The following is a 64,780-nucleotide window of genomic DNA, read 5'->3' on the forward strand; positions in this document are numbered from 1 at the left end:
TAGCACCCCCCCCCACCCACACACACACACACACACACACACACACTTTCTCGTTTTTTTAGCGAGCGCCTAAACAAAGACAGGCCCGCCGCTGTGTGTTTGCGGCCGTGCAAACACTTCTTCCCCACCTCCGTTATCCAGGAGCCTTTTTCCTGCACCATTCTGACACCGAGCCGCCCCCCCCCCCCCTCCGCCCCGCCCCTCCTCGCCGTGTGGCGGCCGGTTTGAGAAGTTGCGTGACAGTAAATTACGGCACTCTGGAGACAGACGAGCAGCGGGTGGGGCGGTGCAGAGAGGACGCGCGGCAGGCAGGAGGTTCTATTAAGACTCAGCTGCCACAGATGGGCACAACAACCCAGCGTGAGGCTGCGTCACGGCGAACAAGAGAAGCCTCCGGAACCCGCGGGCGGTCTCCGGCGAAGGAAGACACACATTAGCTCTAATAGGTCGCTCACGCTCCAAAGTGGCAGGTTGGAGTTGGTTGGGAGGCTCAAATATAGTGCGACACCATATGGAGAGCGGATACAAAGAGGCAGCCTCTGCTGAGGCGTTCCGCCGCCATAATGGCCGACAACAGCAGCGGAGGTCACGGGAGGCGTCCAGAGAAGACCGGCCTCTGATCACCTGACCCCTCACCACCCCCAGCAGCCCCGCCCATAAAGGCTCCTTTCATCAGGGATCAAAGCATTTCCTTCATCACCTAAACAGGAAAACAGAAGCATCATTTTCGATGGGTCGATGTGCGACACCAGAGCTGGAGAGGAACGTTTTCCCGTTTCCAGGTGAACGATTCGGCCTCCCGACGACACCTTTGATCGGCGAACGCCTCCACTGCCGCTTCTCTTCTCCTTTTGTGTGAAAATCAGTCGAATTTACATCCACTTTCATACTTCAGCTGCTGCTTTGTTGGAGGGTTCTGACAGGTGGAACCAGAGTCGGCCCCCAGCTGTCGAGGAACCTCCCCCTAACATACACACACACACACAGTCACATACCACACACACACACACACACACACACAGAGTAAATTCCCCAAATTCTCCAGTTTGGACCGCTCACATTTCCTGGTCACTGGAAAACTGAATCTTTGATTCTGGGAGCAACTGCTGCTTTTCTGGGTCAGAGAAGAGTGTGTGTGTGTGTGCGTGGGTGTGTGTGTGTGTGTGTGTGTGTGTGTGTGTGTGTGTGTGCGTGTGTGTGCGTTATCCTGATCTCCCCGACATCGGAAAGGCCTGCAGAACCGGCCTGAGGAGCAGCTGCTGCATCCGGTCCAGTTTCCAACATCAATCCCATTTCCCAACACACTGATACTAAAATGGAAGGTTTTCCCTTTCATACCTGTGGCCAAACTCACACACACACACACTCACACACACTCACACTCACACACACACTCACACTCACACTCACACACACACTCACCACATCTGGCTGAGCTGGAGAAGGAAAAGTGTCGATTCATTAATTAGACCTGACATAAAAAGAAAAAGAATGAAATTTCCTCCACTAAGTCGGAGTTGTGGAGCTAAATTACCTCATGTGGGGATGAAAACGGACCTTTGTGTAACGACAGAGTAGAGGAGAAGTTCAAAGGCTGTAAAAATATTAAAAAAGGAGGAAGAGAGAGTGTAAAAAAGACATTTACAAATCATTTCCAGAGAGAGGGGTACAAGCTGTGTGTGTGTGTGTGTGTGTGTGCGTGTGGAGAGAGAGGGGTACAAGCTGTGTGTGTGTGTGTGTGTGTGTGTGAGAGAGAGAGGGGGGTACAAGCTGTGTGTGTGTGTGTGTGTGTGTGTGAGAGAGAGGGGTACAAGCTGTGTGTGTGTGTGTGAGAGAGAGAGAGAGAGGGGTAAAAGCTGTGTGTGTGTGTGTGTGTTGAGAGAGAGAGGGGTACAAGCTGTGTGTGTGTGTGTGTGAGAGAGAGAGAGGGGTACAAGCTGTGTGTGTGTGTGTGTGTGAGAGAGAGAGAGAGGGGTACAAACTGTGTGTGTGTGTGTGTGTGGTGTGAGAGAGAGAGAGAGGGGTACAAAACTGTGTGTGTGTGTGGGTGTGTGTGTGTGTGTTGTGTGTGTGTGTGTGATTGAAGGGGGTGGACAGGGAACTTCCTCCCCACCTTCCCCATTGTTCCCTCATCTTTGAACCTTCTTTCCCTGCTTCCCGCTCCGGCTCCTCCTTCCGCTCCCGGCTCCTCCTTCCCGCTCCGGCTCCTCCTTCCCGCTCCGGCTCCTCTCCCGCTCCGGCTCGGTGTGTCCCGGCCTGCCGGAGCGGGATCGCTGGAAGTGGCGTCTGGGGGAGCGTTGCGAACGCTCCGGATCCCAGAGCGCGGCGGCCCCATCCCGCCCGCCGTGCCCACGGTGATATCGTGGCATCAAAGCCCCAAATCTTTCCCGTTTTCCTCAGCCTCCCTCTTCCTCCATGGTGGCGCTCCGAATGTTTAAACTTCATCTATCAGCCTCATTAAGGAGCCTCAAAGATCCCGTTGATTCTAACGGTGCTCATTTGAATTTTTAATCACACAAATCTACGAGTGCGCTGCGCTCAGCAACTCTCCACGCACGCACTTCCTCTCCTCCCTTTCAAAGCGCTCCCAACTTTGGAATTCAAAGTTCCACTTAGAAGAAGTCCCGGCTAATATCCCTCCGATTAGTTCGGGACGAGCGCCGCTGGGAGCCCCCCGCTGGGAGCGCCGCGCCATTGCTGGTGGGCGGCGCGTGCGCTTCCTGCCAGGTAACGGTAGCATTCGACAGGCTAGCTGAAGTTGACTTTAGCGCTTTGATGTCAAATGTGTAGCGTGAGCGTAGAAAATATTATATGTAAAATATAGCGTTAGCACGTGAGCGTGTTGGCGTGCTGTAGCTACGCGGGCCGATTCATGCTAGTTAGCGCGTGCATACAAAGTCCTGGCTAAGCTACAGAGAGACTTTGTTAGTCTAGCAATAACAGGGAGAGGGAGAAGAATCCCTCAGATCTTCCTGCAAGAAGCACACCTTTGAATCTGAATTTCCTTGCAGGAAAAAAAGCGCTTTGAAAATCTAATGCATAAACATTATATCCCCCCCCCCCCCCAACACCCCCCCCCCCCACTTCGTGCTCCCTCATTCCCTCCTCCCTTCACCTAAAGCGCAGCAGCTTCTGAGCGACTTGGGAAGAACTTCCCTTTTTTAGCGTCCTCAGTAACTTAAAATAAGAGGCGGTCGGGGATTTGGAATATTGTTATGTCTCATCAAAGCGCCCCCCCACCCCCCATTCCCTCCCCACCCCCCCACCATCCCCCCCCCGTTCTCCTGCTGTCCTGTCAACACCGGCTTCAAGAACGGAGCTTCTCCTCCACGACGAGGGCTGGAACCTGATCTCCGCTTCCATCTCTGCTCCTCTGGGTTGGTTTTTTCCTTCCTTCCTCTCTGTTAGGGCACGAGTTAAGAGCCACCACAGCTAGTTCAGTTAGGGTTAGGGCTAGTTATGACCCACCCAACACAGGGTTCCTCCCTTATTAACAGCAACATCTCCAGGGTCCGGTCCGGTTCTGCTTGATGCTGCCATGGCGACGGCCGCCCTGTTTTACCTTGTTGCTGTTCATCAACAACACACGGCAACAACGGTTAAACGTGGCGCGTCCCCGCTGGTTGAGCAACATGACGTTAAACCCCCCCCCACACCCATCACATGCTCTCTTTCACCATAACAGTGACATCCATCCATCCATCCATTCATCCATCCCTCCCTCCTCCCTTCATCCATCCCTCCCTCCCTCCCTTCATCCATCCCTCCCCATCCATTCATCCCTCCCCATCATCCATCCCTCCCCTCATCCATCCATCCATCCATCCCTCCCTTCATCCCCACCATCCATCCCTCCCCATCCATCCCTCCTCCCCATCATCCAGCCATCCATCCATCCCTCCCTCCCCCCATCCATCCCTCCCCCCCATCCATCCATCCATCCCTCCCTCCCCTCCCTCCTCCCCATCCATCCCCTCCCTCCCTCCCCATCCATCCATCCATCCATCCTCCCTCCCTCCCCCCATCCATCACTCCCCATCCATCCCTCCCTTCATCCCTGTCCTCCCCCATCACCCCTCCCCAGCCAGCCCTCCCTTCCTCCATTCCATCCCTCCCCATCCATCCATCCATCCATCCCTCCCTCCCTCCCATCCATCCCCTCCCCATCCATCCTTCCCTCCCTCCCCATCCATCCCATCCATCATCCCTCCATCCCTCCCCATCCATCCATCCCTCCATCCATCCATCCATCCATCCATCCATCTCCTCCCCATCCATCCTTCCCTCCCTCCCCATCCATTCCATCATCCATCCCTCCATCCCCTCCCCATCCATCCTTCCCTCCCTCACCCATCCATCCTCCATCCACCTCATCCATCCATCCCTCCCTCCCTCCCTCCCTCCATCCATCCCTTCTCGTGCTCCTCCAGCGCTCACCCATCTATGCTAATATGCTAAATTTGGTCTTGTTTAACATTTATTGAGTTATTTCACTTTTAAAATGCTTTAATAATGTGCTAAACTGTCTATAAATGTCTAATGGCAGGTCTGACACCATTCTATTCTCCGTTTAGAAAACGTCCCAAAATTCCCCTTTTCTATTCCAATCAAAACAATCATTAACGGGGAATCTTGATCTGTTCCGGTCTAATTGCCGCAGGTCCTGATTAATCAAGGTGAACACAGAAGAAAACAGGAACACTATTGATTAGAAGCTGCTGCTACAGTAACGACCAATTAGAATATTTAGCCACTCTAATTTCTTCTGTAGCCATAAAGAGGCGACTGTCTTACTTTGTTCCGTGGATGACAGCACCAACATTCCGCTGACGAGGACGAGGATCAAACCCAACCGAACTTCCCAATTCCCATCACCAGCATCTCTCCCCCCGTTTCCTCTGTTGGGGGACGAGCTGCTGCTTTGGGTTCCAGATCATGGTTGTCATCATCCCCGCTGGAGTTCAGTCAGAAATCCTCCTGACGTGCAGGAAAACCACATTTTAAATGTTGCTATTAGAGTTTTGGTGGATGAATCTCTCGGAATGTTTCCTCTTCATCTTCTAAAGTACTTACAAATGTAACATTCCTGGACGGAAAAGGCAAACGGGAACTTCTTGACTTGGAATAACACGGCAGGGACAATAAATGAGCTCATAATTTAGTGTCATAATTTACTGACCCACAATTAAACCATTGCAAATCTGTCTGACAGCTGTAGTCACCTTTACTTCCTCTTACAGGGATTAACTGTATCCTTCAGTAAATATGGACACATTTCCAATGTGCCTGTGGACAACTTTGACATGTACGTGCACGTTCACTTAATTAGCATGTAGCTTACCATATTTTCCGGACTATAAGTCGCATTTCTTTAACAGTAATTTGATTTACAAAATACTAGATCAAAAACAGACATTTTGTCTTGGAAGGCAGGTTATGACATTAATAAAATAATAGAGAACAGGCTGAATAGGTGTAAGATATGCTAAACAAAATGAAGGTTATTCAGCTACAGGAAAATAAACATGAACAGAAAAGTTGTCCAGTCTTAATGTAGCATAATAAACAGTTTTTACGTAAATGTGGCATAAAAAAAAAGGTCACCTTACTTTAATTAATCACTCGCAATCTCACTCCAAATCACTAAATCCGTTCAAAAGTTCGTCCTCGGTGTCACTTTTGAATGATTCCGCCACTCCGGAAGTAGACAGAGCGGAACTTCCTGTTTGCTGACTCACATTAGTTCCAGTTTATCCGGAGTATAAGTCGCACCAGCCTATGAAAAAGGTGCCACTTATATTACGGAAAATACGGTAAATGAAATTCTCCGTGTGGTAAAAACACAGATGCGAATCCAGAGAACTCTTCAAATCCAACTTCCTCACAAAAGCATCTGAAACTTTGTTGACACTTCATTTACATCTGAATGGGGGAAAAAACAGCGAAAAACATCAAAGATGAACGCTTCGACAATCAGCCATCACTCAATTAGCGCGGCACTATTTCCCTCTCTCACGCAGCCCAGCTGGAGCGCGTGGAGGCTGTTGGACACCAAAGGCTTTGAAAAAAACGCTACATTTCCTTTTATCAATTCATCTCATAGCAAAACAATTTCTTCCTATTATCCTCACGCAGGGGGTCCACTGTCCTGTAAAGGTGCATCATAACGCTTTATAGGCAGGAGAAGAAGCTCCTTTCATTCCCTGCACCTTATAGCCTGGATACATTAATCAGAATCAAAGCTGTCATTTACATCACATTTGTGTTTCATGTTGGAGGAGCCGAAACGGGAAGTTTTTCGTCACGTTGTCGCCATTTTTTTCCCCTCCTTTTCTCCCGTTACTGGGATTTCAACATGACCATCAGCACACACCCGGTTAGCCAGCGCGTACGTTTTTACACTCCTGAATATAGATTTAAAATAATAAATGTGCTGTGGTTCATCGCTGTTGTAAGATCTTAACGTCTTCAGGAGACGCTCGGAGCTCCCGTCGGGGGCCCGGGTGTCCGCAAGGCTCAGCTCTGGATCCACTTGAAATTCATCGCTCATTCATCATGTTGCTTCATTCACAGGTGACTAGATTTTGTATTATATTTGATTTAGTTTGGGTCTGTTTATTGTATTTAATTGTCCCGACTGCTGGTGTGACGGGTATAAGAACCCTAATGTGTCATGTTTGTGCACGGTGCACAGTGCACGTGCAGCCACGTGGTCACGACGGGGAACATGTGATACAGCTGCACTGGACTCATGGAATCCAGACATATTGGCCAATTACTTAGTCAATTACTTTAATGTGAAATCTGTTTTTCTGACCCTTGACACCCTGAAATTAGCTTCAAACCGCACCTCTGGAAAATATTCGGCTATTTCACTGATGTTTTGATGAAAAACCTTGGAGAAGCTGTGAAAAGAAGACATTACACACATATAGAAGAGTGGGGAGATATTTCAGTGATCACGGAACATCTCACCGATGAAGCAGGATGAAAGAGGGAATCCCGAAAACCTCAGAATTCCCACCTCATGGATTCCTGCTGGAACAATATCTGTCAATCACCAATCAGATCGGTGATAGCAGGAAAAACAGGAAACAGGAAGTAACAGGTACCAGGGTTAGAGACCTGCACACAAAGCTAATTTAGCTTCTTCATGCTTCCTGCTCACATTAAACTAACCTGCTGGTCATGTGAGCTTCCACTAGCTGTAACACACACACACACACACACACACACACACACACCACACACACACACACACTCTTGGTGGTATTTAGCCCCCTCCTCCTCCAGCCCCCCCAGCTATAATGAAGCCTGGGGTAATCTCCCTGCCATCGGGCCCTCTCACCTCCCCTCTCTGACTCAGGTGTGTGCTGGGACAGAGACTCATTGTTCTCCAGATCTTCCGCTGAAGCCTGCCTGGCACAAGCGCACACCTGCAGCTAACAATGATACCTTTATTCTGCTCACACACACCTACACACCTACACACCTACACACCTACACACACACACACACACACTCCAACACGCAGTTGAACATGCACTGGGGCTGAAGACCCACAGGTTTGAATCTGCTCTGGTTAATCAAGTTTTCTGGGTGTGAGTTCACGTGTGTGAGACCCTTTTTCACCAAAAATGTTGCTTTTACATATTAAATAAATGCACCGCGTTAGCTCATCTGGGGCAGCGCCAGGACCCTTCAGAGCAATGCCGACGTACCCTTGAGCAAGGTACCTAACCCTGAAATGCCCCGTAGGCCCCTGGATGACCTGGCGAGGGAGGATCCTGCCAAAGAAGTTTGCTTATCTCTTTGGCTGATATGGAACTGCAGCTGAAGTCCGAGTGTTGGATTTATGAACTCACTCCCATCGTTAGCAAACACAGGCTGAACAGCTCCATTGGCCCGCGCAGTTTTGCACGAGCTAGCACATGTTACTGGGCGTGCAATCGACAGACCCGAAGCTAAAGAAGCTAAATATTGATACTCCACAGACTGCAAACAAGATTTGGTGCATATGAGACTGTCCGACAGTGTCGCTGACTCAGCGTGGACTTAGTAGAGTTTGGCGACATGGATCAATAATCAAAGGTGATCTGTGCTGCACGGAGCTGAAATAAAGGGATTTCCAGTACACCTGCAGGCTGTGTGGGAGGAAAGGCTCAATATGTCCTCGTTTTCCTGCTCTTTGCACTGAAACCTGGAGTTGCTGGAACCTGAAGGGCCCGTAGGGGGTGCAGGGAAGTCGAGGGGACAGGAGGGAGAAGTCAAGAAAGAAGGGCCAAGGGGCCAAGGCAGAGGCAGGAAGACCAAGATAAGGGAAAATTCCCAGGTAATAGAAGGAGAGGAGGTTGAGTAGAGGCTCCTGTAGCAGAGACGTGACATGGGCCATCACCTGGGAACAGGTGCAGGCCTGCAGGCGGGCCTGTTATTGTCTCAGATATCTGTGTGTGTGTGTGTGTGCGTGTGTGTGTGTGTGTGTGTGTTAGGATGTCTCCTGACTGTGGCGTGTAAACACAACATCTTCATGACCTCGTCTCTCCAGTCTCACTCCTTCACTTGAATTCAATTGTGGTGAGAAGAGTTGCGAAGGATTCTGAGCATATTTAACTGGGTTGTGCGCTCTTCTGACGTTGGAACGTCGGGGAAACAGGGCGGGATACGAGTGAAGAAGAGGGGTGCGGGGGGAGGGTGCGGGGGGGGGGGGGGGGGGGGGGGGCAGGAGGCCTTTTGTAATCCTACATCTGACAGCAGCAGAGCGAGGGATGGAAATAGAACAATGGGAGAGATGCTCGGCTTCTGAGAAGCCCCTCAAAGACTTCCAACTCAGAAGCTGATAAAAGCCCTTCTAGTTCACCCCCCCCCCCCCCCCACACACACACACACACACACACCCCCCCCCACACACACACACACACACACACACACACACCCCCCCACACACACACACACACCCACCCCCACACACACACCGGCGAGGCGTTCTGAACAGAACATCTTCAAGCGTGTGCACGTGCAGCTGAGCGACAGATCGCCAGGGTGTGACAGCCGTGATGGTTTCAAGCTGAGGAGGCATCAGGAGACGGAGCCGCAGTGGTGTCACATCCCGATGAAAGCCGCGCAAACATCGGAAAACATGCCGGGAAAGTCTGGACCAAACCGCAGAAGTGACGAGCACAGTCGGAGGGGAAGCGCAGCATCACGCACCTTCGGAAGGTGACGCCGCCACGGCGAGCAGGAAACGTCCAGCAACCCCAACGGGAGGAGGAAGCAGGATCAACATCTTCCCATTGCATTCCCATTCCCATTCCCGTGACATGCCTCTGTCGCGTTGGGACGCAGCACAACAAGGATTTGGTCCCGCCCCCGAGCCAGGAATCTCACGGGATCACGCACGAAGAATCATGGCAACAACATGGACAACAAGCACAGCACGCAACATGGAAGAGGACCTCCAAGAGCCGGGAATTCTGGTTCCTCTTGGGACCGTTTGGAAAAGAAAATATAACAAGGTGGAAGAATTCCCGAGGCAGCTGCTTCCAGGTTCCTCAGTCAGCTCCTTGACTCATCCCTCGTCACAGTTACTCGGTCAGGACTCGGCCTTCCCAACAGGAAGAGCTTATAAAAGAGCTCGGAAGACATTAAGCTGTTTTCCGACCTCGGTCAGGAAGGGAAAACTGCCCAAGTCTCATTCTGTGTGTCCTGCAGGAAGGTTTGGCCGATATCTGAGCAGCAAAGGTCGGGTGGAGCGCGGCGAGCTTGCAGTCCACTTCCTGTCGACCCACGCCAGAACGCACCCGGTGCCGATCCATCCCACCTGACGGAACCATCCCACCTGACGGGACCATCCCACCTGATCCGGACCATCCCACCTGCTGGACCATCCCACCTGACGGGACCAGCCCCACTGACGGGACCAGCCCACCTGACGGAACCAGCCCACGTGACGGGGACCATCCCACCTGACGGAACCATCCCACCTGACTGGACCATCCCACCTGACGGGACCATCCACCTGACCGGACCATCCCACCTGCTGGACCATCCCACCTGACGGGACCAGCCCACCTGACGGGACCAGCCCACCTGACGGAACCAGCCCACGTGACGGGACCATCCCACCTGACTGGACCATCCCACTGGCTGGACCATCCCACCTGATGGGGACCATCCCACCTGACGGTGACCATCCCACCTGGACTGGACCCATCCCACTGACTGGACCATCCCTGATGGGACCATCCCACCTGACGGGACCATCCCACTGACTGGACCATCCCACCTGATGGACCCCCTGACGTACCAGCCCCACCTGACTGGACATCCCTACTGGACCATCCCCGGACCTGGACCATCCCACCTACTGACTATCCCACCTGACGGGACCCTCCCACCCTGACGGGGACCACAGCATCTAGAGGAGCATCTAACCTTCCGGTGATTCCCCAGGGGGCAGGTTTCGCTCCTGAGGCCCAGATGTAGCTTCAAATGAAACTGTTTGGTGCTGCTTCTCTTTTCATTCCTCCACATTTCCTTCCTCCACGTGAAGCTAATTCGAAGCAGCAGCACAGCCTTTGAAAAGATGGGGGGGGGGGGGGGGGGGCGTGGTGGTGGTGGTGGTGGTGGTGGGGGGGGGGGGGGGGCAGGACTCATGGCGACTGCTCGAACATGTTGATTTGGACTGTCACGGCGCTCAGTTGGGCGTCATTGCATGCGACAAATAAAGGATCAACTCATCTCACAGTTATGGCCCCCCCCTACCACCCCCCCCCCCCCCCACCACCATTGTTCAGCCCACATCAAAGCACCAAAGGAACATTAGCATTTTTAATCGGAGGCGAAGCTGCGCCGCCGCCCGGTGCCGGGTTGCTTCGCTAATCTGCGGGCACCCCCCCGATTCCCTTCTAAAGAACGATGTTACCAAGACGTACGCGGACGCACACGTGCACGCCCCTCTGATGTGAAACGCCAGGCCGCCCGTCAGAGTCGCCCAGTGGGGGCAAATAAACGAGACTCATCTGCAGTCGGACTTCAATGAGCTCAATTTGCTGGACAAAAGTTATTATTTTTTTCCACAAGCAAGGACAATAATACGTTTGCCTTCCTTCCCCGTGCCCCCCCCCCCTCAGAAAGTGCAGATGGATAATTAGGCCTGTACGCCCAGTGAGCGGACAAAGATGATGCTAATTCCTTTCATAAAGGGGTCGTCCGCTAATTGCATGTGGAGTTGCTCTCTGCTGAGGGAACAATTGCACAGCTGAGTGGTTCAGGTTAAAGGAGCAGCGCTCATGTTCACAATCAAATGAGATTAGCGCTCGTTGCCGTGTCTCTTCAGGCCTCTCAGGGCTAATTTACCTAATCAAGGACCTAACGAGGCCTTTTTGTCTGGAGTCAGCTTAAAGGGGAGTAAATAAGAATAGTCTGATGACAATTGCCATGGCTGTGAACAATACGTTCTGTTTTTAGACCAAGATTGAAGCGAAACACCGAGTAAACGAAGGTTTTAAATTCATTTTGATTAATAAGTTTGTCGGTGCGTTGGCCTAAATTAGGAGGAACAGAGACGGAGAACCGGAACCATCCCATGTGGGACATGTTCAGATTCCTTTAAAATAGTGTTTCACCTCAAATTAATGTAAATTAATCCTGATTAGTTCTTCATATGTTGGGTGACTTGACAGAAAATATTTGGGGTGTGACGTTCAAGATTCTCCTTGAGATGCATTCAAGGGCAGAAGGAAACCTGAGTTTCCTGAGTGACGTTGTCACTGAATCAAAGTGAACATGGAAGTTGTCAGATGCTGCAGCTAACGTCTGACAGTTGACAGCACCATGAGTGTGTTTGACTTCAGCCTGGACCTGCTCTGATGGAGCCTGGACCTGCTCCGATGGAGCCTGGACCTCCTCCGATGGAGCCTGGACCTCCTCCGATGGAGCCTGGACCTCCTCCGATGGAGCCTGGACCTGCTCCGATGGAGCCTGGACCTCCTCCGATGGAGCCTGGACCTCCTCCGATGGAGCCTGGACCTGCTCCGATGGAGCCTGGACCTGCTCCGATGGAGCCTGGACCTCCTCCGATGGAGCCTGGACCTCCTCCGATGGAGCCTGGTGACCTGCTCCGATGGAGCCTGGACCTCCTCCGATGGAGCCTGGACCTCCTCCGATGGAGCAGCTCGGGCAGGAAGTGCCATCTGTGCTGAATGTTGTGAGGAATCAGCCTGGTTCCGTTACAACTGCAGATTCTGTCCTTTCAAACGGTTCAGATAAAGAACTGCAGATGTGTCATGATTTCAGACCAGCGTCGGATCAGCTCAGTCTGGGGGGGCACGCATCCACCAGGACCTCCTGAACTGAATGAAGAGCTTCTTAAAAATCTGTTAGAGGCGTGAAGATAAAATAATCAGCAACAGTTTTGATCGTACCGTGTGCGTGTGTGTGTGTGTGTGTGTGGTGTGTGTGTGTGTGTGCGTGTGTGGTGTGTGTGTGTGTGTGCGTGCGTGTGACCTTCACAGGTCAGCCATGCGTGCTTTTATTTATGGGCCGATTTTAGATTTTAGGTCATAAATACGAGTAAGTGTAACATTCAGGATTCTCCTTCCGGCCGTTTTTTGGAGCGATTATCAGGACAAATTTCACCGTGGACACCACCTCACGCCACATGGATAATATTATGGGATGGTATAAGACATGAAATGATCTTCATAGGTGTCCCTGCTCAACATCTGGGGGAGCCTAAATTCTCCTGCTTAGATGCAGAACTCAAAAATGGTGCCCCCCCCCCATAGAGGAGACATCAGCATGAAGACAGGAGGTGAACCACTCACCACTCACCATCCACGCCTGATGCCTTCTTCTCGCCCCCCTCCTGCACTTTTCCCAACCGGTTTCATATCCTGATGTGTCCCTAACGACCCGCAGCGTCGGCGTTTCCTTTGGGGAAGACGTCGCTCTTCTTAAAAGAAAGAAGAAAGAAGAAACCACTTTGATTGGTACTCCACACCTGCAGGAGAGGCAAAAAATAAAGATTCCCAAACCGATAAGTGGCGAAGACGTGCGTGATCATCACTGTGGCACGCGCCCAGTGATCAAATACGGGGGGGCTTAAATAATAAATCAAGGTGGGGCTGTCGTTGGCTTTTGTTGTGAAGTGAAGCTGTGTGATGAGGCAGAGAAACGTTCCTCGCAGTTTTAACTTACAGACAATGCTCATCGACAGCAGCGCGGCACGTTTGCCCCGTCACCCGCCGCACGCCACTCGCGTTTTTTCGAGGGCAGAAGAAGAAGAAGAAGAGAGTGTCATGCTAAAAATTAGACCCAGAACTCAGTTTGTGCAAGCAGAGAGGCTCCTGCAACTGAGCAAAGGTTGCGTAACCCCGGCGAAACCCGTCAGCACACCGAGGAAGCGGCGAGTGCGATGTGAGCGGGAACGAAAGAGGACCAAAGATATGGGAGGGGCTAACGAAGGAGCTAGTCATCGTCGCTAATCACGTTATCGCACTTTGATCTGTGTCAGCGCCCCACACAGTATATTTCTATCATTTATGACTTTTGTGTGAACGCATGATGGCGGAGGATTATGGTGTCAGTGGGGGAGGGGCTTTGAAAGGGATATGCTAATTTAGCAATGGCGCAAAAGAACAACATCAAATATGTACAAATGAACAGCCGAGAGACGTTCATGTCTTAATATCCTTCAGAAGTGCTTTATCTCCGCACCACAACCTGCATTTACAGCACAAACAGGAAAGGAGCCAGTTGCAGCTTCAAAGCGCCGCCGGTTTTAATCCTGATCAGGCTCAATAAAGGTTATCAACCAGGCTGCTAATGAAACAAAGGCGGGTGCACACATGCAAACAGTGCTAGCATGTTTTGCACCACCCCCTCCTTTCTCCCCTCTCTTCTCCCTTTCCTCTCCTCCTTTCATGGTAGACTTTTGATTCCTTCTTTTTTTCGCCAGCGTTTTAAGTTCTTCATCAAAGCGACTGGAAACAATGCGCGACCCGCCTGACTCGGGCTCTTCTTGCTCTCCCGCAGTCAGCATTTGGAAACATGGCAGGGTGGTGCTTGTTTGATAGCTTGATAGTCATTTGTTTTGATCTGTGACTCCTTTGTCTCTGTTTTGGTCTGAAACAATAAGAGATTAGAACCCCAGACTCAGGGTGCAGGCGAAGAGAAAGAACAAATGCCTTCTTTGTTGTTTTCCTTTCAAGTCTGCTTCTTTTTCGCAGCAGATCGTGCAATCTTTGTGCACTTAAAGCCCCCCAAAAAGCCTTTCCCAAAGGGTTGTAAGGAGACTAAGCAGCAATGATTCTGAGCTCGCCTCACTAACGTTCCAGCTCGCAGTGGCACCAGTCAAAACGGGTTTCCTGTGGTTCGGCGACGGTACCCCCAATTATGGAATCATGAACACAAGGAGGAGGGATGCATCACAGGGTGATCGAACGGGGACGATATGAAAGATTTTTCTCTCTGTCTTCGCCATCAAACATCAAGGCAATAGACAAAGAAGAAGAGGAAAGTGCAGCCTACCAGTAGAGGCCCCCGACTGAAGATGAAAGCTGGCAGGGAATCAAAGAAGCCCCGTCACTCATTATAGCTCCAGCCCTCCTCCGCCACCGTCACAGGGCAGAACGCCACTAGATGTGGACAGAGGCTTCAAGGTGGAAGCCGACATCACTGGGGAGGGAAGACATCAAGCACCCATGTCGATGGTGAGACCAGCGGCGCCGTGACATTTTATCACGGAACGATGCGTCAAACTTGGGTTTGTTCAGCAGCAAATCAAAAAACGGGGTCGAGAAAACGCAGCGGTCCGTTTGTTGACTTCAGAATCGGCCCTCAGACGCGGATTTAGCGACCAACCCCGGCGTTTATTGGGATTAATGTTTGCTAACAAACGAGCAAAGTAAAAAAGGGATTTGACCCAAAGCTGGAAGAGTGCCCAGAACGGTTCTAGGAAACACAGATTTGGGTCGGGCTCGATGCAGTTTGTGTTTAAGACCTGTAAAAGTTCTGACTGACGGGTCTGAAAAGGTCTAAACCCATTCCAAATTCCCCCCCCCCCTTTGTTGTTTCCTTTTATCTCTGGGAAAAATAACGAACGGGAGCATTTTTAACGGCCTCCGATGCTTGAACACACAACGGGCAGATTCAAAAACATCTTCTGGGATCAAAGGAAAAGGGGGGGGGGTGGCGTCTTCCCTTTCTTCCAATGGAAATATGAGTGCGGGAGTCTGCAGCTCATTTGCTAAGACTGTGAGGCAAATAGTCATTAAAGAATAGCCTGTAAGTAGGCATTAAATGGGAATGCCTGCGATTCCTGTGGATTAGCATAAGAACCTTTTCTTGCCAGGCCAGCTAATAATATTCATTTAAAATAAATACATGAGAAACGAATCAGTTTGAAAAGCGCGGCGATTGCACATATTTACCGAAGGGGCCGTTGGAAATGGAAGAATGGAGATTCGCACAGCGCTCGGAGGGATGTGGACTTGGAATCATCAGTGCTTTGAAGTTCTGGAGACTGGAAAATTAAAGTCTTTACAAAAAATTAGAGGAGGAGAAAGGCTTTGTGACTGGGAAGGCTTGTGAGAGCGCCCCGGCCCAAGACGTGCACGGTCCCGAGCTATGCTAACGGGGATCGTAGCGTTGTAGCGTGAAGCCGAGAGAACGCTTCCGTGGTTCACCTGTGGGAGCGTCGACTTCCAGGCCAGCCTTTGTTTTTACCCTGATTCAGCACGTCAAAGATGTGGAAGTTTGATTTTGCTAGCAAAGGCTTGAATCCTTAGAAGTCCAAACACATCAGGCCACTGTTGCTCGTAGGTTTTCAGCTGCTCGCGAGTTCATAGGCCGAGCCAATTAAAACCAACCCCCTACCCCCGCAAACACAAACACGCAGCGCACACCCTTCCACGGGGCCTTGTTTAGATACCCTGTGTCAGCAAATGTGTCTGTGTGTCCGGCCTTAATGATGCCGGCCCGTCCGACGGCCCGGCCGGACGCTGACAGCCAGATGCTAACACAGAGGAACTCCGGCTGTTTCTATAGCGACCGCGGAGTTCAAAGGCGGCCATCTTTTCTCTGAGCATAACAAGAGAAGAAAGAGGCCGTCACAGACCGAGAGACCAAAGGCGACCTCCGGGGTTACACGTGGACCCCAGCCGGGATCCACGGACCCCTCGCAGCACCCGTGGCCCCGTGGTAGCGAGGCCCCGTCCCTGCATCTGCAGCCGGACCCCCAGGAGCCTCAGACAAGGTCATCCCAGACAGGTGACGACTCTCCCGTCGCCGTTTTAGCAGCTCCGTTTCTTAAAGTCAGAGCTTTGAAGTGACACCAAAGTCTGTTGCAGGTATCTCTCATCCCAGCTCCTTTTTTCTGAAACATCGCAGTGTCGACATTTCAAGCGTCTTTCGCCGTTTAATGTTGAGCCTTTGATTTTTTTTCAAGACTCTAATTTTACCATCTTCAAGGGGGAAGTGAAGGCTCTGCATTTGGGCGCTTTTGTCTGCTGTCGTCTGCCCTTTCTGTCTCCAGGATGTGAAACGGGCCTGAAAGGAGAACCTGTTGGAGAGGCACCACTGGATCAGGAGGACGAGCTCCTGGCGGCCAGAACCCTCCGACAGTCATTCGCAGAGCTGATGCCCGATGTTGCACAACAGGAAAAATGGTTTCTGGAACTGGCCAAAGCTCAGACACTCGGGACTGTCGCCTCAGCACGAAGGTTGCAGGTTCCAACCCCGGTTCTGGTCCCCCCCGTGTCCCACCTTTAGTGGGACCTGGTAACCATGAGGCGGTTTCAAAACTGCTTAAAGTGACGCTGTGATCGACAAATGTGTCTTTGCCACCCTTGTTGCTAGCAAAAATGCAACTTTTCATGTGTTTAAAACGTTGGTTTCAAACTTGTTCCACTCACTTTCTTTGATCAAACCTCTTTAACCTGTTCTGCTGCTCGAACTAGAGGGAAGAAAGTTTCGTTTGCGTTAATAATGATTTTTGTAAAGCCAAACTAAAGACTGAGACCCAACGACCCTTCCTCTCTCTCTGGGCCGTGCCATCACTCTTCCTCCACCGTTCCTCTCGCCCCCCCCCCCCCCCCCCGCCAACGGCACCAGTTTCTATCTGCGTGGAATCATCAAACAAAATTGCGCTTTCACATCACATCAGGTGAGGAAGGGCAGCCTCCCAAAGATGCCTGTTTTTAAGTTCGCAGAAGAAAGCTGCCTCTCATTGAAGTTCAATGGATCGCTCTTGGGCACAAGCTTTCCAGGGGGGGGGCTCACCCTCCACACCCAACTCCCTCATCCTACTGGGGCGCTACGTGACAAGGAGAGAAATTAAAAAGTGCAGCTCATGGGCAAAAAGATTCCTCCTTTTTCCCTTTCAAGTAGCCCCTCCCCCCAGGCCACAATTCCAATGTCAACAAACTTGGGGCCTGTGGAAACGGGCTCCTTCATGTTAAAAGAGTAACAGCAGAGCACCAGAGCACAGATTGTCTTATCCGTCATTACACGTCCCATCTTTAGAGAAGACGAGCTAATTGTCTCATTATGTGGTGCCATCTTCCCCGAGACGGCCAGCCCAGCGAACCCTTCCGCCACGAGGACCCGCCATTGGATAAAGGACAATTAACTACAAAGAGCTCGATTACGACGGCTCCACTTTGATGAGGGAACAATAATTCAACCAATAGCAGCCTTATGAGTTCCTCAGGGTTGAACATTTTGGGAAAAACATTGTTAAGCTGTATCAAATTAAGTCGGGGGGGTTCGTTTAATAGCTCAGAACTCCTGATCTCAGACTAAATATCTTTTCCCATGAGCCTTTGCCTGCTCCTGCCCCTCCTCCTCCCTGTAGTGAAGCCTAATTTTCCTATTTTCAGCTCGACGATTTCACGGTTCAGGAGATCAAACGCTTGCATGAGCCGTGCACGTGTTTACATCAGCCTACAGCGCCGTCACATGACCTCCCACCTCCGCTCCTGCTCCGCCCCGGCCTCTCTTCTGCCACCAGCCCCCCCAGGTGGGAGATCCCAACAGTTTAGATCTGAAGCTCGGGCCGAACCCGGATCCTCTGGATCCTCTGGATCGGCCCAAACGAGCTCCTCTGACATTTGAAATGGAAGCGTGACAAGAGGGACAAAAACAAGCAACAGATCAACACATGAATAAATGATCTGTTTGCCTTCGCGGCGCCCCATTTTGGGGAACCACAGGCGACCCGTTCTGAAGGACGTCTGACTCATTCCACGCTGAGCTGTTTTCAATGAACATCTGATGTTTTCCTCAAGGCTGCCGCGTCCTCCACGCTTGTGTTGTTTTATCATTTTCCATTGATGGGAGGCATTAAACAATAAAAAAGGAGGCAAAAATCCCTCCCCATCTGAGAGGAGGTTGTAATAGTTGCTGCATTTCATGTCATCGGGACGTTTGAGACCTGCAGGACGGTCCAGGCGGAGCACCTGGAACGCCAGCAGGACTCCCATAACCCCGGCCACAGCACTGGCCTTGACATCATCCCTGGAAAAAAAGGGATGTAAACCTGGAAGCAATGAGTCCGTCCACGATGAGGAGGACCCAGATGGTTTTGTGGTGGAGCACCGTAACCTTGGCAACCTTCTCCCGTGGAATCAACCTGTGACGAAGCGCACAAATGTGTCGCGTTTTGATGAGACAAAAGTGTCAAAACGAGACGTCAGCGCCTGGTTTCAGTTAGAGATCCGCTCAGTCCCACCCAGGAAGTCCAACATGTGGAAGCCATTAAACATTTAAACGTCGGAAGAATCATTGATCTCTTGGAAGGCTAAATTATGCTACACCTAAGCACAGCAATTAGCACCGACCCTGTTCTCCATTAAACCGGAGGACACGGAGAGGGGAACTGAGAAGACGTTTACGTAAATGCAGCTGGACAATCGACAAGTCCAAACGGTCAAGGACCATAGCAGCCCGACGTGCACGACCCTGTTCGGCCAGCAGGAATCTAGTGCACATTCATCACCAGATTGTAAAGTGGTCCAACTGGTTCAGTTCCAGTTGGAGATCTGAGTAAACAAAACAGGAAATCAGGCCATCGTGAGAAGGAATTTGATGAGTGCACCATAATTGGTGATCGATCCAGAATTCTGGTTTTTCAGAGGATCAGGAGGAGGAGATCCAGACCCGCTCCCACTCCGACACATCAGCTACACAACCAGTAACTCCTGAGCAAAGTGGAGCATCCACAGTCCTGCCTTGCGCTCTACTACGTTAGGTCCTCCTAATGGAGAGGCCAGAGATGAACAGGAGCCTAGCCCTGGAGGAGCCTAGCCTGGAGGAGCCTAGCCTGGGAGGAGCCTAGCCTGGAAGGAGCCCTAGCCTGGGAGGAGCCTAGCTGGAAGGAGCCTCACCTGGGAGGAGCCTAGCCTGGGAGGAGCCTAACTGGGAGGAGCCTAGCCTGGAAGGAGCCTAACCTGGGAGGAGCCTAGCCTGGAGGAGCCTAGCCTGGGAGGAGGCCTAGCCTGGGAGGAGCCTAGCCTGGGAGGAGCCTAACATGGGATGGGGCTTTACATGGGAGGAGCTTAACATGGGAGGAGCCTTGAAACAATTTTGATTGTAAAAAGACGCTATATAAATAAAGATTGATTTGATTTGATTTAATAAAGATTAAGTAAACAGCGACTGCTTTGAGGATTCTTCTCCTCGACTGCTAGAACCTTCTGGGGTCACGGGGAGGCTGCTGCAGCCTGTCCCAGCTGCACAAGACATAGTCCTCCCCTGGATGGGGGTACTCAGGGGTACTTGGCAGCGCTCTGAAGGCGTCCTGGCACCCTCTTGAAGTTAGAACCTTCTGCTTCTCAGCCCATGAGCTTAAAAATACAAAACAAGGCCAGAAGGTCACTCGTCTACATACCTGCAGCTGCTATGAGAAGTGCTGTCTGCTAGGCTAAAGCTGCTCCTCTATTGGGAGCCATGTTCTTCTCTAGGTTTAGCTAACCAGCGCAGGGCAGAAACAACGACCCATCCTGGAGGAGGGACTGGGTTAGCCCCCATAACAGTTCCTGTAAATTGCCCCCCCCCCCCATACAGCCCCCGGCCCTGGAAAACTGTGGAAGCACACCAGGAGATGTTTGGATGTGGGATCCAGTTTTTACATATGCTAAATTTGTTTACGCGATGGATCCGTGCGTCCCATATGTATATATTTATGTCGTATCTCATCTGCTGCCCGAGGAGACGTCACATTAAACTTTGCTCATCACAGGAAACAAACAGTTGGGCTCCGAGCTGAGCTCAACAAACCAGAAACCACATGCTCGGCCTTCCTCCCCGTCTTCTCTTCCACCTCTCCTTTTCCATGAGAAAACATGTAATACAAAGACCCAGAAACACATGTGGTTAGTCATAAGCTGCAAATGCAGCCCCCCCCCCCTGGATTTGCCGTTTCTCTCTGTCCCCCCCCCCCCGATCTCGACCTCCTCACCCGAGAAACAAACCCACAAGAAAGAAGGCGAGAAGCTGAGGAAGAAAACAACCAAAGAGAAACAAGAAGGAGGAGGGTTGGGAGGGGGTCACGGTGTTGGGAAGCCCATTTATTAAAAAAAGCAATGATGTAGAGGGACAGAGAGCCCCCCCCCAACGAGTCCCACCCAGGTCGAGCCCATACCTCAGACTATTCGCTCACAAGGTTCTGCAGCTTCCTCCTCTGTCACCCACCAGAGCTCGTCATGGTCCAGCTTGGGCGTAGTTCTCTCCTCTGGTAGGTGAAGACGACTTCCAGCTGGGTTCAATCTGCAACAGGTGCTGAGCTCTGTGGGTGACCAGCGGAGGCGGAGCCCCGAGCTGTGAGGCGGAGCTCCGAGCCGTGGGGCGGAGCCTGAAGCCACGAGGCGGAGCCCCGAGCCGTGAGGCGGAGCCCCGAGCCGTGGGGCGGAGCCTGGAGCTGTGAGGCGGAGCCCCGAGCCGTGGGGCGGTTTTCAGAGGTTCCCACGTGGGTCACATGACCCGCTGTAGTTTTTATCCCCGTGGTGGTTGGGAGGCCTCCAGAACCAGAGCGGCCTCACCACATTTGCCACAGCCGTCTGGGGGACGGACGCAGACTCGGAGGTATGTGTGAGGCACCAATCTGAAGCCCTGAAGCTGTCTGAGCATAAAAGACGCAGAAATTCCCCAGTTTCTAAAAATGGGCTGAGTTTAATATTGTCTGTGGGAGCCACACCCCAACAAGGCAACACGTGTGGATTACAGCGTCTGCAGCTGCAGGAATTCAATATTTGGAAATTTGTCAGCGATCCTGCTGATTTAACCTGAAACCTGGATGAAAGGCAGGTGAAGGTGGGCGGGGCAGCACTAAAATAGCCCCATTTTTCTGCTAATAATCAGGCTACAGCGCACGATGCTACACGCCCTGTAATATAGGCTAATGTAAGGTTCAAGGGTGTGCACACGTTATCTTTACACGTGGACATGCCCGGGGGGGCTTTATTTCAAGGGTCCACGAAGCCTCAAACCTATTTTCCCAATATTGAGAAACGTCCAAGCACGGATGGATCCAAAGGCACCTCCCGCCCTCCCAACAGGCCCTCCAGGGTCGGCATACCAGCCGGTCAGGGAGGAATGCAGCCGGGCTGCCACAATAAACTCCTTATCAGATCACTTTGCTTGAAACAATGGCCGACTCAGCTGTGGTCACCGTGGCCGACTCGGACTCTGCGGCTCGGTTCTATCTCTGGTCCTCCTCCAGAGATCTGAGGCCCGGGCTGCCTGCGGTGGTTCCTGACGAAAGAACGCGGCTAAATGCAGCTGTGGTTCTTCCCAGCCAGACGGTTCCCCTTGTTGACAGTGGTTGAGACCCAAATGTAGCCCGAAGAACGCAGACTACCCCCGGGGTGGTTTTAGGGCCCAACAGGGGGTAATTAGACGGAAACATAAAGCCTCTCCGCAGCTGACACTGGACTGGCGGAGCGAGACCAACAAGGTTAACGAAAGAAAAACGGGCTCACTCACTCTGCCTCGGCTGCAGCAGATCTCGTGCACGTCAGCGGTTCGCTACAGTTATTGTTTCCAAGGAAACGAGGCCCTGGTTAAGGCGTATCGGAAGACACAGCAATTAGCACGGACCCATATTCTGGGACATAAACTGTTTCAGCTTTACGTTTTATCACCACCATTTTCAGTGCAAACACGGCGCCGGGGCCACGTTGTTTGGTCCGACTCATGCTGCTGCTAATTGCTGATGGATCTTCTCTAACGACCTGTGATGATGTCAGAGGAACTGTTGATGACGTGTGAAGGAGAAGAAACGACCCAACGCTGTTGTTGGCGCTGGAACCAAAACCCCGCCTGTGGTTACAGAACGTTGCTAATGTGGGAAACGGTTCCCTGGGTCGCCGCGCTCAGTTGAAGAAAGAAACATGGCGGCCCGTTTGGTACCGGTGCTTTCAACCGCAGAACTGGATCAGAAATATCTCCAGCTGATAGCTAACAGTTAACTGATAGCTAACGTCCGTCGTTAACACCTCTCCACTACGCTCGTTGCTAATTGCTGATAAGCCTGCTGAAAATGTTCTTGCGTAAATGTTTGAGCGTGTTCGGGTCCCGGTCCGGCGCCGGCTGCTCTGTGCTGCCTGACCCGCCGGTGTTCTGCCCCCTTTGGTCACGACGGGAAAGGAAAGGGTCGCGCTAACGCGCCGCTCCGGCTCACTTCCTGCCTCTATCTGGCAATGAGCTGCAGTGTTTATGCATTTAGGAAGATTGCTGGCGGGATCGTCAGAGAGAAAAAGGGTTTATTTTTTCCGCCTTCTCCCCCCCCCCCCCCTGCAATCTCTTGCCTTCAGAAACCATTAATGCCCATTCAACATCAACATCAAGGCACAGCTTTGATGTCTATTCTGGCAGCAGACCTCTTTCTTTCTCCGCTGCCTGCTGCTCTCCCCGTCTCCCTTCTTCTCCCTATCCCCTTTTATCCCTCCCTCTTCCCTTCGCTCACTCTTAACCGTTACTGTACAATCAAATAATTAAAGGGATTTGCAGCCAAATGATTTTACCTGGCAATTAAATATGCAAAACCAGGCAGCAGCCGTGCATAAGCAGGCGATTAAACAGGCCTGCTGCACATCTACAAAGGCTTCAGCAGCACAATAGGCCGCCTCACATGCTAGCTTAGCCTGGGGAGCGACTGGTGTCGGTTCAGACCCGTCTAACGCGGCCATGTTTACAATCCTCCAACCACGCCACGCCAATTACCACCATTCAGGGATAACCGCCATTGTTTAGAGAGAAGAGAGAGATGAGGCTGGTGCCGCTCCGCTGTCAGTCGGAGCGTCACACGCTCGTGTAGGCTGAGCCACGACGCTACGCTTCACACAGCTTTAACTGGGCCCTTTAATGGGAACGCTCTGTGTCCCAGTACAGGCTGGGATGTGGGAGTGCGCCCATATATGCTGCACTGTTGGAGCGCCACTGGCAGAGCGGCACCATCGGGGGGAGAGGGGGAGCTCGGTCCTGTCCCAGCTGCTCCGTGACCAGGACAGGAGGAGCCGACCGCCCTCCCTCTCATCCCAACGCCAAAGCCCTTCTGAGGTCACGGGACCTCTGGCGGCGTTACTGTGCACGTGTGTTAAGACGTGCGCTGGGATGGGAGCTTCACCCACCGGACGCTCTTCAGAAGCTTCGCCTGAATCAGTGTCACGCTTGAGGATTCATCACGCTGCCCGCTGGGAATGCTAATCCAGACGCTAACCCTTCCACCAGAAGTTGTGACTGCCATCACCTGCATTTCTGAGAGCGGGAACGTCACACAAAGGCCGAGCCAAGACATGGGGGGGGGGGGGGGGGGGGGGGGGGGGGTTGGGGGGGGCGCTCCTGATGGGAAAAGGAGAGAATGCCACAGTCAGAGTCCGTCTGTCAACGCGGCGGTGGAGAAAAATGCAAGCGATTTTCCTGGATAGGGTTCCCTTCAAAGCCGGAGCCCCGAGAGGCTGTAAAAATAGAGCTGGGGGGGGGGGGGGTTACACCTGCACCGTCACAGACGCTTGGTTAAACCCTCTCCACCAGTAGCTCGGGGTGCACAGTGATCCAAACGCTGGTGTTGGTTCTGTTGGATCTCCAGGAATCGTGGAGCAAAAGTGCCGATTTCCATCCTTGTCTACGGAAAGACGTGTCTGCTTCTGCCGGGTTACCCCCCCCCCCCCCCCAAATAAAGCCAGATGATTGAGGCTGGCTCCTCTGATACGGGATGCAGGGCGGCACCGTTAGCCACGTGTTCATGCTTAATGGTTCCAGTACCGAAGGTCCACGTTTGACCACCGAGGGGCCGGAACGCATCAATTACGGGCTTTTCTGATTCACACTGGGAACCATTTACCTGGACATTCCAGGACTGGGACAGAATTCCAGGCACGACTGTGGCCGCTGTACAAAAAGTTAGAAAAAGCAAATCCAGCAAATTTCATTTGAAAAATATAAAACTTTAATAAAGGCTACATCTCTTAATAATTACAATAATTATAGGTCCATGTAAATCTTTAAATGAAACTCTTTTATATAATGTATAATTTACAGTTTAGATAATGAAACAAAAGAGGCTTTAAAAACAAAACAATGAGATTACAGGATATTATTAAAAGCATAAAAATATCTTTTCAACATAAAACCCTTCTGAAAACCAAGGGATATATATTAAAACCCTGAAACAGGGCAGCACATGGTATGGCGTCCATGTAGGCACAGGTGTCGTACTCATAACACACCAGCAATAGTCGTGTGTGTGTGTGTGCGTGCGTGTGTGTGTGTGCATAATTACAATGTATACAGGAGCTCAGCTATATACGATGTTACTGGAACAACATTCAAAGGTTAATTCTTCGATGCTGACATCTTTTCTGACGTGCTGGAGGAGAGTCGCCCAAACTGCTTCCTGTTAGCGTGTTACGGTGGCGTGAGCTGTGAACACGCCATTATTAGTGGCGGCGGCGTGCGCTCGGGCCTCCTCTCTGTGTTGGTCTTCGGCCCATCACAAACAAAGGCACAACGAAAAGATTGAGCTCTGTTGCTGAGAACCCCGGGGGGGTTAACTAGTGGGACTAACTCGTTAGAAACTCTCAGCAGCATATAAACCGGGTTGACCATGACAACGCCGGAGGCGGCGAGCGCAGCGAAGGTCGTTAGCGTCGGTCGGACGGGGCCGCAAGGCGCCGGGGGGGCGCTCGGCTCGCGTCCCGTCCTGCGTGGAAAAGTTAGAATCAACAGCAAACATCATCACCACAGTATCTCCCCAGCGTTCTAAAGCAGCTTGCCCATTGGCTAAGACGGGGATGGGGGCGGGGTTTAAGATGTGGGAACAGGGAAGGAAGGTTGTTTTTCCCATCAATAAATAATTAAAAACTCCTGACAAGAGAGAGAAGACACACGTGCACGTGTGGGTGGTTCTGAAGCATTCGGAGCAGGTCGGCAGCGCCGGAGCGTCGGACGCCGGCGAGGACGTGAACGCACCGCGGCGCCGCGGCCTGGTCCACCGGGAGCAGAGGCAGGAGCTCCCTCCCGTCTCCATCCATCATCCTGGTGGTCTCTGCTGTGGTCCTCCTGGTCACTAAGGCTGAGTGGTTGATAAGTCAGGGGGGTAAGACCTCCTGCGGTATTCGGCGTACTTCATTGGCTCGTCTTCCTTCCATCGCTCCTCTTGTGCTGATATATTAACTCTGTTTAGCTTAATATTAGCAAATACAAAAAAAAAAGGGTGTCCAGAGTAACGTTGCTTAATTACAGAGTCTGCTGCTCAAGCTTCAGCTTTTGTTTGGGTGGGCAGACGAGGCGCTGGCGGGGGTCTAGTCCATCCGCTCCACCTTGCCCAGGACCTTGCCCTCGTACATGGGCAGCACGGCGGCGTCCTCCCACACCTCCTCAAACACGGCGCCGCACTCAAATTCATCACTGGCTTTCTTGAAGTAGTACCTGAGGAGGAGAAGCAGGGGGGTCAGCGAGCGGAACACCTTCACCTGTGTGTGCGTGTGTGTGTGTGTGTGTGTGTGTGTGTGTGCGTGTGTGTGAGCTAAATCAATAGATCAGAGACAGACTAAAGTGAAATCTAAAGTGACGGGGTGGCAGCAGGAGTAAATCTGATCCATTTCATCAGTTTTAAAGCGCTTTGAGGCACCTACACGGCTGCTTCCACATACAGGCTCGCGCTCAACTCCCTTTAGTCCAAATCAAACACAAACACACTCTTTGAGAGCCAGAAATGGATCCCGCTCAAAACAACTTAGTCATAGCCTTCAATGCCATGCGTGCACGCTTCAAAGGCTGCAGCCTGACTCCACATCACACCGCTGCACAAACAGAGCTGAACTCTTCCTTTAAACGCCGCCTCTGATCATTCTGCTGCCTCCGCACCACTCTGGCTCCTGCTCCTCTTCACTCCTGGCCATTCCTCACATGCTCATCTGTCCTGTAAGGTCTGATTAGAGTTTTAATTAGAGGCCGTCTCCTGTCTCCTCACCTGGCGTGTAAGCAGCCCTCCCCCCGAGCCCCGCTCTAATTGGACGAGCTGTCAAACCAAGGGCCTCTCTGTCACACACGCTGACGTTTCAGGTGCCTGCCGGTCTGAATATGACTGCAGGGATGTGGACATGCATAAAGAGCCGGCACGTGCACGCGTGCACGACCGGGTGCACGTGCGAGGGTGTGGAAGCAGGAGACGAGGCTCAGTGAGTGGGTGTGATAGGCTGGACACGGGCCTCCTGGAAGGGAAGGCAGGGAGCGCTCGCACTGTCTTCTGGAGGTCAGAGGTCAGCGAGCTAGCCCACTCTTCTCTGCTCAAGCAGCGCGAGCTCCTGGGGTTAGCTCAGTCCCCGGGACTGTGAAGTCTCCTGGAGCTCCTAATGATTTCTCTTCTCTACTTTAAAGCCGGCAAAAGATCAGCAGGAGGCGATTTAATGATAAGCTTTGTAATGGAAAAACGCCTCATTTTGTCGGTCTGCTCAGAATTAAAAAAAAAAAAAAGACTGTTGGACGGGCAACTGCACGGCTCAGACTCATTCAAAGAGCACATTTAAGGGGCGGTTGCGTAAAATTAATTATACACAAGTTTAATTTCCATGATTATAATTTCATGTAAGACGGCAACTTTACACGTGCGGTGAAGCAAACGAGGCTTCGCGGAGCCGGCGTGATGCTAGCAGAGAGGCACGCGCCATCCCCGAATGACTGAACCAGAGATTTTTCCCTTTTATAGCAACAGCACATTTTCACTTGCAAATAGTTGAATACTCAGCAGCAGCTCACTAGCTTTGTTGGAGCGGGGCAGGAGGAGTCTTTCCACTGGAGCACGCTTCATGTGGCAGCATTCCTGCTCTCCTCACAACATCTGGCACTAATATCATCTGGCAGAGCGGAGGCCGACTCTTCTCCACTCTGCCGCTGCCATGTCCACATCAACAGACTCCACACATCGCGTTGCCGTAGAAGCCAAACGCTTCATTCCTGCCTCCTCCCCTTTTACTCACTCCAGAGCGGCGGGATCATGGGATGCTCGGATCTATTTGCAGACCTTCTTTTCCTCCCCCAGCCAACAGATGTTGAAGCCTCCCTGGTTTGACCCAAACAGGACCGACGAGTGTGTTCCACAGCCGACCTGATGGGACGGCTTTCCACCTGACACTCGCTGCTATAAACTGCTCGCAGCCATGACTCCAGCGGGCCGGGTGAGTCCGTGACGTGGAGGAGGAACCTAACGGCCTCTGCACCAGAGAAAACGTCCCCGGCTTCAAAGCATTTATTAAGGCAGCCGTGCAATGAAAATCAGTCCCAGATGTGAGGGGGGAAAACAGCCCCCTCCTCTTTCTGCTCACTTCGCACCATTCTGGAGGCAGCGGATGAGCTCTTTTTCTTCCTCCAACACATCCACACATTCCAGCAGAGCTTCCAGAGACAACCCCTCCCTCAGCCAGGGTCCCTCCCCTCAGAGGGTCGTATTTACCGGTAGTTGCCTTTCTTGCTCAGCTGTTCCTTGAAGTGTCCCAACGTGAGGCAGTGGGTCTTCATCATGCTGCGATAAGGGATCTCCTCGCCACAGAAGAAATACGTGACCACCAGCTCCTTTGACCTGATGATGCAAAGCGGAAAGCAGCGTTAGAGCCGCAGCACCTGCAGACGGGCGGTCTGCATCAATCTGAGGTGGAGAAGGCCTGAAGAGGAAATGCAAGGAGCAAGTCAACGCCGTCTCTAGCAGGTTAAAAGTGAGAAGACGGGAAAACACGGAGACGGAGGCTGGTCTGGGACGCTGGGGAAGGGTGAGGCTTAGGGAGAGTTGAGCTACTGGAAGCAGGACTGGGGTGAGTGGCAGGTTCAGACCAAGTGTCATGTCAGCAGTAGTGAGGACGTACTCGTCTGCCGGTCCAGAGCTGGTGAAGGGGCCGCCTGCAGCGGGACAGACGGCTGCTGGGTGGCTCCGGTCCCTCTGAGCGCTGGGGGCTGCAGCCGATTGCCTTTGATTGACAAATGACAGAGAGGGGCAAAGGTCAGCACTGTTTACCCTCTCTTTAGGATCCACTCGTGCTCTCTGGCTTTAAATTCCATGGAAATTGGTGATTTTATGCATGAAATCATTCCTAAACGCTTTCTTCCCGACTGCCGAGCTCCTCCTCCGAGACACGCCTGGTTCTGGGATGGAAGCGAGGCGTATGATCTGCGCCTACCGTTGTTTTTGTGGCTTTGAGACCTCCTCCAGCCTGCGGCAGGCTTCCTCCAGCTGTGCCAGGGTGTTGGGCGGAGGCAGGGGTGGCATGGCTGGGTCCTGAATGAACGGGTGGCCCGGGTGGTGGCCGCGGAGGTGAGGTCCGCCGCCGATGCCGCCCCCACCCCAGGAAGAATGCGTGCGGCTGGACAAGGTCTTGGAGTCGAGAGGGTTGGACTTCTTCAGGCCCTGAGCACTGTTGAAACAAGGAGCGTGATTATTGGAAGGATGGGGTGCAGCCTGCGGTGAAGGGGGGCATTTGGGGGCCCTACCTGTGGGGCTTGTGCTTGCCCTGCCTCTCGCTCTCCAGGATCCACTGCCAAACGTTCTGGGAGCGCTCGGTGGCGTCCAGAGGGAGGCGTGGTGAAGAAACGCCCTCGCCGCCGCTCTTGATGGAGCGCTTGCACAACGTGCTGCCGTGGCTGAAGGAAACCGACACTCAGAATCGCCGAGACTTACAGGGTCGTCATAGCGACGTGAGCGTGTCAGGGGTTGCACTCACGTAGGGGTGAAGTCAGAATAACTGGCCCCTGCTGGGGGGCAGAGGCACTGCACGCGCTGAGCCGCCTCCGCCTCCATCTGCTCCTTGGTCCTGGGCGCGGCGTGGTGATGGTGGACGTAGTGGTGATGGACGTGCTTCGTGGACTGTCTGCCTGTCATCAGGACTTTGGAGGCCACAGGATAAGCACCCATGGTGGGTCCATGGCAGGCAGGCCCAGCGGGACCCGTCCGATCTGGGGAGCCGGAGCGTGGCGAGCGGCGGGTCACGCCCGGCGACTGGCAGCCAGGAGTCTTCAGGACCCGGGACAGGTGCTCATCCAGGATGGCCTGCGGGTCTTCTTCACACTGGTTGGTAGAGGACAGCAGAGGGTTCTGGAGAGAGGTGCTGCTAAGTAGGTCGCCGCTCTCCTCTCGTTCCTCCTCCTGGAGAGGCAGAGGGAAAATGGGAAAAGTTGAAGCTTCCGACGGAACGTTCACCCGGTCCCACGTTTAAAGACCACAAAAGGAAGAATTGAATTGTGAAATGACAGCGAGTGCCGTCTGTCAGAGCCGGAGCAAACGGCTGGGTAACTTGATTTGAGTTTCCCTTTTGCCTGACTGTTATCTCCACTAACAGGCTCTGGGTGAGCCTCATCTATAATGCAGAGTGTGCCGGCGCTAACAAAGAGACTGGCACTACTCATACTCTGCAAACACGCCACTGGAGGGAATCGGAGCGCTAACTTAGCTTCAAGTGTGCCTGGAATCATAAGTTTCAAAGTTCCACCAGATGAAGTAGCATAGGACAGAAAGAGGCGGCTAAACCAAGACAGACGTGCAAATCCCCTGGTCTTCTCTGACGTGCTACAACTGGCACGAGGAATGTTCAGAGCACCTTGAATGTGAGCTGACATCTCTCTGCAGGAGCCGTGTTTCCTCTCAACGTACCTCCTGGATCTGCTGCAGCCGCTCTTCCAACGAACTCATGGTGTCCTGCTCTCGTTTGAGCTTCTCCAGCCTGGCGATGAGCTGAGCAGCAAAGGCTGAGGGCTCCACAGGGGTCATCTCCTTAGGCAGGCGGTGCGTCCGCTGCAGGGCGGACAACCAACAGGGGGGGACACGTTAGTGGGGGGGGACGGCAGAGTGCTTCTGACACATGCAGGATGCCGCTCTGATCCTCTGCCCTTGCTCCAATCTTATCTCGTTCCAAAAAGCCTGTTCCTCTTCCAAATAGACCTAATCCAGCTGTCCTTGCCCTCCAGCTAACCTGAGCCGTCTCTGCTGCCCACCACACCCCAGAACCTCCCGTGCCCAGTGCCCTCGGCAGTGCCAGGATGTGGGGTAAGGGTTAGAGGAGGGGGTCGCGGTGGCGGGGTAGCAGTTGGTCTCGCTCGGAGGGGAGGCCCCCTGCCTGCACCCTCTGTAGCCCAACCAAGCCATCAGCCAGGCAGCCTCTGAAGTCAGCGCACTTCAAAGGCCCCTTGTCAAACATCAAAGGCACACTAGGGTGGGAGGGACATGCGGCTTTAAATCTCCGAATAAAAGCCAGATATCGACAGAGAGGAGAGCGTGAGGAAGGGAGACGAGGAAAAGGGGGTGGGGGGGGGGCAAAATTAACAGCATGAAAAAAGGAAGGGGACCGAGACGTGCCTTAGCGGAGCGGCAATGGTGGCGAGGATAGAGGGAGACAGAAGGAGGGAGAGAATGGAGGAGTCAAATACTGGGAAGATCTGAGGAGAAGGAGCCAGTTATTTCCCGGCTGCGTGCAGGGCAGCTCAGAGCGACTCTCGTCGCATTAGCCTTTTTTTTTTTAAACTACATGTGCTGGTTTCTCTCTCTTTTTCTTACTTTTTTTGTTATTTAGCACACTGGCTTTCTTGATTTTGACTCTTTTTTTTGTTGTTCCTCTCATCTCTTTGTAGACACGATAAAGGGAAGAAGAAGAAAGGCAAGCAGAGCTGCTGGCAAAGGAGCGCCAGCCCTGCACGGGGCCCCCGCTGCCTGGGGCTGGTGCATCATGGGAGACGGAGCCATCTCCAAATCAGGAGGGAGACATTAAAGGATTGCAAGTGGGAAAGGAGAGCGATTGAGAGCAGGAGACAGAAAAGGGGAACAGGCAACACTGACAACGCACTCGCAAACACACACAAGTCTCCCTCACACACGGAGCCGCCGGGATACAGACAAAAGAATCTCAACACAACAACACAACGCAACACAACAACACAAAGACAGCCCACACTGGCACTGCTGCAGCAGCTGGAGCAGGTCGACGTTTCATATCGCTTAGATCACATTAGATATCTGATGGGATTGAATGTGTATCGTGAGCAATTATCGACTTTGAGTTTGACTTGATGAGACTAAAGACGCTGTAAGATGGAACACAACATATAGGCTTATTTTATTATGCAGAAGAGAGAGGGAGAAACAGGGCTGGGGATGGAGGAGAGGAAAAAGAAGGGAAGCGGGATGTAAATTCTGCCTTTCATTTACCCCAACTTTTATATGAAAATGAGGGGGGGGGTGGAATAGTGTATTTTGACACAACATAAACTCAGTGGGGGGAAAAAATGAAATAAAATACAGCACGACTCCTCCAGGGAATCAGGACCCAGTTGTCTGTCAGTGTGTGAAAGTTTGAGTTTAGCAGATTAGAAAAGAGGAAACGGCGGAACGGAAGTGTAACTTAAGGAAGTGGGGCTCACCGGGAAGTGGGGGAGCGTTATCTGCCCATTGATCTTCACACTGCGATGCATCTCGCGCTGGAGCTGCTTCTTTGTGCCTAGTTTGTATGGAGGGATCCCATCCCTGCGAGAAAAGGAAGACGACATTAAACATTTAAATTTCATAAAGCGTTTTAATAAAACCCGACGGATGTGAACACTGGGATCCTGCACATTAGCACGGTTGTCTTCTTGGGCTACGAGAGCCTTTGGGAAGCTCTTCACCATTGAAGTGACAGCACGCCACCACCCCTAACCCCTAACCCTAACCCTGACCCCTAACCCTGACCCCTAACCCTGACCCTGACCCTAACCCTAACCCTGACCCTGACCCCTAACCCTGACTCTAACTCTAACCCTAACACTCTAACCCTAACCCTAACCCTAACCCCTAACTCTAACCCTAACCCTAACCCTGACCCTAACCCTGACCCTAACCTAACCCTGACCCTAACCCTAACCCTGACCCTAACCCTGACCCTAACCTCAGCACGTTAGAGCCAAATCACAAGACTGGGGGGCATCAAACAAGACATCAGGACAGCGGCAGAGACGTGCTGAACGTCCACAGGTTAGCTCAGGCTAGCCGCCGCCGCCCAGGTCACGGGCCTCCTGTTCAGGTGGTTCTGCTCAGCCTAACTGCTGCTTGATGTCTTCATTTAAAACTGGAGCTGCAGCGAAGGAAGATCAGGCGTCTCTGGACAATTGAGCATTTATTCTGTGAATCTGTCTCCATTTTCCATTCGGTGTCTGCGAGGTTTTCCAGTCAGCTGCCACTTACGCTGGGCCAATTATCTTGGCCATTTTGGCTGCTCAGAAGTGTCTGACCCAGCCCAAACGCTACTTTTTCTGCTGCCTCTTTGAAATCTCACACTCATGCACATATGCACCCGCTGCCATCTTCGTTTGGCAAGCACTGTGCTGCGAGCCTCTGATCTTAGCAACATCAAAAGGCTGGTTTGTAAGATAAGGTAATGTTTGAAGTTGGTGCAGCAGCATTCCCCAGCGTCCAAGTAAATCCATAAATAAGATATAAGCAAAAAGAGAAAAAAAATCCCCCACCCCTTCTTCCACCCCCTTCCCAAATCCTCCTCTTCTTGTTCTTTATCTGGGAAATGAGATTCAAATTTGCAGCGAGCCTTTTAACCGCTGTAAAAGGACACTAATCAAACTGTTCCCTCGAATAAGAGGAGAGCTTTTATTAGCTGGGGACAAGGACGGTGGAGGGCTCCGTATCAAGGACCTCGGTGAGAACAATTCATGCTGATGTCCATTTTTCTCCCCCTGTTTTCAAGTTCTGCAAGTCACATTTCAGACCCCCCCCCCCCCCCCCCCCCTCCTCCTCCTGCCAGAACCAGCGCTTCACACCCTGCATGCCCTGGAGAGCTGGAGCCATCAACCCTGGAGGCGACGCACAGAACTCTTCACAAGTCAAACTCAACGTCTGCGCTAACAAGCAACAACACGATTCCCACCAACTTTCATTTTTGCCTAATCACTCCCAACTGCTTCCTGCCCGAGCAGCCGTGCAGGAGCGGGACGCTTTGTCCAGGTTGGGGAAAACACTCTTTCATGGTTCCACGGGCCCTTACTTTATGGGATCTCCTATTCAGTTGTGCAAGTCATTTTCAAAGCAGCCAGCCACCCTCTTATCCCCCTAAGCTCCCCTCACCTAACAATAGGCTGAAAGCGATTCAGTTAAGCCCTTTATACTCCGTGCACTTTATTTTCTCACTCCCGTGCACTCCAAGCTGCACCATTCCTGCTATTGGCTGTGGAGGGTGGAGGAGGACCAGCGTGGAGGGATGGGTGTGTGGAGGTGAGGTTTATGGGGGTGCCCTAGTCTGGCCAGAGGGAGTTCCTTAAGCCTGGTCCCAAGGTCTAGAAATGAGGAACCCTTGTGAAAGCCTGACAGACACATGATCTCAGCACGCCACAGAGGCCAGTGGCAGGAAACTGACCCACCATGTGAGTAAGCCTCCTTTCATTTGGTGCCAACATTTTTCAATGAGTTTGTCTTCAGGCCCAAATGGACCCCCCTCGGAAGAAAAACACACACACACCCACACACACGCGCACACACACACACACACACTCACTCTCTCTTCAAGGTCTTCAAAGGGAAAAGCGATTAGATAATATGAAAAAACAAGTCTGTTGTGGCAGAAGGGTGGGTGGGATAGATACACTTCAACTTTGAGGAAAATGAAGCAACGCCCCCACCCACATCAAGACGATCCCATTTTTCCTTCCTCCTCTACAGCCTGTAACGCATCGGAATAAACTTCAAAAGGTCTTCACATATAATGACTTTCCCAAAGTCATCTCCCTGCAGCCACCACAGAGCGGAGGAGCTACACGGATCATTCTAACATGTTACAGACGGTGACGGGATCATTCTAACACGTTACAGACGGTGACGGGATCATTCTAACACGTTACAGACGGTGACGGGATCATTCTAACATGTTACAGACGTGGTGACGGGATCATTCTAACATGTTACAGACGTGGTGACGGGATCATTCTAACATGTTACAGACGGTGACGGGATCATTCTAACATGTTACAGACGGTGACAGGATCATTCTAACATGTTACAGGCGGTGACGGGATCATTCTAACATGTTACAGACGGTGACGGGATCATTCTAACATGTTACAGGCGGTGACGTGGTGACAGGATCATTCTAACATGTTACAGACGGTGACGGGATCATTCTAACATGTTTCAGACGGTGACGGGATCATTCTAACACGTTTCAGACGGTGACGGGATCATTCTAACACGTTTCAGACGGTGACGGGATCATTCTAACACGTTTCAGACGGTGACGGGATCATTCTAACACGTTACAGACGGTGACGGGATCATTCTAACACGTTACGGACGGTGACGGGATCATTCTAACATGTTACAGACGGTGACGGGATCATTCTAACATGTTACAGACGTGGTGACGGGATCATTCTAACACGTTACGGACGGTGACGGGATCATTCTAACATGTTACAGACGGTGACGGGATCATTCTAACATGTTACAGACGTGGTGACGGGATCATTCTAACATGTTACAGGCGGTGACGGGATCATTCTAACATGTTACAGACGTGGTGACGGGATCATTCTAACATGTTACAGACGGTGACGGGATCATTCTAACATGTTACAGACGTGGTGACGGGATCATTCTAACATGTTACAGACGGTGACGGGATCATTCTAACATGTTACAGACGTGGTGACGGGATCATTCTAACATGTTACAGGCGGTGACGGGATCATTCTAACATGTTACAGGCGGTGACGGGATCATTCTAACATGTTACAGACGCTGACGGGATCATTCTAACATGTTAGAGACGGTGACGGGATCATTCTAACATGTTACAGACGGTGACGGGATCATTCTAACACGTTATAGACGGTGACGGGATCATTCTAACATGTTACAGACGGTGACAGGATCATTCTAACATGTTACAGGCGGTGACGGGATCATTCTAACATGTTACAGACGGTGACGGGATCATTCTAACATGTTACAGGCGGTGACGTGGTGACAGGATCATTCTAACATGTTACAGACGGTGACGGGATCATTCTAACACGTTACAGACGGTGACGGGATCATTCTAACATGTTTCAGACGGTGACGGGATCATTCTAACATGTTTCAGACGGTGACGGGATCATTCTAACACGTTTCAGACGGTGACGGGATCATTCTAACACGTTACAGACGGTGACGGGATCATTCTAACACGTTACAGACGGTGACGGGATCATTCTAACATGTTACAGACGTGGTGACGGGATCATTCTAACACGTTACGGACGGTGACGGGATCATTCTAACACGTTACAGACGGTGACGGGATCATTCTAACATGTTACAGACGTGGTGACGGGATCATTCTAACATGTTACAGGCGGTGACGGGATCATTCTAACATGTTACAGACGTGGTGACGGGATCATTCTAACATGTTACAGACGGTGACGGGATCATTCTAACATGTTACAGACGTGGTGACGGGATCATTCTAACATGTTACAGGCGGTGACGGGATCATTCTAACATGTTACAGACGTGGTGACGGGATCATTCTAACACGTTACAGACGGTGACGGGATCATTCTAACATGTTACAGACGGTGACGTGGTGACGGGATCATTCTAACATGTTACAGACGGTGACGTGGTGACGGGATCATTCTAACATGTTACAGACGGTGACGGGATCATTCTAACATGTTACAGACGTGGTGACGGGATCATTCTAACATGTTACAGACGGTGACGGGATCATTCTAACATGTTACAGACGTGGTGACGGGATCATTCTAACATGTTTCAGACGGTGACGGGATCATTCTAACATGTTACAGACGTGGTGACGGGATCATTCTAACATGTTACAGGCGGGTGACGGGATCATTCTAACATGTTACAGACGTGGTGACGGGATCATTCTAACATGTTACAGACGGTGACGGGATCATTCTAACATGTTACAGACGGTGACGGGATCATTCTAACATGTTACAGACGTGGTGACGGGATCATTCTAACATGTTACAGGCGGTGACGGGATCATTCTAACATGTTACAGACGGTGACGGGATCATTCTAACATGTTAGAGACGTGGTGACGGGATCATTCTAACATGTTACAGACGGTGACGGGATCATTCTAACACGTTACAGACGGTGACGGGATCATTCTAACATGTTACAGACGTGGTGACGGGATCATTCTAACATGTTACAGGCGGTGACGGGATCATTCTAACATGTTACAGACGTGGTGACGGGATCATTCTAACATGTTACAGACGGTGACGGGATCATTCTAACATGTTACAGACGTGGTGACGGGATCATTCTAACATGTTACAGGCGGTGACGGGATCATTCTAACATGTTACAGACGTGGTGACGGGATCATTCTAACACGTTACAGACGGTGACGGGATCATTCTAACATGTTACAGACGGTGACGTGGTGACGGGATCATTCTAACATGTTACAGACGGTGACGTGGTGACGGGATCATTCTAACATGTTACAGACGGTGACGGGATCATTCTAACATGTTACAGACGTGGTGACGGGATCATTCTAACATGTTACAGACGGTGACGGGATCATTCTAACATGTTACAGACGTGGTGACGGGATCATTCTAACATGTTTCAGACGGTGACGGGATCATTCTAACATGTTACAGACGTGGTGACGGGATCATTCTAACATGTTACAGGCGGTGACGGGATCATTCTAACATGTTACAGACGGTGACGGGATCATTCTAACATGTTACAGACGTGGTGACGGGATCATTCTAACATGTTACAGGCGGTGACGGGATCATTCTAACATGTTACAGACGGTGACGGGATCATTCTAACATGTTAGAGACGTGGTGACGGGATCATTCTAACATGTTACAGGCGGTGACGGGATCATTCTAACATGTTACAGACGTGCAGACGCAGAGTAGCAGCCAAACATTTTCCTGAACATCCATCAACCTTTTCCTGGAGAGGCCTTGAAGGAACAAGAGGCACATTTTGTTCTATGGAAACTATACAATTCACAGCCACTCTACAAAGGTCAGCCGACTGGAAAAGTCAAGGCTCATCCTCAGTAAAGGAAGCGTGGGGGGGGTGAAGGGGATGGGGGGGGTCTGGAGACACTTACACGCTGCTGTCTGTCATGGACATGGAATCATCCGTCATGGCATCGCTGGAGATCTCGCTGTCGTTGGCACTGGTGGCGGGTGCAAAAATGTAGCCAGAGTTGACAAAGTAAGGACTGGCGGGGTCTCCCCGGCGGTGGGACCTGGGGGGGGGACACAAGCGTTAACGGGTCGCCTCCCCAGCTGTGGCGGGGAGCCTTAACGAGCATCATGTTCGCTTTAATCCGTTATCATTTAGCAGACTGACGATTCTCTAATGAGCCCAATGTTTGTGACACGCTGGAGCCTCCAGGGTTGTGATGTCACACTAACTTCCTGGTGTGGTGTTCTTTTCTCTTCTTTTTATTTATTTATTTATTTATTTGGGGGGGGGGGCTTATTGACGTTTCCATTTTTTTTACGTTAGCACCCTTTTGTTTGCATTATCAATGTTCTAACGCCGTCCACAGATCCTCCGTCTTCTTTCACCTCTGCTTCTCCCTTTCGGCCGGTCTGCCCCCCCCACCCCCCCACCTCGACTCTCTCTGATTTTCTTTCTAAAGTCTCTCTATCTTTCTCCTCTCTCCTGCTGTGCTGCATTCCTGTTTCAGTAGAGAAGGGGGTGGACAAGGAAGAGGGAGGGGAAAAAAGAAAGAAGGGGGAACTTGAGCTTTAGAGAGGGAGGGGGTAGCAAAGGGGGAAGGAGGGCCCCTTTCTTTATGAGAATGCCTTCTGCTGGGAGTGTTGAGAAGAGAACCCCAGCATGACTAAAGCCGTAGGCCCCAAGCACAAACCTGACCTTTGGAAGGTTCTCGCAGAGAGTCAGGTATTTAGCACAGCTGGGCTCTCGGCCCCTCTCTTTCTCCGGCTCTTTTATTTCTTTCATGATCCCCCCCATTCCTGTCTCAGTCCCTTCCCGGCTCACCTCCGTCCGACACATTATTTTATTCCAAATAGAGGAGATAAAAGTGCCGCACACATAATCTGCAGCGAGACGGGATCAGTGGTGGAAGCGGAGGAACGTGGTGGAGGAGGTATTGTTGTTGTGTTTTTGGAGCGGAATGTTTGAGCTTCCGCAAAAAAGGGAAGAAAGAATCCGTGCAGTGGCAAAAATTAGTTCCACATGTTTGAGATGGAAATTGGTTGACCTAAAGAGATGGTGAGGGGCAGCGAGAGCAGGAGACCAGAGAGAGGAGGCTCTCCCTCCCACATTTCTGTGAGAGGAAAGAAAAAAGAATCCATGGGATCACACCAGGAAACCAGGAGGTGCCCACATGTCAACAAACCCCCTTCCTATTGGCTCCCGACTCAACATGGCCACTTGGAGGAAAACCTGTGTGTGAACCATGATGTTCTCCAACAGCCCGACGGAGGATCGGATCCTGTGGGCGCAGGCTTATTAAACCATTCAGGCTTATTAAACTACCCCCCCCCCCCTTTATATTTCTGCTCTCATTCAGCGCTGAGATCACTTTAAGCATGAATTGTCTAAAATCGGTACTTTTCCTCACAGCATCATGAGAAACTCAGCGACGCTCAAGTGTCCCTTCATGCGAGCTCATGCATGAAACCGGTTCTGAAGGTGATCCGGGCTCAAGAATCTAAAAAGAAATCCACCAGTGGACGGGGGGGATCTCCCCATGAAAGGGTTCAACACACATATCGCACAGAACTGACCAAAAAAACTCTACATTAGCATTAGTGTGTGTGTGTGAGTGTGTGTGTGTGTGTGTGTGTTTGTGGGGGGGGGGGGGGGGGGAGAATAACTTTACAGTATCATCGAAGTGTTTTATGTTGTTTTAAAGTCATTGGCGTCTGAACCGGAGGAAGGGCTTCAAAGCACAGGAAACTTGAGCAAGCCAGCGGAGGGCTGCCTGCGAGACACCATTTACTTAAAAGGAAGGCTGAGCTTCATTGATGTTTGGTACCCCCCCCCCCCCCCCCCACCCCCAACTGACTGCAAGGCAGGAGGGCACAAACAGCCAGATTTGTCTGATACCCTTTGATCAGGAGACTTTTCCCTCCATCGCGGTCGTTTCCCGGCATGAGAAGTTGACAGCATTTCATTAATTAACTAATGAAGGTGATGAAGCCACAGGCGAAAGGGCATCGTGCGAGCACACAGGCACACACGCTCGGGACGAGCAGCGCTCTTACCGGCAACTGTTCTCCAGCACCTCAGCGGCGGTCCGGATGCTAGCAGTAGCCCTCAGCGTTTTAGCAGACAGCCCGACAACCGTCCCCAAAGATTTGGTCTTCAGGTCGTTACAACTCCACTCCTCTTCCTCCATGAGAGGAGGAAGGTATCCACACATCAGTTTGAGGCTGCCGAGAGAGTGGTTCATGTAGGCGGCGTTCTCGCAGCCGCTGCGCACGTATTCGAGGTATATGTCGGAGGTCAGAAACATCTGGTACGCGTTCTCTTCCATGGTAGTCTGAATCTCCATCTGCGCCTGGTCAAACATGGCAGAGTCTATCTGCTGTTTCTTGATACTATCCCGTATGAAGGTCTTGGTGGCGGGCTTCAGTTGCTTGGCGACGATGCTCTTGTTGTCGATGTACCGCTTGAAAATAACTTTGGCAACTCGCAAAGTTTTGGTATCCTTTAAGTCCATCTGCCTGAAGCCGTTGCAGGCGAACCAGAAGTCTAAAGTGTCCACGCAGTTCTCCCGCTCCAAAAAGGTCCTGAAGAGGTGAGCGCCGTCTTGGTCGCCCAGAAGGAAATGCAGAGACTTTGTCCAGCGCACGAGCGGCGAGTCGGGCGACGCGCTCCCCTCCGGCTCGCCGAGTCCATCCTCGTTCCTCCGCGGCGTGGAGCCGGGCGGCGCGGCGCTAACCGGGGTCTCTTTAGCCCTGCTCTGCGCTCTCATTTTGGCAGCTCTGGGGTTGTAGCATGATGCCTCTCCCTCCTCCCCCGGCACCGGAGGACGAGGGGCATCTTCTCGGAAGCTACTGCTGATGTGCTCCGTCAGCGCCCTGCTCATGGCTCCAGCTCTGGTTGCCGTTAGAGAGTGCCGCTGTGCCTCCGCTGAGCTCCAGCCTAATCCTCCTCACTCTCTAAAAGCAGCGGGGGAGCTTCTCAGCTCCTCTTCACTCTGAAACACAAAGTATTGATCTAATCAAAGCCAGATCCTGCCGAACTTCAAAAAAGGACATCAAGTAAACAGTCCCTTTCAAAAAACCCACGCTGGGCTCACAGAAGGGAAATATGAAAGGCTTTCTCCGTTTCATTTATCTATTTATAATCTAAATGAGAGATCAACTGCAGCCTACATTATCACTGCGCATTGATCTGTCACATCAAAATGCATTTTTCAGGAATAATCATCTCACGGCGCCTCCGTCTCCACCGAAACATCTCCCAACTCTGGCTTACATGTGTTCTCCTAACGAGTCCATGTCACAGGCTTCAGCTCCAATTAAATCCCAATCTGTTTCGGAGAACCGCTCTCTAACGCGCGCGCGCGCACGCACGCACGCACAGCCATCCGTACCACGCTGACCTTAAGCGGTGTAACGCACAGGGTAAAAAGCCTCGCGGGAGAAGCCAGTTGCTCGCGCGCGCGCGCCGGTGTGTGCGCGATCAGTCGCGTTAATATCGATCAATCACGTGAATATGAAACCGCAGCGTTGACGCCGTTTACCGGGACAGGCGCCACCCGAAGCCCCGTTCCAGCCCGGCCGGGCTGCACCCTCGGCGCCATGTCTCCCCGACGCGCGTAAACTCGGTGCCGACAGCGCGGACATGCCAAACCTACCATAGCCGAGCGGTTCCGAAGTTTAAATACGACCCAAGTTCAAATATTACTCCTCCTGCGGTGCAACTGACACAGTCCGAAACTATCCGGAGAGTAATCCAACACACGGCGACGCCGGAGCCTTTCAGAAGCGCTGCCCTGCCGCATGGGTCCGGGTCCGGGTCCGGGTCCTCTGTGCACCGTCCCGTTCCACAACTGACCCCGGAGCCGCCGAGCTCAGCCCCTATGTAGATGAGTGGGTGCCCAAATGGGGAGAAGGTAAAGGAGGAGTTGGGAGGAGGGGGCTCGGGTTGAAGAATACATCCTACTTTTCGCTGCAAGAAGACGCACCAGCCGACAAACACTCGCTTTTCATCTGGGCTGCGCGCGCGCGCGCGCGCACGCATCACATAAGCTTCTTATCTATCTCACTGTATTTCTCGCCCACAAACAAGAAACATAGCCCGCATTTCTCAACTTCAAAGCTCGGCAGCAGCGCTTCAAAGCGGCCGGGAGAGGGGGCCTGTGGACCGGCTCCAGCAACTCACCATCGGCGGAACCGAGCCGCCTCCTCTCAGAGGTTCAAGTAGTCCGACAACACGCTGCTCTCCTCCCGCTCCCGTCACGTCCTTCCACTCGGGACAACAACCGACGCGGATGCGCGCACAAAAAGCCCTCGCCCGTCGACTCTCCCCCCCGAACGGTGCGTAAAGGAGCGATGGGGGCGGCGGAACCCTCCGGGCTGCTTCTGGAGCGACTGGGCTGAAGGTTTGACTGCGGACTTCAAAGTAAAACAGCGCTGGCCTGGTCCCGGAAGATCCATAAAAACCCTGCGCCTGATCGACGCAGCAACTGGTGAAATGAAGCATTCACGCGCATGTGCGCTCGCAAAAGGTGGAAAGATTCAAAACCTGCTCCGAGTCGCTTCCAACGCGCGTCCGGCGCCGCCCAAAACGCGCGTTTAGCGAAACGAACTAAAGTTTTGTGGAGGGGGAAGCGCTCTACGCGGGTGCCAGGACCTTCTGAGAGATGCGCGATCGAGCCGGATCCCCGGGGATCCGGAGTGATCCACCGCGCCGGTGGCGACGCTCCCGCAGCCCGGCTGCGATCCCACCAAGTTTCCCAGGAAACAGAGCGAGAAAAACAGCCGTTTTATAACATCTGCTCTGTATCTAAACGCACATTAAATAACGTCTGCAGCTATTAAAGGGGAATTCTTGAAGTTATTAACCCGGTTCGGTAATCCCGCGGAGCAGAGCTGTCAGCCAATGTTCATATCCGTGGCTGGATTCCAGCTACAAAGACGTCAACCCAACAACTGCCAGTCGCGCGCGCAGCGTGACAGTTTGATTGAAATGGGACAGAGAGCGAAGGCACAAGCTGCTCCCCAGCCTTTAATTCACGTGACTCCCCTAATGTGGTTGTGACAGAATCTCTAAGCGTGGCTTAAACACTGATCCAATCCCATGATACTCCAGTCCATACTGTCCCTTTGATGTTTGAAGGAGAATATGATTATATAAGGCGGAGGATCCAAATTCACCAAAGTCTCGGGATTTTTCAGGGCGATGAAGCTAATGAAGTCCAACAGCTCCGGGCTCCAGCATTTATGTGTTTAACACCCTTCATGATCAACCTGCTGCAGCGAGCGTTGCTCCAGAGCTGAGGTCGAGGAGACCAACACGCCGGTTGTGGCCTGTGCTGGGTTCATGCAACAAGCTCTGATCTCAGATCAGTCTACCTCAGCCATTAGCTTTGCTAATGTAATGCTAATGTGTTGCTAATGTAACACTATCTGGCAGAGTAAAGCCTCTCCCACTGTGCACGTGTGTTAATAAGAGCAGGTCATGCAGTCACTGTTTATACTACAAGACAGGAGAACACACACACACACACACACACACACACACACACACACACACACACACACACACACAAACAATGTCTGCAAGATGGAACACAAAGTAAAAATGGGTCAGTGGAATTGGCCGTGTATAAGATGTCATCAAGTAAAGGCTGGATAAGAAAATAAAGTCAGCAGAGGGTTAAATCCATCCCAAGGTTCCAGAGCCCCCCCCCCCCCCAGCAGAACTTTAAGTTTGCTATTTTTAGTTGAATTCTAAAGGTTGCTGCGATGCTAACGCCTGGAGACCACACCTGTTGACCCTTCAATGGCCACTCTTGTGTGTGGACGTGACAAAAGAGAAGAGGGTGCTATAAAGCAGTGACAAGAAGCCCCCTTTTTTGACCCCTCCCTGACCCCTTTGTGGGGGCTCCGACCATCCGCAGGAAGATCCAAAGCACAAGCATGAGGTGCTGCCACCGAGGTGCCTTTAATCCCCATAATGTGGGGCGACCCGGGGCCTAATTGAGAGCCTGAGGTGGGAAGAAATGAAAAGCATCTGGTGGATCAGCCGATACTGGTCCTGAATCAGCGCCTCCGGCGGAGACAATGGCGCCCGTGTGCGTGCAGATACAGGTGTTGCATCAGGACGTGCACAAACAAACCGGACTTTTCATTACGGCGCGGGTGGAAAGGGTGCGAGCGTTCCTTCCGCGGCTCTTGTCATCCCTCGCCTCGGCGCTGTTCTGCAGCCCTCTTTGATGCCGCATCATTAGTTGCATCAGTCAAACAGTCGGCCTCTGTTCTCCCTTTTTGTTCTGAAGAACTTCTGGATTTGCATCAGCCCCCAGTGAGCGTTCATACGGCGCCGCGCGGCCCGTTTCATCGGCCTCCCGCTCCTCACGCTTAAACCCTGGAATTGTGTTAAGCTAGCAGAGAGAGAGGGCGCCTAATTGCAAATAACCCAATCTTGGGCAGTTCAAAGGCTGTGGCGGGTTTAAGTGATAATTTTGGCTGGAGCATCCCCACAAACACTAATAAAATTAAGTGCATCGGAGGGCGGGGTGGGGGAGGGGGGCGTGGCCAGGCGTCCCTTTGAACAGAGCCTGTGATCAGTTCCCCCTCTCAATTAGCGTATTGTCCACTTGTCCTTTCAGCTGGGAGGGAGGGGGCAATCTCCCCCCAGCTTCCCTTTGAAGTGATTATCCCTTTATCTCAAGCCTGAGCGAGGAATATCTTGAGGGACAATGGCAAATTAAAGCCCATATGGAGGGAAGCGTGAATGTCTGTTTGTAAGCTCAGAGAGAAATGGGAGAAAAGGAACGATAGAGAAATAAATAGGCTGCGGGGGAGGGGGGGGGGAGGGGGGGGCAAATAGCATCATTCTGTTTGCATGAGCTGAGGGTGAGTGGTCCATGTCAACACTCATCCCCAAAAGTAATTTAGGACTCGTGCCCGAGTCGACACTTGTAGCACAGCGAGTTTGAAAGAGCTAAAGAAAATAAGTCGGGAGGAGTGTGTGTGTGTGTGTGTGTGTGTGTGGGGGGGGGGGGGTTCTGTCACAACAGGGAGGGAGGACGGGGGAGATAGTGGGATGAGTGCAGTTGTCAGCAGAATCAGATGGCTTGAAAAAGACACAATTAAAGTGTGGAGTTAAGACGCACTTTGAAGTTGGACATGGTGCATAAACACGCGGAGCCGGAGAATCCGGCCATTCAGGCGCCTGTTCCAGCCCGTTAGCGTCGCCCCTCTAAAGGCCCAATTCCCACTAAATAAACTCTAATTTCATTTGTGGGGACTGAATCCCAAACAACTCTGGCACCAAAATCTGCTCCCTCTTCAAAGGAAATAAAATAGAGCGTGATCTTTAAGACGCCCCTATTGAACGTCGCTGTGTGTGTGCGTGTGTGTGTGTGTGTGTGTGTGTGTGTGTGTGTGTGTGTGTGGTGTGGGAGGGGGGGCACTGAGGATGAATAATTACTTTTCTCCCCCCTTCTTCTCACAATCCTGTTTCTCGGTGGCTTTAACTTTAATAACGTATAGAAACAATGCGTGATTCTGGGTTCTGATCCGTCTGGGCCCGGCCGACCCTGGAGCCCAGGACCCTTGGACCACCACCTTATCTGATGGGAGCGGGTGTTGTCGGGTCCACCGGTGCAGACGGGCCTACAGCTGCCTGCATTTCCATATGAACGGCCCACAGCCATAGAACATCGGTGTTTAAAGTTTTTCCCATTTTAAGTAAAGCTGCCCAGTTACTCATCAAAGATCCGATTAAAAATGATGTTAATTAGAATCAAAGGTAATGTAAATGTCATGTATGTTCATGTATGTTCATGGCATGTTCATGTATGTTCATGTATGTTCATGGTATGTTCATGTATGTTCATGGTATGTTCATGGTGTGTTCATGGTATGTTCATGTATGTTCATGTGTGTTCATGGTGTGTTCATGGTATGTTCATGTATGTTCATGGTATGTTCATGTATGTTCATGTATGTTCATGGTATGTTCATGTATGTTCATGGTATGTTCATGTATGTTCATGTGTGTTCATGGTGTGTTCATGGTATGTTCATGTATGTTCATGGTATGTTCATGTATGTTCATGTATGTTCATGGTGTGTTCATGGTATGTTCATGTATGCTCATGTGTGTTCATGTATGTTCATGGTATGTTCATGTATGTTCATGGTGTGTTCATGGTATGTTCATGGTGTGTTCATGGTATGTTCATGGTGTGTTCATGGTATGTTCATGTATGTTCATGGTGTGTTCATGGTATGTTCATGTATGTTCATGGTATGTTCATGTATGTTCATGGTATGTTCATGGTATGTTCATGTATGTTCATGGTATGTTCATGGTGTGTTCATGGTGTGTTCGTGGTGTGTTCATGGTATGTTCATGTATGTTCATGGTATGTTCATGTATGTTCATGGTATGTTCATGGTGTGTTCATGGTGTGTTCATGGTGTGTTCATGGTATGTTCATGTATGTTCATGGTATGTTCATGTATGTTCATGGTATGTTCATGGTGTGTTCATGTGTGTCACGGATGTTTCACTTTTGCAAGTTATTGTATTTTCCGTCAGCAAACATCAGCGAAAGCACATTTAACTCTGGGGTTAAGAGCCAATCAGAGTTATGGAGGAGGAGGAGGAGGAGGAGGAGGAAGGGGAGCATGAGGAGGAGGAGGAGGAGGAGGTGGAGGAGGTGGAGGAGGAAGGGGAGGAAGAGGAGGAGCAGGAGGAGGGGGAGGAGGAAGGGGAGGAGCAGGAGGAGGAGGAGGAGGAGGGGAGGAGGATCAGGAGGAGGGGGAGGAAGAGGAGCAGGAGAAGGAGGAGGAGGAGCAGGAGGAAGAGGAGGAGCAGCAGGAGCAGGAGGAGCAGCAGGAGGAGCAGGAGGAGCAGCAGGAGCAGCAGGAGCAGGAGGAGCAGCAGGAGCAGCAGGAGCAGCAGGAGCAGCAGGCTGAACAGCCATTGCCAGATGAAGCTCAAGATGCCCTCAGCTGCAGGTTTGAATCCTGCTGCCTTCAGAATTAAGAGCAGAATTCCACTGAGGACTATCGAGCAGATTTGGGAAGTTCCACCATGATCCGACCTGCTGGGATGGACTTCAGCACCCAAGCAGAACCTTCTCTAACGGCCGAATGTGTCGGCAGCCGGAGATGATGACGAGTCTCCAATAATGATCATGTCATTAATCAACTGCAGCTTCCTCCATTCTTGACACAATTGGGTGGAAGCTAACGGCTAACGGCTAACGGCAGCATGTTGCTAATGGTCAAGCGTGTCCCACTAACTGTGCTGCACGGAGGCTAGCTAACACGTCCTCCACTGGCATGGACCAAAGACACCACCTACCTGGAGGATGGTGGTGGACATCTCATAACCAGTTGGGTCAGGGAGGAACAAAAAGGCCGGACAAGGCCGCCTGGTTACGCTCCGCAGGAGCGCTCCGGATCAAACACGTGTCTCCACACGTGTCTCCCGAGGCTGCTAACCAGCAGATCTCCTTCCTGTTTTGGACAGAAACAAACCTATTTATTTATATTATTATACACCTCATCTTTTCCTCATCCGGGGCTCTTTCGGAGACACCGTGCTGGAATTCCTGATCCCGTGAACTGCAGTGATCTCCAGCCGTCAGTGGGTTCTGGAAGCTCCACACGTGCTTCCCGACTCCGACATGAGCGCGTTTGTTTGTGCACGGATTCATCCCGCTCCTTTTTATTCTTGGATTCCTCATCAAGTTCAAGAACTTTCCAAGTTGAAGCGTTTAAGCCTGGAGATGTCAGGAGGCTTCATCCCGGTCAGCTGCACGTCCTTCCTCTCTTCCCGGGAGAGGTTCTCCACATCCAGAACCAGATAAAAGTGTTCTGAGTGTTCTGCTTCCCAGTGTCACGCAGCCAGTCAGCAGGTGAGCAGGAGGAGGGAGACAGAGAAGATCAACAAAGCTCCTCTGCTCTGACGATCGACACCCCCACAGAGAGAAAACAAAGATGGAGGGAGGTGAAGAGGGTCGGAGAAGACAGGAAGAAGAAAGGTGGATGAGAAGCAGGAACACGTCGTTTCTTTTATTATATCTCCTCCATAAGCTTTGACAACATGCTGTCTAGAACCACTGTAGACATGTGGACAGGTGCCTCCAGAAAGTTCATCTGGAGGAGGGAGGAGAGCTTCAGACAGGAACACCAGGATGGGACGAGGAGTCCTGGAAACACCCGCAGGTGCTGGTGTAAAGACCAAATGAGACCAAATCCTCCTGCTCCTCCTCCTCCTCCTCCTCCTCCTCCTCCCCCACCTCCACCCTCACAGAATACAGTCCAGTGCCATAAAATGTAGGAGCAGGCCAACAGCTCCTCCCTGACTTGTCGGGGAGTTTGTTTTAAAGTGGAAATGAGGCTGATGGCGCGCTTGGCGATTAGCCCCGCGGCTAACATGAAAGCAGAGGAAAAGACAGCTGCTAATTTTCTCCTTTGACCTTTGGCTCCCGCTGGTATTTCATACAAACGCTGATTTATGGAGGAGCCTCACAGCTCAGTGCTACTGGAGGGATTACCGGGAGAGAAAGAGGGGTTCAGAAGAGCCGCTGACCCCCAGCGCTGCCGTTCTTTCATTTCCTCTTTTGTTTCAGCCGGTGTCCTTCTCACTGCCTCCTTCTCACTGCCTCCTCCTCCTCCTCCTCCTTCTCACTGCCTCCTTCTCCTCCTCCTCCTCCTTCTCCTCCTCGTCTCTTTTCTTCGGCCACTGTCAGTTTCTAGCAGCTTTAAATGGCTCCACATCAGCAGCGTCCTGTCAGTATTTACCAGCCTTCTCTCTTTATGAAGGGAGGATTTTGGATGGAGACAGATTAAAGGGGCTTATTTTACTGAGACACTGAGGAGCCTTTTGGTTGGTTTTTGGGGGTTTAATAGAAGTAATAATAAAATATGGCATATATGAGGCACACATGGAAGTGGTGTGGGGACTCAAACCTCTCCTACGATAGCAGCAGATAGCATCGCAGCCACGTCGAAGCCCCGCGGGGCCAAAACAAGAAAGGTGAGACGCCGTCTTCCTGTCGAGTCCTCGAGTGAATGGGAACGCGCCTCCTCGTTCATGACGTTAGCTGCAGAAGGATCCCATCAAAGTCACTTTTCACAGACCTGGGATGGATGGGCCCCACGTTGGGAGACCCTGAAAGGCCTCTGGGGCAGCAGCGACCCAGGAAGTGTGGGTCCGGCTGCACATCCCCCCCCCCCCCTGCCTCTACTATTACCCCTCCATTGTTCTCTCAGCGTGCTAAAGGGCAGAAAGCCTCGTGGACGGGCCCCGTTCAAGCATTCAGCTTGGTGCTAAGGATTCTTCTTCTTCATTTTGTTTTAGATCCCTGTACATTTTCTATATTCTCACATCGCTCGACTTAAAGCAAAGAACCACCAGACGATGCCGCGGGTGCATCTGGGGCAACCCGGGGGCAGGATGGACCAGCAGGAACAGACTTGGGAATCGGAGCACCGTCCCAGCTCCTTTAGAGTCCATGTGCTGAGACCATGTTCACACATGCTGGAGCTGCGTCACCCCCTCACCCACAGGGTTCCCCTCCCCCTCTGGGCTGCATTTGGAGTTCAAGCAGGTCATTAACAGAGTGATTACAGTACGAGAGAGAGAGAGAGAGACAGAGAAAGAGAGAGAGAGAGAGAGGATGGGGGTGGGGGGGGAGGGCAGCATTAAGAAAACACAAGTTCTGTGTAACTGTTCATGAGCACGAGCCTGTGTGAGCGCCACATTAATGTGTGACCACTGTGTGTGTGTGTGTGTGTGTGTGTGTGTGTGTGTGTGTGTGTGTGTGTGTGTGTGTGTGTGTGTGTGTGTGTGTGTGTAACAATCACTCCACTGTGGGTGACGACGAGGAGCTGTTTGTCTTTCTCATAAAAGGGAGAGGGATCAAAAGGGCGGCTCCACCAGCTGGACCTTCAATCACACCGGGACAACAACATGACTTTAGAGCCTTTGGCAGCTGGAGCCCTGGGGACCAATGGTGTGTGTGTGTGTGTGTGTGTGAGTGAGTGTGTGTGTGTGTGTGAGTGTCTGTGTGTGTGTGTGTGTCTGTGTGTGTCTGTGTGTGTGTGTGAGAGAGAGAGAGAGAGAAGAAACATTTATATTATCTATTTGGTGATTTCAATTAATTATTTCAGTCATGTGACTAGAATGAGGATGCCACTTAACTTAACTTAACTTAACTTAACTTAGCTTAACTTAACTTAACTTAACTTAACTTAACTCATATTAAACTAGAGGAAGTGAAATAATGTATTTTATACCCATAAAAATCAGCTGCTGAAAGTAAACTAAGAGTTAGACGTTAGTGATCAAAATTGAACTGCTGGTGTTGAAATCAACAGGAAAGTGAGTGCAGCCCCCGTGCACGTACGTGCACGCCCGTGCAGACATTCCTCACACACACAACTGAATATATTTCCTTCAGAACGTTCTCCAACCTCCAGAGCCGCAAAATGTGGCTGTACTTGATTTTCTGCCTGATACCAAACGCTCGCTTCACAGAGGAGGAAGGATTTCACCTGTGTGTGTGTGTGTGTGTGTGTGTGTGTCTGTCTGTGTCTGTCTGTGTGTGTGTGTGTGTGAGTGGGGGGGTGGGGGGGTCAAGGCTGTATCTCTTGCAGAGATCCTGTATTCACCGATGTGATAAGGACACTCTTTGTCCTGTTTAAGGCTCTTTACCCTAAAATCCTTGATGTGCTAATTTACTCCAGAGAAACTGTGACCAAAATAAACTGCAGCACTTTTCCTGCAGCACGAACCGGAGCCCCATCCCGTCCCTACTGGCTCCAGCCCTCAGCCGTGTGAACTGGACGGACGCGTAGAGCTCCTTGGGTAGTTGAACGATCCCACTTCTGCTGCTCCTCTGTCTGGTTCTACTGGGATTACTGGACATTGCTGCTGGTTTGGACCAGCATTGTTCATGGATACGTCCCCGTGGTGCTGGGCTGGTGCTCCCACCTCCTCTTTCCTGCCGTTTTAAATGAAATCACTTCCCAAACGTGACGTCTCAGTGTTCATGGAAACATCACACTTGTGTTTCGTGCACATGCTGCACGTGTGCGTCCGACGTTGTTAAGTTTGATCGTATTTAACGTCCTTCTGCCTCATATGACGCCGCGCACGGCGGATAACCCTCCAACGACAGCGCACGTTCAAGGCGAGCGAAGCCCCAAATGTGTGATTGAGGAGGAGCGTTGCTGCTGTTCACCCGTCACTGGCGTCGTGGCGACCGGTCCGTTCAGGCAGGCTGCACGGCTGTAACGGCTGGTCAGAGATCAAAGAGGAAGGTGGTTCCTGCTCTCCTGCCAAGAGATGCTCCTTAAAGGAGGTGGCGCAGCCCCCAGCCAGGTCCCTCGGTCCACACGGGCCGGGACCTCGCACGCCTGCGTTAAAGGGCGATGCAGCGATCCGCCCCCCATGTGGCACCTCAGGTGTCTGGTGCCTCCGCTCCAGATGTGCAGCGACTGGAGTCCCGCTGGGAACAGCCTGAGGTTTCCGCGGAGCTTTCGGGACGTGCAGCCGTGGCAGCTAAAGGCTTTGGGAAAGCTTTCAGAGACATTCCTCAGGCGGGCTTTTTTGGGCTCCTTGGAATCTGTATGATATTTCAGTCAAAAGGCAAAAGCAAAGCCTGCGGTTGTGTGGGCGAAATCCGGATTCCATCCAGCGTTCAAAGCCTTGAAATACATCCGCCACACAATGTTAAAGCATTCCCTTTCACCATTTACAAAGCACCAACACTGCGGTTTACAGGCTGCTTATTTGCACAGAGCTGGAGTTTCGGCCATCTTGATGCTGCTCCGTGTCGCCGCCCTACAGGGGGATGAGTGTTACAGCGCCCCCCCACGGCCCTCGTTATCCACCCATGATCCGATCACGACCAGAACAGGACAGCCATCGATGTTCCACACCAAAAACCCGCGACCAATTCGGATTTTTACGACGAGCAGGGGTGAAAATGTCGCACGCCGCCTAATTCCGGGCGTTGTTTTCCGGGACACAATCCCGTGGCTCTGATGCACATATTTCTAATTTTAAAAAAAAACAAAACAAAAAAAGGAGCACAGCAGCCTCTCCTCAAAGGCTCCACTGATGTTCCATGAAAGGCCGGGACTCGCAGTCTGCATTTGATAGCGTGTCTTTTAGCATCCGCGCAAGAAAGCCAGTTATGGGAAAACTGCAAAAGGAAGAGACGGGACCAGCTCCCGGGCCCTCAGAAGTCCTGTCAAAAGCCTTTCCTCGCCACGCTTTGTCCCGCCGATATTCATCTCGCCAGTTGAAAAGTGAAGATGGCAAAAACTTGCGGCTTGAAAGGAACTTTTCAACTTCTGAGAGACACCTCGCAACGGGACGGAGGGTTTGAAAACGGGAGAAAAAAGGCGGAGAAACAGTAGGAAAGGAAAGGACTTCCAGACAGGGAGGCACATTAAAGGAGCAGGTGCCGCGTTTGGAAAATGGAGCAAAGCTGAATGTGACAAAAACAAGACGCAGACACGCTGAGAACGCCGTCGTTCCCAATACCTGGGCGCTACGGCGTGCACGGGACGCGGCGTTCCGCACGGGCGCGCGCACCAGAGGGCAGATGTGAGACCAAGATGGCGGCGGAGGTGCGACCGGAAGATCAGGAGAGCGAGCGCTCGTCCTGCATCAGCGGTTGAAAGAGAAGTTTAACAAAGTCTGATCACCGTTTATCTCATCTCGCACGCCGGCCGGCGTGCTCGGCGCCGACGTGCGCTCGGCACCTTCCCGCCGCCTCTCTCAAAGGAACGCTGACTTCATCAGCGCCTTCAGAGTTTGACGAAAATCAACGCTAAGCTCTTGGATCCCTCCTTTCTTCCGCTCAATGGCGGGATGAATAAATGATATTCCTCCCTTTAATCGACGCGCTCAGCGATAACAAAGAGGCGTCGAGACACTTTGAGGACACCTAACGATCAGAAGCATCAGGAGGTGCCCCCCCCACCCCCCACCCCCCCCCCCCCCGTTGACGGACAGGCAGATCAAAAAGCCAGCCCCTTAAACGCTTCCACCCTCTTCTGAATAATCTCCTCTTTCCCTCTTTCAAGCACAAAGTGGGAAGAGAGAACAATCGTTTCATCTCCACTTTTTTTTTGCTGTTCCAAAGTTTTCCTGCCGGTGATAAAGCGCTCCGTATCGACGACTCCGAAGGTGCCTCGTCTCTTGAAAGGAGTGACATTTTCCATCTATATATAGTGTTGGAGCGCGCTTCAGTTTAACGGCGCCTCCCGTTGATGTGGCTGACAGCTGCTGGTTGAAAGACACCAGGAAAGAACTGAAGCTCCCGATGAAGTTCTGCCATGACGACAGAGCCTTGATGCCTGCTAATCAATCGATGGGGAGAGAGAGGAGGGAAGAAAGGGTGAGTGACAGAAACTTGTCAGCCGGCGCTCGGAAATATCAAAAAGTCCCAAAGTTTGCCTCGCCACACAAGAGCCCGAATCACATGTGGAACGAGCTACAGAAGGTTCGGCTTGAAAGGCGCCGCGCTCGCGATGAAGGAGGAGAAATTGGGACAATTCTCCGTCTGCTGTGGTTGCAGGGGGGAGTCGTCTGCTTCGCTCCCCCCTCACAAAGGGCGGGAGGCAAGTTTCGTCTTTGTGACACTGTCGGCGAATTCCTGAGAAGATTCTCTGTCGAGGGCCGTCTGATCCTCTCGCCTCTTTCAAAGGCCGCGGTCCATAGGAAGCTGAGCTTGTGGCACCGAGACCTTGAACCGGAGCGGCAAGAGCAGGCGATCAAACAGAGCCAGCGGATCGGAGGAGCACAGTTTAAGAGCAACGTGGAACTTTTTCAGGAATCAAGACTAAAAATATTCTTTTGTTGCGAGAAGCTTGCTAATATCTCCCCCAGATGCTGGCGTGCTAACGGCTGCAAAGCTGCTCTCCAGGCCACCTGATGGAGAGCTGCTGCTGCTCATTTAAGCTCTGAGCTCAGCGGCCGAAGCTTTCACAACACGCGGCTAAATCCAGTCCAGATGTGAATCCCTGCGGAATTCCAGGAAACACACACTTGTCTGTGCTGCTTTGTTCATCCACATGTGCGTCACTGGTGAAGGTAAAGATGAGCAAAGTGGCTAACGTGGTCACGTTTCAGGTATTTCTGGGCGTTCCTGTGCGACGCTGCTGTGAAGGTGTCGATTTAGTGACAAAAACAGCTGGAGGAGCCTAAAAAGTGAGAGGTTTGAGAGCCTGTGTGATGACATGGTGTCGACAATCGCACCAACACAAACACACACCTACGCAGATGTGCGCTGACGTGATTAGCGCCCTAAAACGATTAGCATCGCAGCATTTATTCAAATGGGGACATCAAACACATTCTTTCGGTCCTTTTTATCTCCACAGATCACAAGCCGTTACTGTCCGGGGAGAACGGGCGCCGCAGCAGCGCCGCGCCTTCGGAGCGGGGCCCCGGCCCGCTTTCATCCTTTACAGGGAGCGTGGCGTGCCGGCGCCGCCGGGACAGGGCGGGCTTTGTCCCGACACAATGGACAGTGGAGCTGGAGGTGGCAGCGGGCGACGGCGCCCCCGCGAGAGAGGGTGACGCTGGCAGGCGCCACGCGCAGGGTGGGCGGGTCAAGAGAGGGCGGCAGGCGTACCGCGCGTAGACCGGAGCAGGAGACGGAGCAGAACACCCGGGGAGGAGGTCCGACGGGCCGGTGTCGTGGCCCGGAAGCCTGACTGGACTCAGGAGCAGCAGGCAGCCTAACGCTGCAGGAGTCGTCCCTCCTTCGGGTCCCTAGACAACAGCTTTGACCTTGGCAGAGCCAGCAAATGTGTGTGCACGTCTGTGCACGTCTGTGCACGCGGGTCGAGCACCCGAACACACGGCTGAGGGCTGGAGCCAGTAGGGACGGGATGGGGCTCCGGTTCTGGTTCCCCCTCAACTCAGAGGAGGAACCTGCCTCAATCTGCCTGGATGATGCAGCCCTTCCAGCCAGGGGGTTCAACCTCTGCAGTTTTAGCTTGAATTTAAAGAAAAGTGCACTGGAAATGTGATATGTGAGGTAGACGTGCACGCACGCACGCACGCACGCACGCACGCACGCACGCACGCACGCACGCACGCACGCACGCACGCACGCAGGCGTTGGTCTCGTGCACTAAACCCTTGTTGGATGTTGTCTGGACTGAATATGAGATGTCTCCTTCCCTTTTCCCTGCTTTTCGGATGGTGGGATGAGGCCCGGGACGCTCATGTAGGTCAAGAACAAATCCTGCGCCTCGAGCTGGGAACGCCGGAAACTTCCGTGAGCATCCGAGGAAAAAAGCCGGAGCAGCCAGCTTCTTCCAGGTGCTGCTTCTCACAGTGGTAATCCTGCCGCGGCGTGACTCTGATTTTTACAGAAAATCTCTACAAACAGGCCCCAGATGGTGGGAGGTACACACACACACACACACACACACACACACACACATACACACACACACACACACACACACACACACACACACACACACTGCTGGGTGGTCTCTGTGTGCAGATAGGAGCAGGAGGGAGTAGAAGCTGGTGGAAACGACCCCACTGATGCACAATAATTAGGATTTATGATTATTCCTATTAAATACGTAAAGTTACGTTTCACGCAAACGTGTCGTTAAGTTGGAATCGTTCGCCAAAACTCGACGTTTCCAACATTCATCTGTTCCAAGATGGAACAAATGTACTGAAAATAACCAACTCCGAAGCTCCTCCCACTAAAAACGTTGCTTCTCTAGAAACAGGAAGTGCACGACTTCGTGCACAGGCGGCAGATTTCAGGATAACGAGCGGCGCTGATCCAGTGGAGCTCGGCTCGGTGTTGGAGGAGTTCTGGTCTAATACAGGAACCGGCTGGTCCGGCGGGAGCCGCTGACAGCCGTTAGCATGACAGCCGTTAGCATGTGGAGGATGTGGCGTTTGAAATGAAGAGATAAAAGCGCTAATCTTGTAGCGTTCCTAAAGCGATTCCCTCCATCGCTGCCGATTTATGTACAAGGGAAGAAAGACGGGAAAAATGTGCTCCACCTCTCCTCGCCTTTCTCCATCGCTCCTGTTTCCGTTTCATGTGGTTGCTGGAACAACAATGTACACTGGGAGCGCGAGGCCTTTGATGTTGCGCTCGCTGAGCCGCCTTAAACCGTCGGAGAAAAGAGAGGGCGAAGAAGACGCGGGCGAGATTCTCGGCTGCGCTTCCTCGCTCGCTGGCAGAGCATCTGACACCCCGGCAAAGACAAATTCCGTTTCGCCTGTTAAGTCGTCAGTCAAAGCTGCGCTAGTTTGGTTGTGAGGGCCACTTTTACAACAATAACACACACACACACACACACACACACACACACACACACACACACACACACAGAGGTTGCCAGCACATCTTCCACCAGCCCTGCGTGGTGAGACTGGATCTAACGCCCTTTTGTCCTTCCCACCGTTGCCCCGTCTTTCTCGCTAACCCGCCCCGGTGCTGATAGAGATATCCGGAGGAATAATCGGTTTTCTGGGCCTCGTTCCTCATTTTCAGACGGGATAAATCCTGCAACGTGAAAGGTGAACAGATCCGATCCACACAGATGTGTTCACGGCTCCCTCAGCTCAGGCGTTCCTGTCCAGATGCTAACTGTCCAGATGCTAACTGTCCAGATGCTAATTGTTTCTGGAGCAGTTGGACCACCAGGGCAGACAGCCTGACCTTGGCAGCATCACATCCCAATCCCCGCACCTCCGCGACGGCCTCGCCGCTCTTACCACGCAACATCCGGCCCATGCTAAGCTACTATCTCGTAGCTACGCTGCTCGGAGACAACAACTGCTGATGAAATGCTGCATTTAGCTGCGTTCCTGCTTTGAAGCAGCGACACACACCCTTTTTCCAGGACTGTATAAACCTGCGGCTCCTCTCCAACCCGGAACACAGTGACACTATTGTCACGGTAACGGGAGGTGCCGAGGATCCCCAGAAGCTCAAACAGCCCCACTGTTGGTGCAGATGAAAGAACCAAATCACTTTATCAGCGCAAACAGCCTCTTTTATTGTGGGGTTCCTCTCAGATGTCGAGTGCTGAGATGTCACACCGCTAATTGAGAGCCGCAACAAGGACCCTTGTTTGGCCCGTTCAGGCGCTTGTGTACCGCCACTGTAATCGCCACAATAATTCGGCTCCCCGAAACATCAAATGCTGGCGCGGAAGCTGCAGGAATTTGCATTTGGCCCTTTGATGTGGGAGATTTAAATAAAACGAGTTGCTCCTCCGTGAAGGGCGTGAAGGTTACAATGTCCTGCTCGTCTTTGTCTGAGGCAGCGCCATTGTTAATATTATTTCGGGACCGGGACCGAGAGAGAGAGGGAGAGAGAGAGAGGGAGAGAGAGAGAACAATTCAAAGAGAAACAGGACCTGCCCGGCTGGTTCTTGTGTTACACATTTGAAGGTAAATCTCATTTTAGTGACGTACCAGCGCTCCTCTTTCTTCTCCCAGGACTGCAGTTGTAACATTTAAATAAAGACAGATTATTATTCTTGAAGGATCAGAGCTGAAACACCACACAGGTGCATTCTTCCCAGTGACCAGTAGGGGGCGACTCCACTGGATGTACACGCGCTATATTTAGCCATTCAAGAGACGCTTTTACCTGTGGGAGCCACAGACGCAGCGGCGCCTTTGAGGGGCCCTCAGACGACACGTTGGCCACCACAACCAGGAAGTGGCATCTCGTGGTCGCAGGTGACGCTCACCTTTGGTGGCCCCTGCTTCCGTGGAGACGCGTTGTGGTCACGGGTCCCACCAACAGCAGCAGCGTTCACGTTATGGTCACCTAAAGAAAAGCACACGGGCGTTACACGGATGCTGCCCAGCATCGCCTCGTGCTCCTGCCTGATCATAAATATGGAGCCCGAAACATCCCCACAGCCAGCAGGGGGCCGCCGGCGTTTGAGGAGCGCTGCTCTTCCTCGGTGTCGGTGAAATCGGAAGCAAAAGTCACGAAATGTGTCGACACTGATGGCAAACACGGATCTGAACACGGATCGGATGCGTAATCTCTACGTTCCGGGTAACTAGATCAAAGGAAACGTGCGACTGGTGTCAAAGGTCACAGACGGACGTTGCGGATGTCGAGGTTCTGCTTGTGCTCGGTACCCGGGTCAGCTCACAAACGCCCGTTTCCCAATACAAACGCCGCGAACCTCTGATGCAAATGTGTGCGTCTTCACCAAAACCAGACATCAAAGGCCCGACGCGGCGCAGCCGTGTGTGACGCCGTGGTGCCGACCGAGGGCCCTCAGCCCGGAGCCTCGTCAGCCCGGAGCCTCGTCAGCCGGAGCCTCGTCAGCCCGGAGCCTCGTCAGCAGTAATTAACCCCGGCCCGGTTCAGGGACACATAATGGAGACGCCTCCACAGGCTGCTTTTGTTAGCCGCACGCTTCCCTGGTGACAGCTGAAGGATCAGAGGAGCCGGGAGGGCTTCCTGGACTGGTCCCGGGTCCGTCCGGGCCGGACCCACGGACGCGGGAGAGCAACAGGCGGCGGGCGCAGGCTCCAAACCCCCGTCTGGGTCCCATTTCTCCCCCTGAGATAACAGAATTCCCGACCACTGCTCCTTTTGTCTGGCCACCACCGGCCGGAGTCGACGTCTAACGGAGCCGGGACGCGAGCGCGCATTGTTGCGCGCTTTTGTTGGAGACAAAAGCGTTTTGCATAACAGAGGCGGGCGAGCGGAGCTCAGATGGAGTTTTGGAGAGCGTCTGCTCCTCCCGAGCAAGAGGCCGATTCAAGTGTCAGTCAAGCTCCCCAGGGAGAGGCAGGAAGGAGGGCCGGAGCCTCAGATGTGAAAATAGCACGGGAGACGGAGGACACTCCTCTACCCCCACAAGTGACCTCTGAAGAGAAACGTCTCCATCAAACGGGAGAATTATCTATTCAAATGCCTGCGAACGATCTCCCAACAATGACACATCCATAAGAGCGGGGCGGGCTGTTTATATAAACGCCATCCATCTGGGGGGGGGGGGCAACGCGGCGCTGCATCTCCGCTTCTGCGGGGAGACGCTGGAAAAAAAAGAAAGGAGGAAGTTCACAGCAAAACTTTCAAATTCGGCCTTTTTCTCTCCTGAAATCCCGGCGTGGATGTGTCGGCGAGCTCGTGGTGCGCGCCCAGATGAAACGTGGGGGCCGGCCCTTTGAAATCCTCCTCAAGTCAAAATTACCATTTCATTTCAAGTCCGGCCAGGAAACGCAGAGCAGCGCCGCCGCTAACTGCTTTGGGCACATCGTTATTTATTGTGCGTAAACTTCGGAGGAGCATTGTTGCCTGGGAAAATGTGCTGTGTGGGTGGTGGAAGTGAGCAGCTGGAGCAGCCACAAAGGGAGAGATCAGGCCTATTTTCTCTGTAGGAGGGACACATAAAAGTGAAAATAATTCCCCATTATTGCACAAAAACAACATCAGACTTCTTTGCTCCTAATTTTCTATCCGCCAAGAACCTTCCACTGAAGCAATAACCAAGCAGTTGACCCGATTTAAGGAGGCGCGTTCTTCTTGTTTCTCACTCTTTTAATTGGTTGGCTTCTACTTAGGCCGCGCTTTTATTGTGAAGTTGGGTTTTTTGGGTTGTGTGTGAGCACTGGTCACATGAGGAGCTTTGAGAGTTGCCTGAGGTTAGCGTTAGCTGGCCCAGGCGTGGCGATGACCTACGGTTTAACACACGTCCTTCCAAAGCAACGCCTCAAACGTCAGGAGTCGGGATAATTGGGATCAGAGACTGTGCATCATGCTAACATGAATGCTAACGGCTGTGTCGCAGGCTGGATGGAATTTGGGGGTTTTCCCATTTCCAGGGGGAAACGAGCTAACGAAGGTAGCAAACATAGCGGTGCGAGCAGAGACGGACATTCCCCCCCGAGGAAGCGGGGCTGAAGAACCCCGACTCCGTACTCCCACCGTGCTGAAGAGAGCCTGATCGTTTCCATCCCAGCTGCCCTCAGGTCGCCCCGCTCAGGTGGGCCGCTCACTTTCTAACGTAGAGAAGACAAACATTTGGAGAGGTGAGCTGGCTTTGGAAGGTTGGGTGGACATAGAACCCCCCCCCCTGACCCCCCCACAAGGGTCCCAGACCCAGAGAGTGGAAGATCTTTGGCCACGCCCCCAGACGGCATCAGCCTGATTTGAATCAATTTACCTGGAAATGAACCAATGTGGGGCCACTATGGCCCTAAAAAGGAGGGGTGGTACTTTACTGCTGCTAACGGTGCTAAAGCTACGTTTGTTCACCTCATCGGTGACGAGCTTCCTCCCCTCGTTTGACGCTCGTCCCTAATTAAAAGCAGCCCGGCAACAAGAGTTTGATTAATACCTGATTCTGCTGCACACGACGGCCATCTTGCAGAGAATCACGGCCACGGCGAGGGCGTGGACGGCTGATTTACGGCCGCAGCAGAACGTTTGTTGACTGTTCTCCTTCGACACCAGAGGACATCTAATCCCAAACACATGCTGGGCTCCAGCACCAGAAGGAGGAGGAGGAGGAGGAGGAGGAGGAGGAGGAGGAGGAGGAGGAGGATCGGCTGCTGCTAAAGGGTCCGATTTAAACCCTCTTTTGTCTGTTTTAAGACTTTTCTGTGTCCAAACCTTCGTCCTGTGTGGACGGTTTATGTCCGCAGAGGGGACCATCCGGACCATCCGGACCATCCGGACCATCCGGACCATCCGGACCATCTGGACCATCCGGACCGACTCTGTGGTTCCTGCCCCAGACCAGGGTCTTGCTGTCGTGTTTGGGTCCTGGGGTGGTTCCGGCTGCCTGACTGGTGGAAGCAGAACATCAGCAGGTGGAGATGTGGGATGAAGAATTCCCAGAAGGGAGGATTTTAAAAAAAACCTGAAAATAAACAATCAGCTGTGAAAAGAACCAGATGGAAACAAAAGGCCAGATCCTCATCTACTATTACTGACCTCTTATGAGGGGGGGGCACGAGGCGTCTGTCCCAGGGCCCCTCTGGAAGCCTCGTCCCCGTCCGTGTGAGCATGTGCAGCAGCTGGCCCCACGCCACCGCCCGACGCCCTTTTGTGGTGGCCAGAGTGGCGGTCGGGGGCTGCCTTTGATCCTGGGCCAAGTCTTCATCTGCAGAGGAAGAGGAAGAGCAACAGCGAGAAAGGGGGGGGGATAAACGGGAGGGGGGGAGGGGGGGGGGGAGTCAACCTCTGCTGCCAATTATTGGAAAAACATCAAGGTCTTTTCTGTGTGTGCACAGAGAGCGAGAAGAGAATGAAGGGGAGGACGAGGAGATAAGTGTTTGAAGGCTGCCTCCGTTAGCGCTGCTAGCTGTGGGGGGGGGGGGGGGGGCAGCAGCTGACCTGCAGGAGGTGATTACAGGTGCAGGGAGATGTTGACAGGCTGCTAACACACCGTTTCCCTCTCAAACCTCCTTTTATTCCCCCACTGTCTGGCTCTTTCATTCCTCCGTCCTCATCGTGGGACATCCAAGGACAAATAAAGGTCACAGCTCTGTCCAGGCGAGGCTGTCTGCACGTGCACCACCACAGACGGACGTGGTGTGTGTCTGTGGGAGGAGGGGTCGTTACAACAAACCCAGGAGAGGATCAGAGAGCCGCCCTTGAGCAAGGCACATTTCAGCACGGGTTCGTTTCTCTATAACTAAGTTGAGGCTTTAAAAGTGGGAGCGTCCGTCCTCAACGTGCTAACAGGCTAATGTTGAATATGAGTCAAATCAGAGAGCTGCAGGAACACTCCACCAATCATTGGTTGATTAACACTCGTTAACCCTTTGATAGCAGATTAGAAAACACACATCATAAATTATTAATTAAGAGGAAAGTTGTTTTTTCTTTCTTTTTTTCGCCACCAGAGGAGGGAGACAAAATGTCCAGGATTATTGAGGACACAAAACTGGAGGAGAGAGGCTGGATGATGGAAGCCAGGATGGAGACAAGGGAGCCTCTGACTCAGGCAGCAGGTGGTCCAGCCCAGCTCCCCGCGGCCCCTCGGCCCGGCTCTCCCTGGCCCCTCGGCCTCGCTCTCTGCGGCTCCTCGGCCCGGCTCTCCCTGGCCCCTCGGCCCGGCTCTCCGCGGCCCCTCGGCCCGGCTCTCCCTGGCCCCTCGGCCCGGCTCTCCGCGGCCCCTCGGCCCGGCTCTCCTTCCCTCTGCTTCCGTCCTTGCAGACAAAGGAACCCGGCAGACAATAGCTGCTCACCCAGGACCGTCTCCTCCGTCTGTGGTTCTGCTGCTCGTCTGCCGTCTCCTGAGACCTTCTGGAGTCGAGCACGTTACCCCGGCGGCCTCCTCATCGGTCCCGCGTGCTCGTCACGACAAGACGCTGATTCTTCCTGCAGTTTGCTGAGAGGAGAAAAGGGGGGGGGGGGCGGTTACGAATGTGAGGGAACGATGAAAAATGAGCCGTTTAAAAATCCAATTTGCCACAAGGCTGCGATGAGTGAAGGACGGGAGGATCTGCAGACATTCATCACGAGGGAGATCAAAGCAGGAGGCAGCTTTGGTGGCTTTCATCCCTCCGTCCAGCACGTTGTTGCCGTGCGATACGTGGTTCTGGGGCGCGTCCCGACGCCGGGACCTTCATTAGGCCCCCGTACCTGCTTCCAGCCATGGCTGTTTAATTTAGCGAGCGGGGGGGGGGGCATTATCACGAGCGGGGGGGGCATTATCACGAGCGGGGGGGGCATTATCACGCCGCACCATCGCTAATCCCCGTGGAATGAAACGCCGGCACTTTGATGTCTGCCAAAGCGCATCGCTCCCGTATTTGGAGGCTGGACCGCGTACACACCGTAATTAACAATCCGTAGCTGGACGGGAGCCAGGCGGAGGTGGAGGTGTGGGGGGGGGCGGAGAAGGAGACGGAGGTGTGGGGGGGGCGGAGACGGAGGTGTGGGGGGGGCGGAGACGGAGACGGAGGTGTGGGGGGGGGCGGAGACGGAGGTGTGGGGGGGGCGGAGACGGAGACGGAGGAGGACAGCCTGGAGGCAACGCTATATTTGTGTCTGCGTTAATGGAAGGTTGGAGAAGGTCAGAGGTCAGCGTGGGAAGATGGGGGGTGAGGGAGGGCTCCTCCATCCCACCAGACTCATGACATTCGTGTGTCATGTGACCTTCTGAGCAGCCTTTGGTTGGAGGAAGCAGAGTTTCGCCGAAGCCAGTTTTTAATAAATGTTATGAGGATGAATGGATGTAAGGCAGTATTTGGTTCTTGCAGGTTCTCCTCGGAGCGTCCGTGCACGGATCTCTGAGCCGTGCGTGTCAGTAACAGGTGGCCTCCAGCACACCTGGGCAACAGACGTCCTGCAGGTGGCCGGTGGGCGGAGCCACACCAACGCTGGCAAACGGAGGCGAGAAGAGCCCACAAACAAAGGAAGCTTCCTCAGCCCACCTACACAAGAACATCCATATTACTGCCGGTGTTCATCACAACACACACGCACACACACACACACGCACACACACACGCACGCACGCACACACACACACACACACAGACTATAATACATGCACCTCGTGTAAGAGGATAAAACAGCAAAAAATCCAGAGACTTTCATCAAAGCAGGCGAGAGAGGATGTCAGAGATTTCTTCTAAAGATGAAAGTGAGGGATATTCTCTCATTTCAGCTCATCTCTCCCTCTCTTTCCGAATCCTTGAAGAATCATCCACGTCTCTTCCACAAAGACGGCGGGGGGGTGGGCGGGGGGGGTGGCGGGGGGGGCGGGGGGGCTTATTTACGTCCCACGCTGCGTTATGTGGTCTGTCACTTCTCATTTTCTCCCGCTGCTGTCCGACTGGAAGCCTTCACTCAACTCTCTCCAAGCCTGTATTTGCTGAGGTAATTACAAAGTGACAACTTCAAATCCTGCGCACACACACACACACACACACACACACACACACACACACACACACGGGAGCTAAATATGGATAAATATGGGATGTGGGGATTCAGATTTAGAGCTGAGCATCTTCCACTTTAGCTCAGAAACATCCTTTCGTGCCCTCGATGAACTTCCTGAAAATTTTTATTTTTGATGACACGGAGAGAAAATGGGAAGTTTCGGATTCGTCGGGTTCCTCTTTCTCCGCGCTACAGAGTCCGACCCCCGACAGGAACATCGCCTTGAACAGGAAGAAACCCAGAGCAGGACCAGGCTCGTGTGGGAGGAGCCTCCTGCTGATGGACAGATGGGCCAAGGAGGAGGAGAAGGTAGAGACAGAGGAGGAGAGGGGGGCTGAAAGAGGAGAGGAACAGTCACAGACATCCCAAGTCTGTAGCGTCTCGGAAAAACTAGTCTGTTTATTCCATATTTTGCCTTCATTTAGTCCGTTTCCCCCCCCCGTCTTTGCTAGTTTCCCGTCAATCTGGGGCTAATGTGGACGATTCCGGCCCCGTTGATGGCGTCCTGTCCACACCGACTGGGATCGGTTGTCGAGGTAACACCGTCGGCTACATGCTACATGCTACATGCTACACGTGCGATCCGCTGGTCCGGCTGAGCCGCTTGGATCCGCCTCTTCCGGACGACCGTCGGAATCTGCTGTCGTCGGTCTGCACGTGGGCCTGAAACAACGATGTCGGCGCTCCGCACGCTGCACAATACGGCCTTCGACAACAAGTATGTGGGCCGCACACGCTCGCGCTCACAAACACGTTCACCTCCCGCGTTCATTTAGAAATAATTAGCGAGGACGCCTTTGATCTTTCTTCCCTTTCTTCTGGGAGGAGATGCATTGCGTGTAATCCATGACAGGCGTAATGTGATTTGGTAGTATCTCCAAACAGCAGAGAGAAGCAGACCATAGAAATAATGAGGTAGGAGGTGGAGGTGTGGGGGGGGGTTGGGCGGAGGTGGCGAGCTAACCTGGCAACCACACGCGCGCATCATCGCGTTATCGTCATGGTGAAGGTCTCTCACACGTGGAGCTCGGCCTGCTCTATCTGCCGCCGCACAGCCCCGGCCCGGCGCCGCCTTCCTAAAGAAACGAGTTAGCGTTAAAAGGGGGGATGATGGGAACAAACTGCAGACGTGTTCCTTCCGT

At 52.4% G+C, this 64,780-nt stretch overlaps 1 protein-coding gene across 1 annotated transcript; it reads right to left on the minus strand.

The window, feature by feature from the left end:
• Positions 1–24,422: 24,422 nt before the first annotated feature.
• Positions 24,423–60,236, minus strand: LOC105419692 (axin-2). Its single transcript, XM_029850227.1, has 13 exons — positions 60,076–60,236; positions 59,664–59,737; positions 57,357–57,539; positions 39,757–40,694; positions 37,623–37,763; positions 31,894–31,996; positions 30,134–30,274; positions 29,208–29,629; positions 28,978–29,127; positions 28,668–28,901; positions 28,356–28,457; positions 27,950–28,075; positions 24,423–25,926 (listed from the first exon to the last, which is right to left on the minus strand). The coding sequence occupies exons 4-13, from the start codon at positions 40,581–40,583 to the stop codon at positions 25,800–25,802; spliced, it is 2,373 nt and encodes a 790-aa protein (XP_029706087.1). The 5' UTR covers positions 40,584–40,694; positions 57,357–57,539; positions 59,664–59,737; positions 60,076–60,236; the 3' UTR covers positions 24,423–25,799.
• Between the last annotated feature and the right edge of the window lie 4,544 nt (positions 60,237–64,780).

This window comes from Takifugu rubripes, chromosome 17, assembly GCF_901000725.2.
Source record: "Takifugu rubripes chromosome 17, fTakRub1.2, whole genome shotgun sequence".
NCBI classification, from domain to species: Eukaryota; Metazoa; Chordata; class Actinopteri; order Tetraodontiformes; family Tetraodontidae; genus Takifugu; species Takifugu rubripes.

Bases quoted from the DNA above. Each gene is read 5' to 3' on its own strand.
- LOC105419692 (XM_029850227.1), bottom strand. From the start codon at position 40,583: ATGAGCAGGGCGCTGACGGAGCACATCAGCAGTAGCTTCCGAGAAGAT. The intron at 31,997-37,622 runs GTAAGTGTCTCC...CTTTTCTCGCAG, and splicing joins TCCATGACAGACAGCAGCGT to GGATGGGATCCCTCCATACA. The intron at 29,128-29,207 runs GTGAGTGCAACC...GGTTTCCTTCAG, and splicing joins TATTCTGACTTCACCCCTAC to CCACGGCAGCACGTTGTGCA.